Source organism: Solea senegalensis, linkage group LG10 (genome assembly GCF_019176455.1).
Source record: "Solea senegalensis isolate Sse05_10M linkage group LG10, IFAPA_SoseM_1, whole genome shotgun sequence".
Classification (NCBI taxonomy): Eukaryota; Metazoa; Chordata; class Actinopteri; order Pleuronectiformes; family Soleidae; genus Solea; species Solea senegalensis.
In genome coordinates, this window is record NC_058030.1 from 4,343,130 (window position 1) to 4,415,218 (window position 72,089).

The 72,089-nt window shown below is 40.5% G+C and overlaps 1 protein-coding gene and 1 non-coding gene across 2 annotated transcripts; one reads left to right on the top strand and one right to left on the bottom strand.

Annotated features, from left to right (window-relative positions):
* Positions 1-4,692: 4,692 nt before the first annotated feature.
* Positions 4,693-4,764, top strand: trnap-ugg. The gene has a single exon. It is a non-coding gene; the product is annotated as a tRNA-Pro (tRNA).
* A 924-nt stretch (positions 4,765-5,688) lies between these two features.
* lrp5 (low density lipoprotein receptor-related protein 5) lies at positions 5,689-57,490 on the bottom strand. The gene is made up of 29 exons (XM_044035866.1): positions 57,241-57,490; positions 42,816-43,016; positions 42,485-42,701; positions 39,992-40,060; positions 38,977-39,105; positions 35,559-35,755; positions 35,139-35,270; positions 32,574-32,662; positions 32,261-32,479; positions 31,823-31,911; positions 31,352-31,523; positions 18,963-19,179; positions 18,706-18,859; positions 18,106-18,241; positions 17,704-17,948; positions 16,671-16,855; positions 15,840-15,988; positions 15,463-15,640; positions 14,698-14,894; positions 13,893-14,101; positions 13,613-13,803; positions 12,840-13,049; positions 12,628-12,753; positions 12,209-12,445; positions 11,434-11,544; positions 11,096-11,335; positions 10,831-10,973; positions 10,645-10,742; positions 5,689-9,964 (listed from the first exon to the last, which is right to left on the bottom strand). Exons 1-29 carry the CDS (start codon positions 57,326-57,328, stop codon positions 9,640-9,642), a joined length of 4,953 nt encoding a protein of 1,650 aa, XP_043891801.1. The 5' UTR covers positions 57,329-57,490; the 3' UTR covers positions 5,689-9,639.
* Between the last annotated feature and the right edge of the window lie 14,599 nt (positions 57,491-72,089).

Genomic DNA, 72,089 nt, shown 5'->3' on the forward strand with positions numbered 1-72,089 from the left:
GATTTTCGTGGAAAAAGAAGAATATCATCAAAAAACATTGTCCTAACTATGGGAAATTATACATTCTGTACAAAATTGTTTTGTTATTAAAGTATTTGAGATAAAAAAGGGGTATAAAAGAAGTATTTGGTGAAGTGAACAATAGTGAAAAAGGACATCTTGGTGTGTTTTAACGCCGTTACATGTTATTATGTTATGTAGACATGTTGGTGTGTTTCTAAAGTTCCAAACAGAAAGTATAACAAAGCATAGTCATCATCATTTCACTTCTTCCTGATTTCAGCCCACTCCAATGATATTGATTATTGATCATTAACTTGGGGTGGGGGCATGCAATGGACAATTGTGACAACTTGATCCCTGCTGAAACCTGCAACATTATATACAAATACTTCTAGTTAGTTTAATATAGCAAAATGTACTTCCTCTTTTACCTTCCTTTGTGGGATTTGAAGTGTCGAATGGAATTTCACGTATTGGTGTCGGTGTCACTGGGTTGCCAGGTTTGTGCGCAAGGCCTGTCAAAAGCAGACACCCGATGTTTTCCGTGTTTTTCTTCTTCTTTTTTTAAAAAAATGGAACGTTAAGCCCTCAATATTTGAGAAAATGTAAATATTTTATAAGTTAAGTCAAGTCGAGTCTTTTACCAGTGTTAGTCAAGCGAGTCTCGAGTCAAATTTGCAACACTAACAAAATGTTATCAAATGTAAAATGACACATGCTGACGCGACTGAATTGATTTTCTGTGGAGCTGATCTGTGGAGCCACATTATCAGCACTGGCAAAAATGAACTTTCACTCTAAATAAATCACATTAAATATCCTTATTTATCCATTTTTGTGCATTTCGATGAAAGCATTTCATCAGATAAAAAAAAAAGGCACACAGTAGTTGTTGATCCACTGCTGCCTCCTTCAGAACCTCGTTCATTTACACAGCCAACACTCAAAACATCCTGAACTATCCCTCACTGCCAACACTGAAGATATCACATTCATGTCAAGCTGCAATCTAAAACTCTGTGCTGGCCCATAGGTGTGGTCACTTGGCAGGTGCAGCACATATTTCGAGCAGAGGAACAGCGGTGAGGGAGGAGAGGGAACATTAAAAGAATTTGGCGAGAAGAGAGGGAGATAAAGGAGGTGACCGGGGAGGCAGAGACCGGGGAAGAAAACAGAGCCACAAGTTCCAGGCAGCTGGTGTAATTACAGAGCGGCGCACAGAGCGAGAGAAGAAGAGGGGAGAGAAAAAACAAAAAGTTGTACAAGTAGTGGAGCTGATCTCCTCCTCTGCCCTGCCTCTGTTCAGCCCTCAGCACCTGTCTGCCAGCTGGACAATGTTTCCCACTTCACCTGGACAACTTTGCTTTGTCTCTGCATCTCAGTTCAAACTTGGCAGCGCACATTCTCACAGGCCTTAATGTCTGTGTTAGTCACTCCGTTTCAGCGGCAGTCACAGAGTCTGCTGGATCATTTAAAGGACTCTACATTTACATTTCAAATATTAACTCTAATATTGATAATAGCTTTTTAGTCTGATTCACTGCTGTACAGAGAGGAAACCAGTTCAATTTGACCAACTTTCAAAACTGACACTTTTACTGATTAGCCTATGTGTTTCTCTGTTGTTTTAAAGGAATAGTTCAGGTATGACACATACATTGTATATATACACATATATACATATATGTGTATGTAGTCTGTTAGATTTAGTCCTTTACATGCACAGTTTAATCAAGCTAAGGCCATAGTCTGACGAAGACAGGCAATAGGGCCACTAGCAGAGTCCTTGTATACATGCGGAGGAGAAATTTGATTTATTGGCTGTGTATGTATGACTCGTCCTCCATAGGTGGCGCTGTATCTCTCTATCAGTTAGTGCGTATTGAATCAATCAACATCGCAGAAAAACAAACAGGGAACTGCGAGATGGACCGTGCTGTGGTTCTAAAGCATAAATCTCTCTACTTCAGTCCAAAAGTGGGACTCTTCTCCATAGCTTTCGCTCTCGCCAACACCATCCTGTTATTTGTTTTTTCCTCGGCAACAGCACTGCAGTTAATACGTCGTCTACTTCTACTTCTGGGTCAAAGACTGTGAGGGAAATTTTGGTGCATGCACAGAATACCAAGTCCGACTCTAGTCCGACTAAGCGTATACATGCAGGAGTAATTGGACTATGAAACGCATCATCCAGGTATGTTAGTCCAACTGAGACTAGCTCGATTTTAGTCGGTATGTTTTCATGACAAATTATTTTCTTAGTCTGACTAAAATTGGACTTTAATGTGCATGTAAACGCACTGAGTGCTCACTTGGCCATGCATGCCCAGGACAAGGACCTTCAACATCAACAAAAACACGACTGTCAGTGGATACACAAGGAAAAACAGATTTTAGTCTGTATACAAAGTACACACATACAGTATTATGTCCTGTACAAGATGTATCAATGTCAAATTTCCATGATTTGCAGAAAATGTGTACTTACGTTTCCAGTTGGAAAAGGCCGTCTGTCTAACTTGCCGGTAACCTGCACAACAGAGAATATAAAACAGATTAACAGTAGCAGGGTTCTCCCGTATTTTATTTTGAAAATCCCACATATAGTTTATCATATTCTGTTGGAGACAGGTGTAAGAGTGTGGTGCCCAGAGGCCCTGTCAAGCTTTCATCTCAACAAACAGTTTAGCTCCAGGCAGGGACTGACATGTGGCTGACAACAGGATGTTGTGCATTGTTCAGCAGAACTTAACAATAAAATGTGTTGTATATCCAGGTAATGTCACACAACATCACACCACTTGCATGTACAGGTGATATCCAGATCCTGTAACATGGTTGACAATAGCAGGAAAAGGTTTGGTTATTGTATCAGACAAAAATGGTCTTTAGCTTTCTGAACAGAGGAGCCACAAAAAACCTGTGTGTCAGTGTCTGTGGACGCTTCACACAAACCAAACTGTGACCTTGGGGGCTGAGGATCATTGGAGAGCCACAATAATACAAGTGTAAGTGCTGCTGGACACCAGGAAGAAAGAGTCAAAGTGTCAGTTGGAAATTCCCTCTCGCTCACAGAATGCTGCCAGGCGCCTGGAGGTGAGGGAAGAGCAAGATGGAAGCAAGTGTTCAAATGCCTGGGAAAGTCTGGGAGGAGTCAAAAAAGCCAGATATCAGGCTTCACAGCGCTCAACAGGGAGGGAAGAAGCATCAGGCAAGGTTTATTATACCAGAGGGCTAGTTTTTCAGACATATGTTACTCTATGGGTCTGATGTGAAGCTGTTGAGGAAGCAGGTATACAGTGCACAGAAACTGAAACTGGGACTGCATTTCAGATTAGTATTGTGGTCCAATTGTTTCATTAGTTTTGACTTTTTAAAATGAGTTTGTTTTAATTAGTTTAAGGTTTGCTAGTTTTTATTTTATTGTAAATGCTTAGTTTTAGTTTGGTTGTTATTAGTTCCAGTGTTAGTTTGAGTTTTTGTAATATGGCGCATGCATATCGAGTATCCTTGCATATCCTTGCGTCCCACATTGCAGACAAAAACCAATTGAAAACATTTTATTATGAATGAAAATACAACCTTTCAAAATTGCCCACAGAGAAAAAACATAAATACACTTAATTTGAACCCAAAAGGATTATGTATAAAGTTAATTTACAAAGACGAAAAACAAAGCGCAGTTCCACTACAAGTTCAGTTAGTTTTAGATTGTTTTTGTACACACGCAATTCAGTTTCAGTTAGTTATGTTTATTTGTTTTTTTAAATCTAGTTTTAATTTTAATTCAGATAAGTTTAGTTTTCATTTTCTTGATAATAACCTTGGTGTGGTCACATTTTAATCTTCTGAACTGTGCAATCATCGTGTATGACTTCAAACATCGTGTCGGGTCAGAGTCGGAAAATCACAGGCATAAATAGTACAAGGTCTGAGCTATAATAGCTTATAAAATGCTGTGACGGATTGTGTTTTAATTCATATGCTTTTCCCTCCAGCACAAATAATATACTGATGACCATTTTATTCAGTACACATGTCCAAACTTAATGTATCTAAGCAGTCAATGCTTCTAGGCATGCAGCACTGGTCAAAATGAATTTCAACAAATCAAGCATCAAAAGGGGGAAGAAATGTGATTTAAGTGATTCATTGTAAGGTGGTTGTTGGTGACAGGCTGTTTTCAGAAATACAGAAACTATTTGACTAGTCATGCACATCCATCTGTAGGAGCACAAAGAGAATATCCAGTGAGCTGCAGTTCCCAGGGTGAAAGAGGTCAGAGAAGAATGACCACACTGGTTAACACATTATAAAATAGCCACAGTAACTCAAATAACCACTTATTACAACCAAGGTATGCAGGAGCTGAATGCATCCACATCAGACTTCATGAAATGAGCTACAGCAGCAGAAGACCACACCATGTACCACCCTGACACTTACATAATATGTGTGTATGTGTACCTAATAAAGTGGCTGAGTATGTTTTGATGAATTCCCAGCCTGAGGTTCCTCCCGCAATATCTCCATTGAAATCACTGTTCTACACTTGTGTTGAGATTTATCCTTCGAGCGACCCTGCATTTCTATTGAACCACCGATAGATGGCAACACAACACCACGAAGACGCTGTCACGGATGCCACGTCAACATTTAAAAACATTACAATTCTCTCTTTCTACAAGCGGCTCGTTGGTCTAGGGGTATGATTCTCGCTTTGGGTGCGAGAGGTCCCGGGTTCAAATCCCGGACGAGCCCATGCTTTTCCTGGTGTATGTACATATGATACACCTTAACTTCTTTCGTTCTTAATTCTGAGTTACTGTCACCTGAGCTCATAGGTGAGTCTGTATTCATTTGCATGTTTTATGACACCCTGTTTATTTGATCCACTACAAATGTTTAACCAATATTGGTCTTTGGTCCTCCAAGAAAATGCTTAATCAGATTAATGTCACTTTCATTTAAAGCAATTGGAGTCAGCTGTGTGTCTTTTACTATCATGTGCTTCTTTATGGAAGCGATATTTGAAATGGATACTGGATTTTCTTTCTTTGGCATTACTGAATCTTTCAGAAACTAATAAAAATATTTAATTATGGAGCAAAAATACTTTTTTTAAAAAAGGAGAGGATGTGGATTATTTAGAATGTTTATAAAACATACATTTATTTTGGAATCCTATGTTGCAAAGAAAAGGAAGTAACTGGTGACAGGGTGACAATTTACCGGACTTAAGTATATTTCTTTAGGTGTATACTTGCTTTAAAATAAAAAATAGTCTTTGTGTTGTTTAGATTGCAGGGCCTGTAGTTAAGTTTTAGTTTAAGCGGGTGTCGTTGATAATAGAGGATACATTTTCACTGCAATTATTGCTCTAAATCTTAGAACTTGGATAATTAAAGCTGTAGTGTGTAACATTTGAATATAAACAAACGTCCTTTACATTCAAACCATGTCAACTTTCTCTGACATGCTAGTAAAGCGAGACAGCAGTGAACTTTACGTTAAGGAATAAGGAATGAAAGGAGAACCTAAGGTTCAGGCTTCATCCTTGGTGAGTGGTTGGATTATAGACCTCAACTCGTTCTTCCAGAAAGCTCTGCAGGCCAACCTGAGGCGTGGGGGTAACTCGTAGGGAAGTCTCAGAAATTACCTTCCCTAATAGAGACACAACATTCCTTAAAATAGAACCTTTATTATATAAAAATGCTTTTGATACAAAAATTATCACAAGTGTAAATTACACAAAGCATTTTAGCTGAGACAACAAAAACAGAAGGTTTGTCGGAGTTTCACTGACACAGTGGTTTAAATCTTAGTAAAAAAAAAAAAGAAAAAAAAAGAAGAGGTGTGCAGCTCAGAGTTCCCACTGACACACACACAGACAGACACTACTTCACTTCTGTTATCTGGAAAAGAGAAAAGAAAATAATCCACCTGCAGCCAGTCACCAGGTGTCAGCTGTCAAATTTATCAGGCGACAGCGACAAAGTGCACCACACGTTCCAAAGATTTCCCACCTCCAGAAGTGCTGGGAGAGTTTCCCAGGAGACTCATGGCTACACTGGCCTCAGCTCAGTGATCAGAGGACATGATCAGCAAAAGAAATTGTGCTATTAAAATAGTATAAAATGTCCCTGTGTCTGAAGCAACAGTTTAAAGCAAGCCTGGTGTGTTCTGTTCTAAACCTCGGAACATTTGTTTTCAAGTGCATAAAATGTCTTCCCGCGTATGCTGCTAGGGCCTCTGTTGATATTTGCTGATATTTGCTAATAAGTGCTGGAGCAGCAGCAGCAGCAGCAGGCTAAACACAACTACATCCAAAAGAACACGACTCCATCACGATCGGACATGAAGAAAACTACTGAGGAGCTTCAATGTGCACAGGCCTCAGAGGTGGCAACCAACTGCTGCACCACAACACCAACAGGATGAAGAAAAAGACTAAAAGTAAAGCCTCATGACGCCCCCTAGTGGCTGGTCAGTACACTCCACCTTTGAACAGATTTGAAAAAAACAGCAGGCTGGCTGGTGATATTGATTTTCTTGAAAGAGTGAGATGAAGAGTAGGGATTAACACGTAGTCATCAGCGAACCAGCTGTTACTGTTAGTCATGAATTATAGTGCCTTCCAGTTGTAATCTGAGGTCAGAATTTCCTGGTTATAAATTGTAAATTACAATCAGAACAATCTCTGAAATTCTATTCATCAACTCTTTTGTGTCTACTTTAATTAGATGTACATATAGTACTGTCCAACTGGCACACGTAATGTATAAAATAAAACATTGTGTTCTCTGAGACGTGAAGTTCTGTGGAAAAAGCAGTGAACCAAACTCGAATGTGATGTCATTTCCTGTTTTGATTTCAACTGGAATGCACTACTATCCTAACATGCGATGTGCGTAATCAGAATCTTCCAGCGTAGAACTACATAAGTGCGTTTTAAGAAGACGTTTCTTCTCAAGAGTAAACGGTAAAAGATTCCTAATGTTCGTGCGGTACAAAGGAAGGCACACTGGTGGGTGATAAGTGTTTTTAAATGTCTGAAAAGGGGAGCGTTCAAACTAGAACAGCGTGTTTAGTGCTCATTTCCAAAGGAGCAAGTAAAGAACATCTGGGGACAGTGACGACCCAGGAAGTGGGTGCAGTTGTTCACATTTCTTTGTTACAAAGCGCAGCAAAGTTCAAAAGTGATTCTAATTTGAAATTTTAACTTCACTAGTCATGTCCACGATAGTGATGGTGCGCGACTCTCACCTAACCAGGCTCCTTACCAGGCGTCTAAACAGAGGAGAGGCGGGGGTCTGAAATTCTTTGCCTTTGCAATTCATCATGTGGAGATAATGAAAAGTCGCAGAGATGAGGACGATTGATCTGCAGCTCACTGGAACCTTATCTGGAACCACTCAGTTAAATGTCTCAGCTGGAACTCTTGTCAACTTTCCACTTTTTCTATTTCTAGCAAAAAAGAAAAGAAATAATAATAAAAAAAGACTCCTTCAAACCAAACATGGTGACTGACACAGAAACATACACAATCAGCTACACACAAATACAAATAAGCGAATTTGCTATAAGAATAATTTGTTATTAACAGTAAAATAGCTTAATGATCTAACGACAGTATGAGAGTGGTAATTTTGGGCTTTCTGTGTAATTACACATCATAGTAACTAACATAGTATGTACACAATAGCAGCAAACATACTTTTGGTAAACGGTATGATGAGAGTAAAGAAAAAGGAGAATGGAAGAGGTTCAGATTCACAATGCAAAGCATCCACGTGTCACAGCTCATTCACTCACTGACTTCATTACACATAATATGTACAATAGCTTTACATGTTGACATTTTGGTATGCTGTTGTTGTCATGCAGTCATTTCATTGGGACAAAGACGGGACTGATGGCAAAATGTGTCTTTTCCAGTATGAAATGATGAGGGACACAATTTAAAAGTAATGTTCAAAAGATTTCACACTTTGATCTTGGCCCTGCTCCATCCATCCACTCGTTCATCCACTCATTTATTCATTCATTCATTTTCTTCTGCTTGTAAGGGACTGGGTCTTGGAGGCAGCATGCTAAGCAGGGATTTCCAGGGGATCTTCCTTCTGGAACTACACTGAGGTCTCCTCCAAAAAAATGGACTTGATCATAAGACCTCACCCAGATCATTATGCCCTAACGACCTCAGCAAATCTAACTCCGAGCTCTTTCCATATTCCTGACTTCCTTACCCTAAATCAGAGAGACTTTCACTGAGACACTGCTGGTTCACTTTGAATGGGGCAGTGTCACGTGTTGCCAAACTGCATTGTGGATCCTCTTTTGCATTGATTTGCTTGCGCTGTGTGTGGCAGACGTTGATTTTTTCAAGTTGTAGCATAGGTGCAAGTCAATCAAATCATATTTATGCATTGAAGTAGTGCACCATCCAAACCGAGCTCTTGGACAAAGTTTTTCTCTCCATTGCTGGACAAAGTGCACCCACATCACTATAACTGAAGCAACAATAGCACTACTGCTACACAGTTGGTCATGATGGACACGGCTCAGGTAAATTCTAAATGCTGCATCCAGCACTCAGTCCACCATCAGTTGTTGAAGCAGTGTGATGAGGGAACTCATTTCAGCCACTTCAAACTGTGATGTCATTCTTTTGGTCACTATCCAAAGCATGTGACCATAAAGTCGAGGTTTGGATCATAATTGATGGGTAAATTGGAAGCTTTTCAGTGCAGCTCCTCCACCACAATGTCCCAGTACAATGCCCACATTACTGTTGAAGTGATCACTCATTCATTCAAAATTCTACACATTCATTCAGCCGTCATCTACGAATTGATCAAATTTCGTACAATAAGGCAAACTCTCTCAAAGTCTCTCTCATACAACATCACACACTCATTCATTCATCAATTGTGCACCCATCACACATTTCATCTGTCCTGTTTTTTTTTCTTCTTTTTTCTGTGGTGTGGTCGATCAGCCAGCATGAATAAAATAGCAAAATAATTCCTCTCTGATTAATTCTTTTTTTTGTTCATATTATTTTTAAACACTATATACAGTCCTGCTGCAGCTTGACCTACAAGGACGCTGCGATGAAGGAGCAGACAAATGGGAGGAAACTGTGGGTGGTGGGTGGATTGACAGGTTGTCCATTTCCTTGGTTTCAGTCTAAATAGTAACTTGTGGCACTGGTGACTCTCACAGTCTGCGAGTGCACCGGAGGTCAGGACTTAGACTCACATTTTGTGACCCGCCAAAAGAACTCTTCTTCGTTTTGTGTCCAACAGAAATGAAGTAAGAAAGAATGAAAGGATGGGACTCAATCCTGCTCCCTGCCACAAGTGACTCACTGTTCGTTAGAGCAGGACACATATGCTGATCAGATGATGGTCACCCTGAGAGCTTCAGGATGACTGGAATGATGACACGGCCAAAGTGGGAAATAGGAACCTTGAAGAAGGCACTTGAGCCAAAGCAGTTGATCTAAAGCAGCATGTGTGAGGTTGGCACAAGTTCTTTCCCTGGTATCGTGGCCATGACAAGGCCAGTTCTGTGGGAGGCAAGCGTGCTTTGTCCTTTCCTTTTTCACAGGGCTCTCGGGCTGTTGGAGGGTCACGAGGAGTCGGTGCAGGGTGAGGGAGGAGGGGGACACAGGTGGAAGTAGGAGCGCTCTGTGGAGGGGGATGGGGGACAGCTCTCCTCAGCTGACAGGTACTGGGAACGGGGAGTTGGGGGTGGAGGGTAGGGGTCAGAGTCAGAGTTCAGGTCCATGTAGTACTTGTTCTGTTTGCCGTGGCTGCTGTGGCTCACAGCCTTCCAGCGGCCGGCTGACGATGCCACACCGGCAGGGAGGTGGTGGGGCGTGTAGTCGCTGTCACAGACGTCGGTGCTGCAGGGTGTAGTGGGCGGTGCTGCACCGCGGACTGGGTGGTAGGGTCTGATGGAGGAGGGCACAGGGTTAGTTAAGTTCAGGTTAAGTTAGTTTCTATCTGCTGCTGAAAATAGTCCTTACTAAACAAACTATTACCTTCTATTTGACTCTTTGTTTGAATTGCTGATTCTGGAAACTATTTAATTAAACATTTGTGGTGTTTTTAAAGCGATAACTTTTAAATTCAAAATGTTGTCAAATGGGATCACGTAATGTTGATTAAGCCTATCAGTGCCGCACAGTTTCTCAGTACAGCACTGTTTTGATCTTATGCCATCTGGCAACATTTCCACACTGCACACAGTTTTTTAGACAAATGGAGGCAACATTGTGCTAGTAAAGTGAGGTTGGAGTATGACCGAATACACAAAGAAGCGCCCAAAAGTGACTTATTTTGTGCTGGTCTAAAAAATCTGGTCATACAGAAGTGTCACATGCAGGCCCCCTGCATTTTTGTAACAAATATTTTATCTGACATAATCGGGTCTTTAAGGTCCCACCGGAGTAGACTTAAAATCCACTTGAACAACATGATGTTGTAACTAGCGAGTGGGGGAGAATTAAAGGTAAATAACTAGAGGACAAGAAAAAAAGATATCAAAAAATGTAATTATACTTGAGCCAGTATATACAGCTGCTTGTTTACAGGTCAGGTGGACAGGGACCATGTCTGTGGTTGTGAGTACCTGTATGATCTGGTGGTGGATGGACTGTTGGAGGAGTAGAAGATCTCTGTGTTGTAGAGAGAGTGGTCAGTGGCTGGGGACGGAGGAGGGTTCAGGATCTGCAAACAAAAGAGCTGTGTGTTAGTTGACTGCTGAGATGTGTGTGTGTGTGTATCTGTGTGTGTCTGTGTGTGTGCATGTGTGTACCTGGGGGTAGAAGGCTCCCTTGGTAGATGACGAGCTGCTGGATGAAGCTCCCGTCACATGGTTCCTGTCATAGAGTGGAGCTCCGCTGCTGCTGCTGCCCATCAGGCTGACTGAGCTCATTATGGACTTCCCACAGGAAATCCCTGCACACAGCATTTCACACATTTCATCAATGGAGCACAATGAATGATGGAAAATTCAGTTACAGCATTAGAGCCACTAATACATGTTATCCTGCCATTGCTGCAGTGTTTCCTGATCTTACCTTGGAAGGTGCCGTGCTGCGAGCTACTGGGGGCAATGAAGTTTAGCGGTACATGGGGTGTACCGCTAATATACTCGTGAGGAAACGTCCCACTGGGGCCCTTGTAGCGCCGACACACCACACGTTGGCAAATGAAATAAGCTCCACCGATCAGAAAGACCAGCAGGATGATGGCAATGACTGGAACTATGGTGTTGGTCCCTGTGTTTGGGATGCCACTGGATGGAGGGGACACATATTCTGCAAAAGGAAAATACAAAAGATGCAATGTCAAATAAAAGATGACGTAATACACATGAGTTTACAATATAGTGTATATTGTATTTCAGTGTGTTTACCACAGGCAAGCTCATCCGATCCGTCTGGACAGTCAGAGTAGTTGTCACACTGTTGTTTCTTCGTGATACACTGGTTGTCGCCGCAGCGGAACTGGTTAGGAGGGCAGATGGCTGGAGCAGAGGGAAAACACACACAAACATCAAATACAACACACTAAAAATAACACACACTCTACTTTGCTGCTTTTACCAATATTTTTAATTCATAGTTTTCTGACACACAATATTTATTGTAGTAACTATCCCAAAAAAAATTACAAAAAATATTATTGCAGTTACCAAATCCTAATAGTGGATATTCACTACTATCAACCCACTGTGACTACTTCTTCATTGCACTGCATAATAAATAGTAGTAAACAATTATTCTCATAAAGAAGCTGAATACTTCCCACCACTGGCAGCATGAATACTTTTATTGACCGTACTGAGCTGTGGAGTGTTTTTTTTTGTGCTTTTCACAACTCTCTTAAGAATTAAAGCATTTCTTAAGTTACAAATTACAGTAGCAGTTAATAATCTAGTATTTAAATAGAATAATTAAAAAAAACTTTGTGCTTTTATCATCATTTTAAACTTTCATTGTTGTATTATTATTGTTTTTACTCATTTTGCCTAAATGTCAGTCTGTTCTTTTCTCAGGGTTTTCTACAGGACTTAACTTTTCCATTTCACAAAATATAACTAAGAACTGTTATTATATAAACTTATGTGTTGGCCATGTAAAACCAGTGATGTGGTACTAACAGCCACACTCTTTTAGGCGTCAACCTACTTTCACAGTCCTGCTCATCAGAGTTGTCGGCACAGTCTGGCTCGCCGTTGCAGCGCCTCTGAGCGTCGATGCAGCCTCCTTTGTCGCACTGGAACTGGAAGGCTGAGCAGACGGGGCAGTTCTCCTCGTCACTGCCATCTTCGCATTCAGGGAAGCGGTCACAACGCCACGCCATAGGAATACAGTCGATCTCACCAGTGGAGCAGGTGAACTGCTCTGTGGAGCAGGTGGGAGGCTCTGGGAGAGACAAAGACGGTTGTTTTCAGTGAGGTAGAGAAAAATACAAACAGGGGGCATTTAATGTACATGAGACCAGAGTCTTCAGTGTGTGACTGTTCGGGTAAAGTCAGACCAAAAATCTGTGCATTTTGTTTAGACAGCACCGCAACCCTCAATGTGACGTGTAGTAAGTTGTTCACCTCCACAGCGCAGCAGGTCCTGCAGTAACACCAGGTGCATCGGACAGGAGCAGCGAGGTGTACCGTCACCCTTTGCGATGCAGATATGAGAACAGCCGCCGTTGTCTCGGGAACAGGGATGGGAGGCTGGGGAGAAGAAAAGGACATTACTACAATGACTCCTGCTGCAGTGAGCTACTCAGGACATATAGGAGAGCAACAGTGGTCCGTACCAAACTCCTGTGGGTCCATCTCTTCTACAGCGTGAATGGAGGTCAGGTATGATATCCTTCCCTGTATGCGCGTCCGTCCGTCTCCTGTCAGCTTGTCCACCATCTCTATCATCTGCTGCTGCCGGTCAATCCAGTACAGATGATCTCCCAGAACTGTCAGGCCCATTGGCTGTAAAATGTTGGAATCCTGGAGGACAATGCGATTGGCTCCTGGAAAAGATGGAATGGTGTCGTGTTACACTTTTCATAAGAGTCTGGTGTTCCTTTCTTACCGCTAGCCTGGTCTTTCTCGATTATAGCTACATTGTGCTAAAACAGACACTCTTTCCTACACTGTGTTTGTTGCAACATAATGATTTCAGTCTCAGTGAACATTTCCTTTTATCATGTCCAGTACTGTATGTGCAGGATTGTATAACACAGCATGTTATTGTAATTTTAAACACTTTATTTTCTTATTCTTGTCACCTCTTTTCCCTGGGTGTTGTAGATGTAACAGGAGATGCCTAATCTAATCAGTGTCTCCTAAACGTCATCATGACAACTTCCTCTAAATAATTTCTAAATTACTGTTGGAGCAGAGCAAAGGAACTTCATATTATTATTAAAAAAAAACAAAACACTTCGACCAATTATCAGATTAGATGGTGACTTATTTAGTAACTAATTTGTTGGTAAACTGCTGCAGCTCTACTTCAAAGTGTTATAAAATCATTACAGGAATATCCGAAGCACTAGTTTAACAGTGGTTTAACCGTGTTTGTGTAACTCACCTGTCAGATCACTGCTCTCTATGCGTTTAAGGTCAGCGTCAACCCAGAACAGTTTTCCCAATTTATTGTCCAGAGCCAGTGCGACGGGTCTGATCAGACCGGTGGTGAACAGAGATTCTCTTTCTGTCCCGTCCAAACTGGCACCTTCGATTTTAGCCGAGCGCTCCTGCACTGTAGTGAAATACATGTACCTGCAGAGTGGGACACAGAGGCATTCATATTGTGCAGGACACAGCAAATATGAAATTTCTAGGAACCCAAATAATAAAAATTAGCTCACCCTTTCTCAGCACTGACCACAAGGGCCCGGGGCTTGTCAGTGTCATCCTTCAGGACCACACCCACGGTGTGTCCGTCCATCCTCTGGACATTTATAGTGTTTGTTGTCTCACAGGTCCAGTATATGTGGCGGCTGTAGGGGTCCAGGCTCAGGTCGTGAAGCTGAAGCTGGCTGTCCACTGCCTGAGAAGTGCTGCTCACTATCATGGACTGAGACAAACATAGCCGGCATTAGATTCTCAAGTCTAATAGTGATCTGAGTCAGTGGTAGCAGAGCATGGTATGAAATTTTGCGATCTGAGAGTCAGTAAAGTTTTATACAATCTATACAAACTCTGCTCTTCCACAAACTCATTGAGCCATGAGGTTCCTACAGTGTTAGCCTTTTTTGATTTCTAGTATGAGAGCAGCTAGTATCTGCTAGTATCATAAGCTGATGTGTTTAAACTGTTCAATGTTCTAAAGCCAAAACCACAACCAAAAAAAAAAAAGCTGTAGTGAAGATCAAGTGAGGTGGAATCACTGACATTAAGACAGATCTCAGTTACAAATAAAAAGTATTTATCAAAAATTTATCAGTTTTACAAAGTCATATAAGGAGAGGGCTTTTATTTTTTTTTTACAAAATTTGAACAGAAATATGAATATTTACACATTACATTGTTGGAGGTGAGTTTTGTCAACAGAGATGACCGATTGTCAAGGGAGATGGCAGTTCACATTACTAACCACAGGGAGGCGCTAGTGTGTGTGTGTTCTCAGGGGCAGAGGGCTACCTAAAAACAAAATTTAAGATGATGTTTTACCATGGCTCCATCGTCTCTGGCCCTGCGAATGTTCTGTCGTCCGTCCAGCCAGTAGACAAGCCGGTCTAACGGGTCGTAGCTGACGGCTCGGACGTTTCTCAGGACATGGATGGGCAGAATTATATCAGGACTCTGCTCTCCCAGAACCATCCTGCTGATACTGGCCTTTTGACTGAAGAGTAGGAAACTAGAGGGAGCTGCAGACAGAAAGGCAAAGAGAGAGAGAAAGAGAGAGGGAGAGAGATGGGAGGATAGAATGAAGAGGAGTGAGCACATAGGGTGAACACAGCGTTCTCTCTGGCAATAGAAAGGCTTGAAATTACTTGGTGCATATTGTGAAATACAAAGACAAACGTACAGGGACATAATGTTAAACCTCAGCACACACAAACACTACATTCTTAACTTTTTGGAAATATGACTCATTTTCCAAAGCAACAGAGGTACTCTGTGAGGAACTCTGGCCTCCAGAAAAAACACTTTAAATCTTTAAAGTAACCAAGAAAAAAATCAAGTCTTTTTGTTTCCAATACAAAACCAGGCTATTCTATAGATTGTGTAGAATATTTTAGAAGCTATTTAGTTGTTACAAGTGCAGTGACCACCTAACATTGTTTCACTATATAAGAATAGTGGTGAGTATGATAATGTTGTGTGGTACTGTTGCTGTGTAATAGAGCATTTTATGACACTGTGTAAGTCAATCCTGGCATTCAGACCAGATGTTTTCCACTCCCAACCATACTCGCAGTCCTCTCCACTTACAGCTACAGTTTCGTCCATCGGGGTTCAGGGTGTAATGGGAGGCACAGCGGCACTGGGCACCAGCAGGCGTGGCCAGGCAGAGGTGGGCACAGTTGCCGTTATTATGGGAGCATTCGTTAGTACCATCCTGGCGGGAGGAGTGGAACACCAGGATGTCCAGCATCAGCTCCAACTGGCCCTGAGGACGCAGTGATGCAACATTAATAGTGCACAATCTCCACCAATCTTTATCACTATAATGTCAGACAATGTAAAAAACATATTGTTTCCTCTACTTCACACTTCAGTGAGTAGGAATTAGTAGCATTAACATTCAAACACTTTGTTTAAAAAAGAGTTTGCTACAATTTGACCCATAAGTTGAACAGGTTCCATACCTTCAGCACAACAGTGCGGTTTTGTCCACTGCGTTTATCTGCCCGCTCAATGCTGCGCAGATTGAAGTCAGTCCAGTAGATAAAATCTCGGTACTGTGTCAGACCAAAGGGGTGAGGGAGGTCGTCCACTATGATCTCCCTCTGAAGGCCTGCAGAAGACAAGATAACATTAGAAACTAATCCGCAATCATCTACCCACAAAAACGTCTTAAACATGTTCACGCAGCCCTGACAGTGTGACTTCTTCTGACCCATATGTCACTATTTTTCCAGCTTTAAAAAAAAAAACATTGGCAATTACACTTTCGATTTACTTCATAGCAAGTTTGAGTCAAGATCTAATGGGGCTTTTCCATTCTAAAGTTCTAGCACTACTAGAGGATAGTACCTGGTGCTTTTTTTTTGGTACCTGCTCTGGTTCCAATAGAGCTCAGCCGATACTAAAATGACGTTTTTTACTAGATTGACGGCCACCATTGTCCAGCCATCTTTTAAAAAACGGCAAAAATTGTTACAGTGAGCACACATGGCTGTTGTCAGCAAAAATACGCCGTGGTCTGTCGACAAGGTGCAGGCATTCCTGCATGACATTCTCACTCAAAATGGGAAGGTCTGTTAGGAGGTTGTCAATGTCACAGCAGTTTAATGTAGCTGTGCTATGACAACCCCGCCCACATGGCGAGGTACTATGAAGTAATAAAAAACGACCTCATACCTATACATGTAGTGCTAGAACAGTATAATGGAAAAGCATCATTATTAATTCATGTCATTCTAACACAGCAGATGAAGGAGGTATGTGTGGAGGTCAATAATCTGATGTGTCCAAACCTTGCATGTTGGTGCTTTCGATCATGCATGTGTCCAAGTCCGTCCAGTAGAGTCGATGATCTACATAGTCAATGGTCAGCCCATTGGCCCGTCCCACCTTATCCACCAGGGTCGTGATGGTGCTGCCATCCATATATGCTCTGGCTATACGAGGTCGGCCACCCCACTCTGTCCAGTACATGTAGCTGCGGAGACAAAACCACTGTTTCAGCAGATGTGACATGTTCCCGGGCCAAAGAGATATGGCATTCTTGGTGAAATCTGTTTTCTCATATGATATATTTTTCAGTGTATCATCTCTGGGAATCTGCTTCCACTTTGTCAGTTCTGTTCAATAATGTGTGAGCATGAGTATGTGATCATAAAATGACATCAGACGCCTCCAGGCAACTGTGTTGACAGCTCTGGACTATAACATTATGAAGACATCAACAAGTGAGTGTGAGAATTTGGCACACAGGCACAGGTATTTAATGTTCACACAAACACAAACACACACACGCATACATAGAGAGTGAGAGAGACAGATCTGAGTGACTCCGGGGTGTTTTGGCTGTGAATGAGCAGCGAAGTTGTCGGCCTTGTTAAAAAACACGGTTTTAATAGCATCATCTCTCTCTCTCAGCTGGAGGTTATGAGGAAAAGGAGGCGGTTGTATCAACATTCCAACACACTGACATCACCACACTCTCATTGCCTCAGACAGAGTGAAGAGACACGCTACATGAAGTCACTGACACTAACTAAGGGGCTTGAAAGGCGTAAATCTCCAGCACATTACAGGTGTCTGACAATGAATCACTTCCACAGGCCTGTTCCCAAAACATAAACAGCTGAACAGTTTATATGTTGTATATCAGTGGTCAGCAAATAAGTTTGCCTCCATTTTTATTCTAAGCCATTGGATGACAGGCCACAACACATAACTAATCTAAAATACACAAGAAACTTTTCAGCAACAGTTATAAAATGTGAACACTCACTGACTGAACAAAATACAAAATGATTAACTATTTTATAAATGCAGTCGTACCCATTAGCTGGGTCCAGTGCCATTGAGCGAGGGTTGTCCAGTGAGCGCGGGTTCTCAAGATCCTTACAGACCAGAACCTGTCGATACTGGCCGTCCAGCCTGGCCACCTCGATGCGGTTAGTGCCCGTATCAGCCCAGTATATGTTTCTACCCATCCAGTCAACTGCCATGCCCTCTGGGTAATCCAGTCCAAACTCTATGACATGTTCTACTGAGCTGCCGTTCATATACGCTCTGCTGATTGTCTGAAGAAAGGGGAGCACAGTGAGAGGACAAATTAACATTCAAATGCCAGCAATGTATTTGACTATTTGACTTCTTCTTTCACATATGTTGTTGTTTATTTAATATGACACTACTTCAATTTAATCTTAACATGTTCAGCCTCTGCAGCCGACTCACCTTGGCCTGTATGTCCGTCCAGTATATTCTTCTCTCAGAGACATCAAAGTCGAGAGCCGAGGCCTCTTTGACTCCTGTTAGAGGAATGGCCACGTCGTTGCTGTTTGTACCCAAAGATATACTTCTGATGTTGTCCCTGAGAATAGTACAAAATAGTGATTATTAGCAACATAAATGTTTGCAAATGTTATCTTTATTTAAACACCAATTTTGTCCTGTTGACAGTTGAATAGCGGGACATATTAGCTGATGCTGAAAATGAAACGGACATGAAATCATGTATTAAATAAAAAATTTAAAAACAAAACAAAAGTATGATTTCAATCACATAGTTCAATTTGATTTCTAGAAAACCTTGTAAAATGACATAATTCAACTCATATTGGTACAAATACTAACTTCTGGTGACATCCATTAAACTGGTAATCTTCTTTAGAGTTTTATAAGAAACTTATAAGAATGTGGCATATCATAAGACTCAAGACTGAAACAAGTGAGAAATACTAAACCCCATGAAGATGTAGTAGCCTGATTAGGGACAATCAACAAATGTACTTTAAGTGTTTGGATTGACTATGAGTTTCATCGGTAAACAGGTACCTGTTGGTGAACAGCAGGAAAGCTTCAGGTACCACACAGGTCTGCAGGTCAGAGAGCAGCTCCATGCCCATGGGACAGGCACAGCTGACGGTCTGTCGACGCCAGAAACACAAGTGGCTGCACCCACCATTATCCACCGCACAGCCATTTGTACCTGGACACAATAAGAAGGGTCATTATTTATATTATCTGACTTGTTTGCTCAGATGTGCTTTATACTGTGGTTCATAAATCACCTGAAAACCTGCCCTCCTTACCGTGTGTCTCGGTCACTTTAGTGGCCTTCAGCCCCATTAAGTCTGGCAGCTGATCAATGATGATCTCTCGTACCGCTGTGCCTTTGTGGACCCTCTCAATGCTGCGTCTCTGCCAGTCAGTCCAGTAGATGTAATCACCCAGCAGAGTGAAGCCAAAGATGTGAGGCAGCTTGTCCTCCAGCAGAGTCTGTCTGTTACTGCCATCCACATTGATCACCTGAGACAGGAGCACACAGGCGAGAGCACATTACAATCTCATTCTTACAGCCTAAGGGTCTTTGTACATGTTAATAATATCTTTTGAACCTGTATCCAGTCAATGGGATCCTTCACGGTGAGAGAATTTAGTTGTGCATTTTTGTTTTTGTTGTTTTATTTTAAAGCTTTGCTTCTGACAGGAACACATCAAGCAGTAAGAATGGATGTTGTTGAAAAAAATAATAAAATAAGCAAATATGCGCAGCTAGGACTGTTTTCAATAAACAGCACCTCCCTTAAATCTTCTGTCTGACAAACATCCTTAAGTTTGTCTTAAGGCGATGAAGTGGTAGACTACTCTCTTCTTTTCTTCAGTGTTGGCTGTCACCAGGCAATTCTTTTTTCCCTTTTTTTTATAAAAAGTAAAATGAGCACCAGCTCATCATTGCTAGATGCTGACGTTACTGGTTTCTTTCTATGACACAATTACATTTCTGGTCTTTAAAATTGATTTACTTAGCTGTGCCGTACTTTATGTGAATGACTAGGGTGTGTCGAAATTCACATACAGCATGAAATTATTTACAATTTCATGCCGTTTATTCACGATGCTGTTGATGTGCAAAGGCTATTACATTCTTCATGGTAAAAACAACTGCCAGCTATGGAACATAGAATACTTACTACTTAGGTTTTCCAGAGACTACAAAATATACCCAGAGAGGTAAAACATGTTCTTTTGCATACCAAACAATGCGGTGACAAGTTAACTGATGTGTCCTTGAGCAAGACTGACAAATCTATGAGCAGCTGCTCCTATACTCTGACTTGTAACCCTCAGGGGAGGGGTCTGTTTCCATTCAGAAGGTAGTGGTGGGACAAATGTGACATAGTAGTTGTGGGAAAAAAGGCAGAAAAAGTGGCGGAACAGGAAGTGAAGAGCTGGAGGAAGCAGGATGGAGGAAGAACCTGCCCGTCTGATGAGGCAAAAGGTGAAAAACAGGGACATCCACAGGAAGTTGTGCGCCCAAAAATAATGATCATCTACAGAGCAGGACAGCAAAGGTGATTGGAAAGGGGAATTCCACCTGACACTGCGATGACCAGTTAAAAGTTCACAAGGACAATGAAAATGTTAACGTATAAATATGCTATGTTTAAATAGGGCTGCTTACTGTGTGTGAACCCATTTGAACACATATGAATTCTTTGGCTACAATGGCTTCAGACAAGGAAAGCGATAAGGCCAGGATTAATATTAGTCTGGCATGAGTCATATGCATGTTGATGCATACAACATGTTTCAAGTCTGTTTTCATTGGTGAGAAGCTAGAAAAGGCATGATAGCTTTCTGGTTTTTTGCTGTCACGATTTCTATTGTTTTTGGTCAAACATGTGCTCAACAGCTACAAGTAGTGGTGTTCAAGAATTCCACATGAACTGTCTTCTCAGATCCTCTACGAGCGATTGCTAATGTTACTCTTTTTTTCTTTCTTTTTTTAAAAGAAATTCTATCATCAGCTAATCGCAGTTTAGACTGTGGACTGAAATGAAAGGAAGAGAAATATTTATGGTATTAAAACTCATTGGTAAGATCAGGGACAGGAGAGACAGCATTACGATACAAAGATTATAAAATCATACTGTTGTTTTGTGTGTGTGTGTCAGTCACAAGGCATCTATTACTAGGCTGTTGAAAACTGATACAGGCATCCCTGCCAGCAAACCCCCGCTGTGTGTGTGTGTGTGTGTGTCTATATGCGGGTGGTTAGTTTTGTGTGCGATAGAGAGTGTGTGTGTGTGTGTGTGTGTGCGTGCATGCTTCTACAAGTAGAAAGCGAGAGCTGCAATTGACAAGGCTGCAATTAGAACTTATGTCCAGCCCTCCTCCTCACCGCCTGTGCTATTACTGGACTGGCGTCGACTGAAATAGACACACGCTTTTATTTTCTACACACTACAGTCATCTGCAGCCTGCAGGGTGTGTGTTTGTGTGTGTCTGTCACGCACTGCTGAAGTTCTTCAGCGTGCCATGCCAGAGATTTGACAAATGGGAGGAATTCTTTTTCACTTTACTAAACTACTGCACTGTATGTGCAAAGCCAACAGACCCATTAAGGTCAAATGCTTTGAATTAGCTCAAGGCAGTGTACAGCGAGCCTATAGCTGATTAGATATGTCTATCACTGTATCACTGATTTAGAATCAAGATCACAACCTGCCAAGGGACTACAGGTGTACATTTACCACTGGCTACAATCCGATGTGTCTACATGTTGTTTGCTGATATTAAAATCGGCTGATTTCAGCATCTGAAAAACAATGCTGTGTGTCATAAAAAAAGTATGTCAGTTTTCATGTTCACCTCTGTGTGACTCTCATGGAATTCCAAATGAGCCGTGGTGAGCTGTGTGTGACTCACTAAGATGTGTTGCCCTTTAAGAAAGTGACAGGCTGTCTGTCGATGGTGTTGATAACCAGGGCTTGTTTTGTGTTTGTGATTCATTTTACTGCTGTTTTGAGAAGTACGACTGTTCAGATAACATCACTAATTAAGGACGATTACCAGACTGTGACACTATGATAAAGTCTAACCACATTGTGTAGCCTGTAAGGCTGTGGGCGCCAGGGTGGTGAAGAATGTGGCCCTGTCTCACTACATGTCTTATTTAATGCTCCTTTTACCTGTTTCTTTCTTTAAAAACAATTTCCTGATTTTTCAGACAAATAACTTTTAACAACTTAATGAGTTCAAATGTGTGGCATTTACTTTAATTATTATGGAATCAAGAGATGCAATCATCGCCCACAGCTCCCCTTGATATAGGTGTTACCCTAAATACACTCTGTGTTATACAGAAACACGTGGACAAAATCAAATAATCTGATGAAATAATGTAAACCTGTAACTACAATAGATCTCCTCTTGTCTTGTGACACTGTCTTTCTTGCTTGCGTTTGCATTGTCAAACAACAAAAATTGAAATGGAAAAAAAATAGACGTGATGCTGAATAGGAGGCTAAAAAGTCCTGTGTGGTTTCTATGAAAACAAAAGCAAATGCAAAGTCAGATGAGGTTGGAAAGAGGGGCACTTGAGGGGCAAACTGACTTCTCTTTTATTTAATTTTGTCATTACTAAAACTGTCATTAACTACAGGACACGCGGTCTCCTGTTGCCATGAGCTAGAGGATAATACCTAAAACAAAACCTGTCTGAACTAGAGTTAATGTTGTGGCTTTGATGAGCAGCTATCCCTTTTAATGAATGCTCATTTAAATATCCACTGAAATGGTGGGGGTGACGGGGTGAGCAAACAGAAAAAATATACCATTCACTTTGATGGGCCTCTGATCCAAGGGAGGTTCCTGACCCCTTCCACAAAAAACCTATTCATTTATCACTGTGGCACAATTAGATATGGCCATCCCAGTGAAAAGATGGCAGGGACTCCCTTTCTCTGCCCTCTCCTCCTCTCTTGCTCACGCTTTCTTTCCACTGGCTTTTTCAGGAAGAATTATGCACTGGGAGTGTGATTTTCTTCCCCGTCCTTTTTCATTTTGGGTGTGAGAACATCTCATTTCTTGATGGACACAAGGGAAAAAAGGGACAAAAAGACAGAAAGAGAAGAAACAGAAAAGTGACAAAGGTCTCATCGGACACGCAGGGAGACATCAGACCATCATGGGACAGCTCACATACGGATATTCTCTGATAAACATAATGAATCACACTGCATGAATGGAATCCTGCAGAAGTGCACTGTGTTTCACCCAGAACCATGATACTTTGTACCAATGAAACATTGAAACCTTTGGCTACTTAGTGCGTGTCCAAGGGCAGAACTCCCATATGCTTCAACTCATTCACTATTGTTTTCATTTCATGGGAGGCTCACACTGATCAGTTGTATTTTATTTTATTGGCAATTCCATTTTATGTCTGATGATCAGTAGTATATACATATATATACATATACACATATATACATATATATGTATATATATATCAGCCATTGCCTGCACTGATTTCTATAGATTGGCATTGGCCATAGAAAACGACTTCTATCACAGGGTCTGTGCTGGTCTGCACCTTTTCAAATATGGTTATGAAACACACTATTCAGGCACATTTCTATTGCATGTTATATTGTGTTTTGGCATGTCTGTGCAAGATTGCAAAACAAATGTACTTGTACATGTACAAATAAAATGTCTTGAATAGGAATTGGAAATATGACAACTATGTCAAGTGACGATGTTAATTGACTAACTGGTAATCCTAGACTGTGCTGATCTGCAGGCAGAAAACACACATTCACGCAGACCCGGTGCTATCCGTTTCCTCTGTAAGCAAACAGAGAATGTAAAGACACCCTGGGAGTGTTTACTTGTGTGGGTGTTTCATAATGGGAGTGCTTCTCAGGAATGTGCAACCTGAGACTAACCAATGTGTGACAGACAATACACTCAACTCATCCAAGAAGAAACCTTGTTGTTATGAGAGTAATAGCAGCCTCCGCCACCAACATTTTTTCTCAAATAGTCACCATTTGAATGCTGAGAGCTGCTACCTGTATTATAAAGTTCCTGTCGCATGAATGTAATGTTTTATGCTCTTTGTACATTCAGGGTCATGTTCCTGTTGTGGTTGTTGGGTTGATGAGGAGATAGTGTACATCAAGTCAAGCTGACAATTTGGTTTTTAATTATTATTTACAATACAATGAGCCTCTTCGACAATGTCTGTAAATAGCCCAGAATGAATGGAAATGGTGAGGGAAGAGCTTTACATGCTGTTAAGTTCCAGTTAAAAAACATGGGGTGGATTTAAATTTGAAACAAGATGCAGTATCTCGTGTTGCAAATACAATATTCTAATATCATTAAAAACATTTCAGATCTTTTGAGGATTTCAAGATGCTTCGACTACGAAGTTGACTTTGTCCTCTTTGGTGAGCCTCATCTGCATGGAACACCACAGATACAAACAAATAGCTGTGGGCTAATAGCTGCTGCTCGCTGCCCACAACAGAGCTCACATCAGACCACAATATTACCAGTCTAATGGCATGCAAAAGATCAGCCACAAAATTCAAACACACAGATGTGGGCCAGAGGGTTGAGGTCCCAGAGGAAATGAGACACGCAGCTACTGTCACTCTGTGGTAACAGGGATGGAGGAGCTTATATCCAGCAGCGAGACAGGGGGTGAGGAGGATGGAGGGGGATGGAGGGAGAGGGAGGGAGAGGAGAGGAGACAATGTGGAAACGCTGAGCAACAACAGGTGTCTCAGTTATTTCTCTGACCTGTGCGTTGCCCTCACCGTCTGCTTGATCAGTTACTATGGAAACATTTCAGGGAGGGTCATGAGCAGAGTCATGTCACGACCAGGCTGATGATGTAAATTGTATATGGTGTTTGATGTAGGACAAAATGTATCTCCACTGAACTGGATCTGACACTGACAGATTAGTAACATATGACTAGAATGCTGTCAGGATACCTTTAGTGCTGTCAGTACTGTAACATGTTATACACATATTACTATACTACTCCTGTGCACATGTTAAGCATATATAGGCAAGCCATGGGGATACAAGGATACCATGTGCAGCATGGAGAATGGGGAAAAAAGTTAAAAGAGAAAGTGAAAAGATTGGTGGTGCGCTATTTCTTCACAAGCCTGACTGGATTAAATTATGTACACAGAGGATTGATTTGCTTTTATTTCGGTAACTGTGTTAATGAACCACAAATTCAGGGTGTAACTCGGTCTGATTCTGATACTGAACTTCAGCTATTTGTTTACAATGCACTGGGCAGAATTGCTAGAAAAATAGCTGATTGTTGAGTTTAAACCGTGGTTTGTTGAAATATTCTTTGTTCTACTCTCATCGGATAAGCACCAGCAGACACACTTGTTTTATACAGATGACCAGAGGCAATCTTTCCAACTCTGAGGCACTCTGCCGATATTGACATGTGTTTATTATCTGACTCTGTTTTAGGGGAATAAAGCCTTTTGAGCATAGGAAGTTGTTGCCAGTACTGGACTAGGAATCATTCCAGCAAAGCAACTCAGAATGCAGAATAGGTGTAATGGAACAACCAGTAAGAGCACAAACGACTGCTCTATGACGCAGCTATCAAAAATGCTGACAAATCAACCAACTGCACTTATGTACAACACTGACTTTGTCTTTGAGATCGCTTAAACACAGCCTGCGGGATAATTGACCATCGGCCATTTGATAAATCTGAATTGATCTTCAGGTTAATGGAGCATTTTATAAATATTAAAATACCTTTCAACTGACTGACTGTGCCATGCCGAAAGGCCAAAATACATAATATATCAAAAGTGACTACATGATTTTTTTTCCATGAAACCCTCCCAAGCTTTGTGATGCAGTCTGACCCATTCCTATTTCTCTTGAAAACTGTTGTACTCCAGGTGTGGGACTTGTAAAAAATGCTACACTGTGGCACCCTTTCAAGCAAGAGAGCAAATAATCAGATGCTGGCAAATTTTCGTAGAGTTGTCGTTCACGCTGACAAGAGATTTAGATAACAGTCTGCCATGGCTCATGCCTCTTAAGTGCTACAGCATGCTGTAAACTACAATCAAGCTTTGCTTTTTGTTTGTTTTGTGAATTAGGAGAGTCTGCACAAGTCCTATCTAAACATTTTCTGTAACAGAAAAGCTGCACACAGACTCTTTCTGTTCTTTAGGTTTATACTTATTTATTAATTATATGGGAGAAACCCAGGAAAGCTACAAAGCGGGGTGAATCGTTTAATGCAGAGCTTGTCCTCATAAAAATACAATGCTGCTGTAGATTAAAAGTGCACTTTATATTACGGGACTATTTCTGGAAAACTTCTTGGTACCGGTTCTAAGTCAAGATGTCATTCCAGATCAACCTTGAAATGAACATTATTATTTTATAATATAATATAAAATATATTACTTGAGCAGGGAATAGAAAACATATGTGTCTAATGGCTCCAGTTTAGTCACTGTTGTAAGGATGCAGCAGTAGGAAGTTGTGGGTAGGACACAGGTATTTTTCCTCAAAGCCAGTGCTGTGTAGTGTCATTAAAAACAGTGGTGTTAACAATCTTATAGAAATCTAGAACAAAGCAAAAAAAGAAGCACTTTCTTGGTGTTTATATCACATTGTCAGTGTTAACACCATAATGACAAGTATAAGGAACATTTCTACTAAGTCATAAGCATACATACATATGTATACATACAGTATATCCATCAAACATCTCCAGACAACTCAGTTTGCTTGGTATCTGTTCCATTAAAGCTCCTACATGTGTGTTTCCCTGTCCTTGGCTGCCTGCTCCATTATTTACACTGCCACTGAAGCAAAGAGTGGCTCCACCACTTTCACAAAGCTGTCTCCAATCATGTTTCACGGCCCTCACTGAGGGATAAAGCATCGGGGCAGCGCAGAGCCACTCAGAGGCTAGTGTCCACATAAAACTTCATTTAAATTGCTCTTTTAATTGATCTATTCAGTTGTGCTGAATCTGTCAGGCAGCTATTAAAGGCAGAGTAGACTTAAGTCACAGCGATTTTCTAGAAAACATTAAAAGAATCAGCATGTCAACAGCCGTAAGTCACCTTCATGACTTTCTAATGTCCTGATGCAGTTAGTGATATGTTCACACAGTACTTTGTGTATTGATACATCACAGTCTTGCTAGTATTTTATTAAAGGGATAGTTCAAGGTTTTTTTTTATTTTTTTTATTTTTAAGTGTGGTTGCTTGAGTTGGTGACACATCGTCAGCCCTGACTGTGCTGTGCACAACCCCTGCACCTGGAGCCTATAACAGCTTCATATGAGTAAATTACTGCATTAAGTATTGATCGTTAGTTTCAGCTACAATATAGCAGTGTTTTCTTTTAATGAACACATAACCTGAGGGTAAAATTATATTATAATTAAAACAATCCAGTGACGACAACTGCAAAAACAAGGTGCCTCTAAAATCTAATATATGTTGCAATGTAATTTCTTCAATTGGAATTTAACAAGGGTTAGGTTTGATTATACTTTAACAAAGTTAAGGTTTGATTATACAGTGTATACATTTATGCATTGTACAAACAAACCTTCAGACACTCAAACATATTTTTCTTTTGAATGTTTTACTCCAGATGCTGGAAATGTTTGATGTGGGCCTGCTGTTTTCATTCAGCCTTCTACAAAATTATTCTAAAAAACACAGTACTAGAAAAATGTGTAAATGTGCTTGATTATATTCCAACACCGACATGAACATATGTTAGCAAGCAGAGAAGCTATGAAAGCAGGATGCAGGGATTTCAGCAGGGGAAATTCCACCATATACACCTCACTGCTCTCGGAGGACCACCTCTAACACACACACACACAAGCAGTTACCATATGGCTCCTCAGTGTGACTGAATGGTACTATGCAGTCAATCTGCATAATCACAACAAAGCAGCCGTTTTGTGAGTGTGTGTGTGCGTGTGTGCATGTGCCGAGAGAGCAACACATCAGTCAAGTCAGTCAAAGCACTCGCACACATTCACACACGCACACATATACATACTTCTTTTCAAAAGGAGGGGGCTGTGGTAACTTCAGAGGGTTTTTTTTCACAAAAGAGGGGGTTGGGTGGAAGGTTGCAGAGGGGGAGTCAGATTTCTTTAAAAAAGACTTGAAAACAGCGAGAGAAAGAGAGGGAGAAATCTCAGAGAAATTCTTCAGTCCATCTCAGTCATTTATCATTCTCTCTCTTCTCTCTTTTAGACAGTAAAACGCTGCTCACTTTTCTGCTGTTTGGCAGAAGCCTACCTTACACTTGTGTACTCACTCATGCACTAAACCGTTCGGATTGTATAGATACAATCCGCAAGTATAGTCTGTATGCATGTGCAAACCACTAATGAATTGTGTGCTATACATACAATTGCCCACACTAAAACACTAAGTGCACAATTACAGTAGACAACATTGTTTGACATCTCATTATCGCACCAACTCCTGTGCTAATCAGTACACAAAAGACACATCTCATAATGCTATGTTTAATGACTTTTACAGAGCATAAATCAACAGTATTTTCTATTTAATTTCTATGAGTATCACACATCTGTACAAATAGCTACTATTTGTCAGTAATGGTTTAAACCGAGCATGTTATTTAAGACACATGCAGTGTTTAAGGTTTCACCTTTTTTTATAAATGTGTGTATTTGATGTTTCTGCGTATTCAATGGTAACTCAGCTGGGCTCTGTTTACGGACTTTGCTAATTCTGCCACAGGAGGCTTTTGACTAATAACAGTGGATTCTCCAATTGGCTGTACAACTACACCTGCTACTTTAGCACTGGCAACAACTGCCTACATTGCAACAAAACTAGAAAAAAAAAGAAAGACACTTAAAGAGAGTCAAACAATAAACGGTAAAGCATGAGAGTTTCAGAGATGTAAGATTGCCTTGAGTCATCTGTGGTGTATGAAACAAGTGTGTCTGTCCATGCAACTCTGATAAGAGGAGCTCAGTACAGAGAGTTGTAGCCACAAAACATTAGAATATTAACAACCTGCAGAAACGTGAAGCTCAGCATTAAACTATTATTCGAGCAATTCTGCCGAATGCAGCTTTAAAGGTTTGGGTTGTAAGATGGCAGATCTGACCCAATAACCACTTCAAACTCAATTCAAAAATGTACTTGACCTTATTTGAAAATTAAAATCCATTAAATATTAGACGCCATGTCTTTAGTTATCAATCATCAAAAATGTTCTGCATCTATTAAGCACTATGGACACATTTTTAAGTACACACGTTTATGGTGGATGTCCACTGCAATAAACTGACTAATAAATAGGACTGCAACAAACATATTTTCATTATCAATTAATCTGTTGATTATTTTCTTGATAAATTAAGTAATCAAAAATGTTAAGAAATGCTGATCAGTGCTCCCCAAACCTTGAAATGATGATGTTCTCAAACAGTTTTAATGTTTTCTTTGTGATAGGGAGGAAAATATTCACATTTAACATTACATAACATTTTTTAAACACAAACCGATTAATCAGCTATCAAAATAGTTGACAATTAATTTTGATTAATTATTGAATAACTGTTGCAGCGCTACAAATGAAAACTAAAATATACTGAACATATCATTGCTCGTATTTCTTAATGGTGTGAAGTTAAATTCTAATTTTGGTAATGGAAATGATAGAAAAACATACACATACAAGATCAAAGCTTTAATGAACTGCAGCTGCCCTGCAGTGTAAACACTGTTCTGTCTCTAAAGTATAATCAACCTTAGTCTTTATGTTTGACAAACCTAAATCAGTCTGCCTACACACACACACCGAGCGAGAGAAGCACAGGGACGCAAGCAGACGTACAATGGAAATGTCTTCACACCCAGCAGCAATTTCTTTTCAACAGGATAAAAACAAGGCTGAAATGTGAAAAAAAAGCCCTTTGAGGTGGGTCCTTTCACCCTGACAGAGAGAGAGAGAGAGACAGAGGGAGGGAGCGAGGGAGAGAAGGAGGAAAGGAGCAGCCACCCCTTTTCAATTGGTAAGCATTCAGCCAGAAAGCTCAGGCATTCACTATTTTGGTCTAGTCTTCTCTCTTCCCTCCCTCAGCTGCTGTGAAAATATGCTAACGCCAGAAAACTTGTCCACTTCTGCAGATGCAGCTACAATGACCAAATCACAAAGACTGCAGTAATAAACAAGTGAGCAAAACAAGTGTTGTTAACAATCGGGAAGTGGAGTAAACCAAAAAAATACAGGGACGAAAAGAGTAAGAGACGATCATAGAGTTATGGTGATGTCGAAAAAAACTGTGAGACCCTGAGAGAGTGAAGGAGAATAGAGAACACCTGCTTTAAAGCAGCTATAGAAGTCTTGGTGAGAGGGGGAAGGGCAACAGGAATAACAACCACCCCCCAAACCATGCCTCACTTTGTTGTCCTCAGCTTCTGAGACTGGGGTGTGGAGTCCTCCCGTGATCTAAACCAGACTTGTCAATGTGACTGCTACCGTTTTCTTTACTGAGGCACATTGTGTATGTAGAAAAATATCCACACAAAGGGTGAAAACATGCGCAGTGTTTTGTGAGCGTATTCTTATTAATATTCTTACGTTTTTTGAGAATACCAAGTAGAGAAAAGCAGTGCGCAAGAGTTTTTAATCCTGCGTGGAGGTTTCAAAGCGAAGGGAGTCTGCTGGCACACTGAATTGTACCATATGTCATCTAGTGTGAACTTGGCAATACAAAAAAGTGCAGAGTAAATGACCACCAATATGTTCCCAATAGAAGTGAATTTTTGGATGGTAGATGACTATAAAACTAGCAGCATGCTGAACCAGAAACTGCCTAATAACAAGTAGGTGTATCACCAAAGGGAAAGTATTCCCTTTAGCCAAGGGCCGAGTGGCTGCAGGTTCTCAATAAGTAAAACTCCAACCTGAGAAAACACGGACATCATCTGCTCTCATGTGAAATGAGACCCAACAGATTCTTGGCTAATAAAAACATCCAAAGTACTATGACGTGTGGGACCAGGTTTATAATGGACCAGTGGACTCACTGTCCTGAACACAGGTCAGTGTACTGACTGCACACAGCTCGACAATGAACAGTGTTACCCATTAATGATCTGGACTGTGACATCCCACCATAGTCTAATTTGCCACGCCAGAATTTTATATGAAACCAAGGCCATTTTCAAAGTTCCTGTAATAAGAGATCATAACTTTGAGTTTTGTTTTTTTGCGGCACTGCAGATGCATTGACTATGCTGCTGTGTGCTAAGGCAATCATCCATAAAGTGCGGTATGCGCAGACAAACAGCTGATTACCACTCACCCATGCATGCATTGTTGGGTTAATGTGTACTTGCACACACATGCATGCGTGCAGCTGCAAACAATATGGAAACAATATCCTGCTTCCAGTGACGTCAGAGCACAGGGTTCTGTACAACAGGTCAGACCAGACCAGTGCAGACTGTACCAAACTAGAGCAGACAGGTCAGATCACGTTTGATCAGCAGAGACTAAACCAGGCGACAACAATATAAGACGACGGTAGGAAATCTGTGGCAGAGCTGAGAAGAACCTGGTGAAAATAAACAGACAATTGATTTTGCCGAGTCATACCTCTATCTTGTCCGTTTTAGCATCCCCCCAATAAAGCTTTCCTGCTGCATAATCCAGTGCCAGTCCGTTGGGCCAGCCCAGAGAGCTGTTGATCAAAACCAGCCGGTCTGTTCCATCCAGGTTGGCTCGCTCGATCTTGGGATTCTCACCCCAGTCAGTCCAGTACATGAAACTGAGAGAGACAACAAAGGGAAATTCTATACTCTTGTTTGGAAGGGGAACAAATAGAATATAATTTATCTAAACCTTATTTACTGCTGTTTAATCAGTGAGCATGACGTGTTGTTGAAAAGACCTTAAATGTCCCTTCTAGAGTGTCAGCTTTAGTGCTGAGATCCAGGATTAGTCTCTAAAACTGATTCATCATTCATATGTTGTGTTTACAGGCTGACATGAACATCCAAATGCCCTCAAGTTTGGTTGATATATTTCGTCAAAGTATGGAGTGTCATATGTAACTCTTGTACCTACCCATTAACAGGGTCCAGGACAATGGCTCTGGGTTCATTCAAGTCCTCAGAAATCAAGATTTTCCGGGAGGTTCCATTCAGCCTCGTAACCTGAAACAGTACATGACACAATTTCGTTTTAAAACACAACTTTCACCAAAATTAAAAGGTCTACGTGGTTTTTATAACATAAAACCATGGATATATCTTTCAAATCAGTCCCTTGTTCAAACTAATGTATGTTGCATATCATACTGTCATGCTGGAAGAGGTGCCGGCTGTAATGAATAGACAGCCTAAATAATAATGACCACAAAATTATCACATTCACCCAGGTGTCATGTTTACATTACTACTGATCAGAGCTGCAGCCAATAAAAAAAAACATGTCCATTGCAGTTTTTTGATCTTCTTTCTCACCTACAATAAATACAGTAGAATACTCATAAATCAGATGTACCTCAATGCGGTCAGTGCCAGTATCAGTCCAGTACAGGTTCCTTGCCACCCAGTCCACAGCAATGCCATCAGGGTGATTGATCTCTGAGGTGGCCAGCACCATGGCATTACTGCCATCAATGTGGGATCGCCGAATGGCGCGCACCTCATCATCTGTCCAATAGACATAACCCTCAACCGGGTCATAGTCTATGGCAATGGCATGGCGAATGTCATCAACCTGCATAAATAAGGTCAAATGATTTTTAAAAAATTATGAATATATGAGCTTGCACGATTAAATTACTAACAGGTTTGTGAATGTGAGTGTTTACCTGTAGCACAATGTCAGTGAAATCTGGCAGGTCCAGTGAGATTCTCCTCAGGTCAGTCCGTCTTGCCAGCAGCAAGACTTGCTCTGCTCCTAAATAAACCGACAGAGACAGCATGCACAGAATGAGACACAATGAACAAAGAAGTAACGTATTGGTTGTTTACTCAAAAAACGCAGTTGGATTTTTACAAAAATAGCATTTCAGTGCAAACAAAAAAACGCTGTGAGGATAAAAAGTCAATATGGTAAAAACTTAATTAACAATTTAACCCACGGGAATTGGTGTTGGTCCATTGCTGCCTCCTCAAGTAAGTTTAAAAGGGGTTTACATGACTTTGGTGTTTGAAATCCTTTGTTCGGATTTACCTTAGATTACTTCAGATTTACACAAATTTATCAAGCGAGGCAGCAGACGACCAGACCCTATGTCCCCAAAAGCTAAAATTTTAATAAAAATGCAGATTTTCTCTATTGACACTGGTGCCCCGCACCAATTGAATGGTTTACAAAGCAACGCAAACTTCAGTTTCTAGTCCAAAAACACTGTCTCTCTATAAATTTAAAGTCCAAACATATTCTTAAAGTATTGTAGACAGCATACATTTTATTAGGTGAGCCTTTTGTTAAATAGCTAATATCAATTTTTCCTGGTATCCCTGCTGGCAGTCATGTTTTCAGTGAGAGAGGGACTCTGTCTCACGGCACAGAGTCAGTGTTGACTATATGTCAGTGCTTCATATGACTACATACCTGAGGGACCTCTCTATAGTGGACAGCATTTCATTGGATAAAATGTTAATACAGGTAAAAAATCTAACACAGAGACACAATAATTTGACAAATCCTCAGGAATACAGTAAAAAAGCCTGGACTACTACAAACCTATAGCAGCCCATCACACATACTGCATCCAAGACTCCTCTACAGCTCAGTCAGCACCATTAAAAACTTGACGAAAAGCAGACATTTTCCCCCATTGGGAAAATGTTTCTTTTCTCCAAAGCTTGTGTCTTTAAAGAATAGATATCAAGGCAACATCGCACAGATCCAAGTCTGAGTACTTGGTATTAGAGCCAAACCCCACAGTCCAATATTAACCTCTCTGTGGTGAAGAAGATTTCAAGGTTGAGCCAAACTCAACTATAATCACTTTTCGTCTCTCCCTCTTGGTCTAACCAGTCTGGAAACAAAGGGCTCTGTTGGCCCAAGGGATCCTTCACTGTGTTTGCCTGTTGGTTCTATTTAACAGAAGCCAAACTCACCTCATGGGAGACAATTAACTGTTTTTTCTTTGTCTTTCACACCTCTGACTCTTAAGAGCTCACATTTATGGCAGCTCAAGTCTCTCTCTCTCTCTCTCTCTCTCTCCCTCCCTCCCATTCTATTCCCCTATCAGCCTCATCTTTCTTCTCATCTCCGTCTCTCATATCAGATCAATTCATCCGAATCATAAGACAGAGCCATAACTGCACAGCAGAAATAATACTGGCATTTCAAATAGGTCCATCAACATGTATGGATTATAAAAACCTACAACGAATAGTAAACACAATATGTTGTAAAATGAACAACCAATCAAAATCTGGCATCTATTAGCCTCAGTAACAATGAGATTGGACATCGAGTGGTACACCATTGTTAACTAAATAGTTGTGGCAAGGAGGATAAATGAAGGGAAAGAATGAAAAGGATGGAGAGAAAGCATCTGTGATTCCACTCTTCTCATCGCTTGACTTCATTCCGGGACACTTAAAGACTCCTGACAGTCTCACACACTCACTCACTCACACACACACACACACACACACACACACACACACACACACACACACACACACACACACACACACACACACACACACACACACACACACACACACACACTGCCAGCACAATAACAAACGCCTTCAATTTAACCAGCCAAGCAAAACAAATTAGAAACACGGACACAAAGACACACACACACACACACTTACTTGCCTTACATTTGTGGCAAGGACATTGGCATAGTGTTTCTTGGCCTAAAATATCGTAGATAAATGTCTAACCCAACCTAAACCAAACTAACACCTAATCTGAAAACTAAATACACACCATAACCTCACAGGAAAGGTTTTACACACTTACACACAAATGCAAATACACACACACACACACACCCACTCACACAAACACACACACACTCACATAGCCGGCTGACACAATAGAGCACTGTTGTTTTTATTGTCAACAGTGGCAGAGTGATTGTTGGCATGCTTCATTCAAATTTAATACATTCACATTAACACAGCCTAACAATCAGACGCACTCTAACAGTGTTGTGTTATTGCTGAATAAGACTCTATTGTTTCGGCACCGTGGGAATCAACATGGCGACTGATCCGTTGGCGTCCCACTCTGGTAGTAGAGTGGGCAGTTTCAGAGCTGATAGACTGGTCTGCACTGCATCACAAAAGACACGCAGGGACAATAATAATGGAGGTCTGCAACAGGACTGACCAGATCTGATTTTAGTTTGTCGAGCAGGTGATTATCTGTTCATACATGCTGTACATGAGGTCCTTACCTGGTTTGCAGGTCTTTCCATCTGGGTTTAGCTGGACACCAGTGGGACAGGCACAGCTGTAGAAAGGGTTGACTGGAGAGAGTAGGCAGAGATGACTGCAGCCTCCGTTATTGTCACTGCATGGAGTCTGGACTATAACGACATAAAAAAAAAAAAGACCAGACGAAGGGAAAGAAAGAGAGGGGAAGAAAAAATATGATTAGCACCTCCAAACAGGAAGTCAACTTACCAAAGCAGAGGCCAAGGCAACCACACACGAAGATGTACACATATAGTGTATATAATTATGAATCATTACTAATCAATGACAATATTCAGGTCCCTTCCAGATTATATTTAGCTGGAAAATTGATATCACTCTCGGATAACTCTGATATCACATATGTATTAAACTGTACAGAAATGAAACAGTCCACTTACAGTAAGGTTGTCGATAGGTCTCCAGAACCTGGATGTCCATAGGAGAGTAAATCCCACTGAGTATCTCTCTGGTTTTGTCTCCACTGTTTTTGTTACAGGCATGGATGGAGCGGGTTTGCCAGTCAGTCCAGTATAATGTGTCCTCAGACAGTGTCAGTGCAAAAGGATGGGTGAGGGTGCCTTCCACCACCGTTTCACTGCAGGACAAAAAAAATTTTTTTAGAATGACATGAAATTTTGTGTTATAGTATCCTATGGCTATGGATATGAATTTTAAAAACGTTCTCTAACAATTTGAAGAACACAACAACTGTGTGATTGAATGCAATATATTGGGAACAAGAGATTGAATCCTGTGCCGTCTTTCCCTGCCAGGAATAAGCCATTTTATTGTGATAAGGTTTATGGTCATATTGTCCTGCCCAAGCAAGTAGCTTTCCACAATTTTAAAGTTTCCATCTTATCCCAAAAAAAAAAAACTTGCAAAAAAAATTGCACTTGAGTTTGCAAGAGTGGCAAAAGTGCAAAAGTGCATAACATCATGACATTACATTGTAACTTCATGCCAAAGCTGGCATAAAAATTGCACATTCCTGCCTAACTCCAACCTCAGTCTATGGGTATTGCCAGTAGCAGTGCCAGTGAGCATTGGTCACAAATACCAAAATAACTTTTTGGAAAATGTTTCTGTTCTAAACCCCGCAAAAAAAACGTTGCACTCCTGAAAAAAAAACCACAGCATAAAACTGTGTTGAATCTTACATGGTGCAAGAGTCATATTTTGGTCAGAAACAAAAAAGTACTGAAATTTGATACCAAGCCTGACACCCACCTCAGCACATGCAGGTTCACTTGGAGGTAGGCACAAAACACACAGTAAAAGAAATGGAAAATAACATAGCAACTACTGCTGACAGTGCTGAAACAAATCCCGAAGCCTTATACTTTAGTGCTGCTGACTCCTTCAGCTGAAACGTTCATTTAACAGAAGGAATAAGCAAGACAACGTGAGCAAAATACAGAAGATTTTGCCTAATAAACAATAAAAATATGAAACGGTGTAAACGTTATTTGTCCAACTTGAGAAAATGTTTTCGGGAAAAGGGTAGATAAAAAAAAACGATTCTGACAATGTGGCCTAACAGAGACAGAAAAAGAACGGTCAAAAAAAACATTAGGAATGCTCCACTAGGGACCATTAATACCTAGACCACATTCCATGGCAAACGCGATCAGTAGTTTTTATGTCAACAACACATGCAGATGTTTTATATAAGACTTTCTTTTTAAAATAACATATTGGAAGATTCTGTAGCCTCAGCGAAGCTATGCTCTTTCTGTCGTCTAAGCCAAACAACTACATAAAGCATGACGGTTAAAGAAGTGTGTGTGTGTGTGCGTGTGTGAGAGAGAGAGAGTAAGTCTTAGGTTTGATCAGGGGTGAGCAGCTTTTTTTTTTCTTTAAAAAATCAATTACAGGAAAATGTACTCACACAAACGCACATAGGCAGAGGATCAAAGAGGCCTGTATTTAGAATATCAACACAGTAGAAACTGGCTTTCATCAATCATCATATTTAGTCCTGTGTAAGTGTGTGTGTGTGTGCACGCGCTGTAAAAGCAGAGGTGCCTGCCAGCAGTGGTTAAAAGAAAAAAAGAAAGAACACATTTAAACAACTCCAGATTTCAAAGCTCTGTTCAGCTTTTGAGTGTGTGTGCAAAAATTTATTAGCAAGCAGGCAAATTATTCCATTTTTTAAGCTTTTGACTACATTCAAATGAAAGACGCCTTCTTAGATCCAATACATGTCTATCCTGTGACTTTATGAGTACGACACAAACTGAAATAACTTTACCTTGTATTTTGGTAAGATTGTTATCTTTTAATAAACATTCGGAATGAATGGCAAAAAGCAGGTTCCCACGTGTGGGTCACTCACTTGAAATATGAATGATTTTCCACATTTAGGTTTATTCCAATAACGGGAATTCACCATGATCAACTTATTGTGAGTGCTTTTTATCACAATGCACAGTCACATATATCATCCCATGCCAGGTCATCTCTTCTTACTAACTGAGCTGATTTTAGAAAACCTTTTCACCTTGGTGTAAAAACTATAGTGTAGGTAATTAGAATGCAATTGTGGAAACCTCTTGCTCTTTATGTTGTGTGGACTGCTTATAAAATGAGCTAAAATGTGAATAAAGAGGGGCAAAATGTGAAAGGTTTCATCCATTTCACACGCCATTGGGCCATTATTGATGCTCCATCACTACTTGTGGTGCTCCCCAAGGCTCGATCCTGGGTCCCTGTTGTTTTTGTTTTTCCTCACACATTCATTTATTTCTTGGGAGTTTACTGATAGAAGTATTTGGCTTTGGCAAACGCCTGCCTTCAGACTTGCACTGTAGACAGACCTCTAAGAAAATGTTGAAGAAAGGTTGGATGGATAAAGAGAGGGAGAATGAAGAGATTTGGAGAAAGAAAGCTGCCAATCTTGAGGGGAGAGGGAATGATTGAGCTGTAGGAGATACACTGCAAGAGTGTGTGAAGCTATGTGTGTTTTGACTGGGGCCTCCATACCACAGTTGTGTTTGTATTGGACAACTCTCCCTTGCTTTTGCTTTTCTCTCAGTTTTTTTTCATTCTGTCTGTATAGTTAGCTTTCTCTTCTTCTTCTCCCTTTCTCCACTGTTGGAAAGAATCTAAACAGAGTGAAAACGCAAAGGCTTTCTACCGTTTCATACTTTAAGAGTGATGGGTGCTAATTTATTTACCAGTTTATTGAATTTATATCTTGTAGCATGTAAGTAGTATGACACTATACATCATAATTACTGGGATTAGTGTGGCAAATCTCAGTATGCTGCTATATTCTGTACATAAAAATGGGCTTGGTCTCCCTGTCCAGTCATCTGATATAGTTATCGTCCAATTCAGAGTCAAATACAACATAAAGCCCAGCATGAATTGGGACATTGTCACTGTGTGAGCTATTACTATCCAATAGGTGTCTGGTTATAGGTGTTAGATGGACAACCCCCTCTTCTCTTCTGGTTTAAAAAAACAACAACATGGAGCTGACCAAAATACAAAACCCGAGGCTTCACAACACTAGTTCATAAAACAACAGATTACATTACGCTGGGTTGCTACTTGGCCACCACACTAGTGACCATAGAACAAAAACAGCACATGAGAGCATTTTTATGATGTTGGATGTCTCTCAAAAACGTGAAACGAATGATTCTTTGAAAACACACACGCACACACACACGATACACCAGAATCAGATCAACATCCAGAAGACCAGAAAACAAAGTGAGTAGAAGACAGAATGTCAGAGTGCCTTAGTATGGTACACATAATTCCAGCAATAACATAACATTCACTCCCACACACAAAGATCCATACCGTGCTGATCCGTCGAGGTTGGCTCTGTGAATGAAGCTGAGTTTAGCATCTGCCCAGTACAGCTTATCTTCCAACAGGTCTATTGTCAGACCATTGGGCCAGTAAATGTCCTGGTTTACGATCACTTTCCTGTTAGAGACAGAGACACAGATTGAAGGGACCATTTACATATCATTTTCATCTTTGAAGAACCACTGTTTTTATTAAATTTTTTCATTTACTGACATTCAGTGACAAACATTAGCATGTACATCTGTGTCAATAGGTGTTTACAGTAAGTTCACCTGAATGTCCTTTTTCAAGGGAAAAAAACAAACATAACATGGGAGTGTATACAAATATTTGTCTCTTTTTGGTCATTCGTCAGACATAAGACATTTACTGTCCATAGGCAGGTAACATACACAAATGTCTGTATGTAATCCTTTCCAGTAATTTTTAATAACCTGACAGTGCCCAAAACATGATAATGATTTGCATTTGTATTTCTACATTTTCTTCAGCACACAGCGGATTTACCTTCATAGTGAGATTTCTGGGAAGGTGTAATCAAATATCTTATCAGGCTTTACCAGACAAACTCCCGCCAAGTTTATGAGCTGGTAGCTTTCCATTGGTATGACCATTTTGCTGCCCACTCTTCCTCCGATATATTTATTGCTCCTTCCATTTCCCATTTTGTTTTAACATATAAAAGTGTGATTTCGAATTTCTGAGTCCTTTATATAAACATGAGACAGTGCCTCTATCTTTATATGAAGCATATTCCCTTTCAAACTAGTCTAATAACAGTTAGACTTGATTCGGCTACTCATTTTACCTGGTCATTAGCAAAATGTCTCATTTGCAAGTAGCGATAAAAGTCTCGTGTTTCTAGTAAATATTTCTCCTCAAGCATCCTGAAACTATGTAGTGTAACTTCCTTCATGATTATACATAAAGCAATTGCTACTGACACCTTATACACCTGAATGCAAAGGGAATATTAATGGCAGCCTGTATATAGATGCACTACCTGTTGCTGCCATCCATGCCAGCACGCTCTATCCTGGGCTCCTCCCCCCAGTCAGTCCAGTACATGTAGCTGAATAGAGAAAAAGGAAGGAAAAACAGTAACTCAGTTGTACAAATACAGGGAAATAAGGATGAGTTCAGTGCTTCTCAAACATATAGCATATCTAAACAGTTTATTAACATCTGGGTTATACCAGCAATATTTTACATTTCTACATTTCTGGTGTACATGTGGTTTCATGTTTATGAGGATTAAATATTTGCCCAAATCCAAGAAAACAATAATTTGTCTTATCTTCAATGAAAACTAAATTACTCTCTACACTCTTGGTCTGCCTTGGTTGAGTTCATAGTGGAGAGCAATAAATCAACCTGTCACACAACCAATAGTTATTGGTTTGAATGCTACTTATTAAATTCTGTGGCAGTGCGTGTACGTGAGAGATAGAGCTCCAGACTCACAGTGAGTGAGTGAGCGTACCTACAGTCTGAGAATGATAGACAGATCTGCATTCCTTTGGCCACCAATGCAGAAATGACAATTACAGAGCAGCAAAGCAGAAAGAGAAATGACAGAGAGCGAAGAGAGAAGAAATTAAAGAACATATTCTATCTGTTCAATTGCTCTGGTCATATCCATATCCACTAGTTTCAAAAATTAAAATGTTAAAAAAAAAAATACTACCAACTACCAGCACTACTTGTAGTATCAACTTGTCAAGAACAACTTGTCAAATCAAATCAACATGCTACAGCTTGTGGCCTTCATTCGCCTTATCCCCGAGGACAATTATTATTTGTACAGGTTTTCACCTTTCTCTATGCACCTGACAAATATGTGGGCTGTGCCAGAATTCTATATCGACTTCTAAAATGACTACATCTGATTTGACTTCACTAATTTGAACAGAAGTGAAGTTGGGCATCTGTTAACATGTCATTACACATTAGCTTCTTCTCCACTTGGCCCCTGTATGCACCAGCTACCTTGCAGCCCCTCGGCTTGCAGTGTGTTTTCAGGACAGATTTGTCTTTTCTCCAGGCTTCCCTGTCTGGTCTGAGCTTCAGTTACAGTATGACCGACAGATATGCCAACAACTCCAAACACAGACCCGCCTTGTGGTTATTGTAATCTATATAAATGTTAGCTTCGCATAGAAGCTGCTTCAGAAGCTGAAATGGTATTCAGTCTCTTCAAGCCTCAAACTGTTTACATTGTGATGGACCCATTATGCTCTAGGAAAAGACAAGGAATGATTAAATGCAGTAAATTTACTGACTGGACTGAAGGAGGTCAGCCAGTGTGTAGTTTAAGTACAATGTCCTTGATAAATTAAAGAAAATATTGCAGTGAACATTTGTATCCTAATTTGTTCCACTTAGACTCACATGCCTACAGTTCCATCCATACTAAAATGAGGATCCATTTTGGACTGGTGTTCCACACATGAGTAGCTGATCCACATTCTACTCTATTCCAATATACTGTCCTACCTGGAGCGTGAATAGCTGACACACACTGGCCACACGGTTACAAATGTTTGGGCTACACATGGAGATCCACATAAGGTCTTTATGGGGTGGATGACGACATTTACATCAAGTGGACCTCAGTTGACTCGTGGATGTGGAAACTATTAATTGGCCTTAAACCACATTAAAACGGGTGAAGCACAATCATAAGTCATTAGAGTGGAAAACAAACTGAGCGTTTTATGGACTGAATAACCCACAACTGTAAATCTATCATCCGAAGGCTTTGCTGATCCTACTAGCTGTGTGCGAGAGCAAAGGGAGGTCAGTGTTATGTTCAAACCACTCTGCAGAGGAGACCATCTTCTCTCTTTGCAGTTATGTGTTATTATCAATACACATTGCACTGTCAGTTAAGGTATACCAGGCCAGCTAAGGTATTTTTGACATTGATCAATTGATCAAGAGGTATAAAGGACGAGGTGGATGGGTGGTTAAGGTGATAGTCTGCTAATCCATTGTGCTCTGCATGTGTGGGTTTGAATCCCACCCTTGTTGTCATTGAGTCCGTTATATTGGGACAGCTAGGACAGGTCAAGAGCTGAGCTGCCTCTGAGCAAGGTACCCAACACCATTAGTGCAAATGTGAGTTGCCCCTGTGCCCAGTTAGTGTGTTCAATACTGATGTGTAATAAGGATGGGTTAAATGCAGAAAAAAAATTCAATGCCATTAAATAGCAAGTGTACATATAATAAAATCTAATTATGTAGTTTATGAAAATTAGAGTGGTATCTGGGCTTTCCACAAAGATAGGTAGTAGCCAGTCTATGGGGAAAAAGACAAGTAAGTTTCACATAAAAAATCCCAAACTTCATATATCTTTAAGACTACATAGCCTTTAAATGAGCAGCTCTAAACAGCACAGCGCTTTTTTTCGTCCTGTGTTGATCATTCTCTATTTGGATCTCGATACAAACTGAACAGCATATCCAAAAACTAAATGGAAGTATGTCTATTTACCGTTGTGCAGGGTTGAGAGCAACAGCTCTGGGCTGGTCCAAGTCCATCCAAAACAGGACTTTCCTGGAGGTTCCGTTGAGGTTGGCCACTTCAATCCGATTGGTCTCTGAGTCTGTCCAGTAAAGCTTTTTACCCAACCAGTCACAGGCCAGGCCATCAGGACTGTCCAGCCCTGATACTACCACAGTCTTGCCAGTTCCCAGTGCCTCTTTAAGGGCTGCAACCACAGAACATTCACAGTGTAAAGCGTTGACAAGAGGAAGAATGCATTTACCGCTGCTCCTCATTATTCAAGGAGAATGGACACAAGAAAGACAATGTGCAGCCTTACAGTTGGATGACTGGTTCCAGTGGGTCTGCTTGATGGCCTCCTCACTGACATCGGTCCAGAATATAAGGCCCTCCGAATACAGGAAGTCCACTGCTGCTGCATCCTCCAGGTCACCGACAACAATGGCCGACTCACCCCGCACACTCTCTGCATCCACCAAACGTATGTCCCGCCGGTTGGCAAAGAGAAGGAGAGGTGAGCCTGAAGAGCAGAAGAAATTCTAAGTAAGATTCAAAACATATGAAACTAACCCAAAGCTGAGGGAAATCCTACAGCTGTGGAGTCTGACAGGAAATTCACATATTACACACTGTTTATGCGGTATTGGTTGATAGTGAAAAAGTTCAACCGAAACCCCACCCATCCATACAGTACATTTAGTAAGCAAACTTTTCAGCCATACTTCATTCCACAATCAGAACACAAAACACAAAGTTAATGATTTATCTACCTCAGCAGTATTCAAATTGATTCCAATAGGTCCAGAGAGAAAAGAAATTCCTCAAGCAAAGGTCATGTGAAAGGTAGATCTTAAGGCGCATTTCCACCAGCTCTACTCGCCTTGCCACAGTGATATTTCCCACGCTGATAAGTGATAAAAGGCATCGCAAATAAATGAATAATCTATGAATCGATGATACGAAGGCAGATTGCTCTGCGTAGTTCATTCATACAGCTGTCTTGAATTAGCGACTTATCAGCCAATCAGAAAATATTATTCACTGTTGCTGGGCAGAAAGGACGCGCTCCGCTCTGGTCCACTCAGCTCAGCCAAGTTACCGTCTCACTTCCACCCACTTCCACACAGCTGCACAGCTGGAGTCGTGAGACTAGGTTTTTTTGGGGTTCTGCTCGCACGGAAATATATTTTAAATGTCGTAAACACAACAAACAAAGCAGTATTTCTACAGAGGGAATAAACAGGAGCATGCTGAGCACGCGAGGACTCTTTCTATGATGTAGTAAAGTGAAGTACAATGTGGTATCATCACAGGATCTTTAATTCTGAAAAGTAAACCGGATGTTTTCTTTTCCTACTTCCTCTCCCGGAGTGGAGTGTGAGGCTGTTCTCCGGAGACGCGTGGACAGAAACCAAGCCGCGCTGAATTGTAGATAAGTTATAACAACTTAACAATCCTAAAAAAACTTGGGTTAATTTCAAACAACTACAGAAGTCTGGTGTAAAGTCACTAGTCACTCTTGTGTGTGTATGTGTGTGTCGCGTATAAAAAGAAGTCACCGCAGTTTCACTCAGCCGTTCAGTGATGACTCTGCCCACGTTAAGTAACCTAATGGTACCATGTCGTGCCGTGCTGAGGCGAGTAGAGCCGGTGGAAATATGCCATTAGAGTGCTTTAGTTTACAAGAAGAAACAAATAAGTGTAAATTAGGTTTATCTTTTTCCTAAACAATTTACTCTTGTTTTGATTAAAGATTCTGTCCATGTGAAGTTACTTGACTATTCTTCCTCCCTCCATCTCTGCCTGTTTGTGTCTCACTCACTGACTCAACCTCAAATTTCACTAATTTGATAGGTTGAGTCATCATGTGGTGATTTACAACAATCGTGACTGGTCTGAATTAACTGGACTTAACTGGTGCGTCAAATGGTAGAAACGTTCTGTCCATTCAAAGAGAAATGCTGCTTCAGAACGTGACTTTTATCAGTTAAAGGTTCAGGTCCGTATAGAATGTCATCTGGGACCTGATCTGGACTGTTTTAGTGACCTTTAATGTAGGTGATTTCGACCTTCAGACGTCTCATCGTCTAATTTTACTGTCACCAATTACTCACACCGACTGTTGTGCTGCCTGATTTACAATCAGTTCAGTGCCACTGCACACACCTCAACAGTGCCACATGCCACAGTCAAGTTAGCAGCAAGTCACAGAAGTACCAAACAGCCTTTGGCAAAAACAAGAACCTGCTTGCACCAAATAAGATTGCCACTTGCTGACACAGAGCCCAACCATGTGATGTCAAACAGATACAACTTCTAACATTAATGCCATCTGGCAACATTCTGCAGAGGCCACTGAAAAGGAAAAAAAAGGCCAGAAGGATTTCCTGGAGGCACCACTATGCTATACATTAATGTTCCCGTCTGTGAATGAAATGGGACGATTTACTAAAATACACATTTAAAACCTTGAGATATTGTATGCCTGTGAAGTATGTGTATGTCAGGGTCTGAATTCCATGCGTAGCTGTGTGTCTATGTGTGAGGGCAGCTTGGTAACTCAAGAGATGTTGTCCTCCCACTGTTGGAGGCCGTGGCTGTCACAGCAGCAGCTGCCACAGTGCCTCTGGGGAAGCTTGTGGTTTGGGGCTGGCAGGGCGGCAGACCTGCTACGCTGTGGTTTGGCACAACCAAGCCTACTGTAGTCCCACAGCATTGAGACACACTGCCTCTGTCAGTATGGACGCTCCCCCAACAAAAAGACATATAACATTACAATTATTTTAATGACTGAAATTAAGAACAAAAAGAATTGTGTGACAGACATCAATGTGGATGGGAACTTAGTTCATGTTGTGCACTCACAACAACTTTTATGCCTCATACTCATCTTTAACAGACGTCTTTTGTTTGTGATAAATTTGTGAATGCAAAATAGGACCAAATAGGAGAGATTCAAACACATTCTAAGAAAGTGTCTGGACTTTTACAGCCTCACGTGTAGGGCAAAAATTCTAAAACAGCATATATATGATTTTCTGTACGGCAAGGGTTAAATATAATGGTAATTGTGCAAACACACTTTGAGATACAACACATAATCTCGGTTTAGTGTCTGCTGTTTTCCTTCCCTAAAACCAGAAGTAACTGGTTTGTTCAACTTTCACTCAGAAGCAAAACTCACTCTTTAAGTATTTCACATTGAATCATGATAATTATTGATAAACACTGATTTGAAAACCTTGTTGTGATAAAATTTTTGGCCACATCGCCCAATCATACTCACATGGAAGGAAAGAATGAGAACTATGCAGACAGACAAAGACTAAAAAAAATGTCTTAGGGTAAGTCAGTTTGAGGTGAAAGAGGCATGAGCCTGTAAAAAAGTAACAAAAAGGTAACAGAACCACTAAATCGGGAAGTATGCAGTATTTTTACCCTGATTTAACAGCTTTGGAGCGATTGTGACAGTTAAATGTCAAGTTGCGGGGAGACCCTCCATACAGTCTTTTAGCGGACAACCAGTGTTCCAAGATCAGGGCCACCAGCACGGAATCCTTTATACACATACACCCCAGGTACCGGCCATAAGATCAAGGCAGCAAGAGCGTTATTTTATTCGCTCTTCGTGGCAGAGCCGGCGAAAAAAAAGCAAAGAAAACTGTTGGATGAAGCGAGAAATAGGAAACAACTGTCTAACTGAGCGAGGGGCCACATGGCAGAAAAACAGGAGACCGTCTTTTTACCGATGGCGAGAACTGAAAAAGACAGAAGCGTGCAAAACGGATGCCGACCTGCTGTTTATGCTGTTGTACTTGTTAGGTATTTATGTGTATTTTCACATGGCTCTGCGGCTTGTGTTTGCCAGCTCCGTTGAAAACAAATGCACTTGGCCAGGAGAGGGGGAGGGAGGGGGGAGCGTCAGTGGTGAGTTTTTACGACAGTGAGGATAAAGCGGTAGACACAAGTTTCACTCCAAAACACTTCATAGGAAGAACATATCATAGCAATTACTTGTTTGTGTCTTACTCAAAGTGTGTTTGCACATTATACCATACATATGGCATATTTCCACCGGCTCTACTCACCTCGCCAGTGTTGGGAGTAACGGCGTTTAAGTATAACAGCGTTACTATTTTTTCAGTAACGAAGTAATCTAATGAATTACTTTTCCTATCGTTGCAACGCCGTTACCGTTACTGAGAATGTAAAGTGGCACGTTACTTGTGTTACAAGAGAGCAGGGGTGGAGATGATTGATGACGACACCGTTGCAAATGTGATGATGATAGGCTGGGTGGACGGGTGCCCTGCTCACGCTGTCTCACTGTACGCTCTAAGACAATGGCGACGAACCAGGGAAGCATAGCGTTTTTTAAGTGGAAATATTGACACTACTTCTCCCTTACCGAGGTAAAAGGAAAGAATGTATATGTAACGTGTGTTGTGACTTGTTATGTCGTCAATAAATTCAGATACACTCGATTTCCTTGGGAGCTTCTGCTAGCCACACTTTATTGTTTGTTTACATCCTAGCATGTCATGACAAACTTCCTATTTTCGGTGTATCAAAATAAAAGTCAGTAGCATTAAACATTACAACGTGCACACTAAAAGGAGTTGTTGGTTGTCCATGTCAACCTCGAGCAACTTAATGAAGCATTTGGGTGTATTGGTTTAGTACTTGAATGCAAAGTGTGTGAATGTTGTTTATTTTCAATATTTAATTTTGTTACTTTACTGAATATTTAAGAGTTGGATAGTGCCCTGTTTATTGTGCAGTGGTATACAGATACAGAGATTTGCACTACTTAAAGGCCATTTTTCTCTTTACCCAAGTTAACATTTGTGTGCCCTTCAATTCAAATAAATACCAAATGCTCTAAAATACTGTATACAGAGGGTTTTTATTCTTCATTCAGGTATTCCAGATAACATATTTGACATATAGGATGTTAAAGAATGTAATAGTGTTATAGAAGATAAAAAATAATGTCAGTTACTTTGCTGAGTAACTAATTACTTTTACAATGTGGTAACTGAGTTACCAACTCAATTACTTTTTGGGAGAAGTCATTTGTAACTATAACTAATTACCTTTTTAAAGTAAGATGCCCAATACTGGTTGTATTGTTACAGAAGAAAATTTAATTACAATATATATTGCTATTTAACTATTGTCACCCACAGATTCAGGGAACATGAGTGCAGACAACCAAACCTAACAGTTGTGGGGGAAGGATAACAGCCTAGGTCAACATAAAGCCAGGTCCAGATTATCACAAAGCTGGAGACAAGATGGCAACTCGTAACCCAACACTTAAACAATCCAATCTAGAACATTTCAAATCTTTCTTTGTTTAGGCATACTACATTGACCACACAATATGTAAGAAGTTGAAAGATACATGAAGTCACAAATTTCCCTTGCAAATTTCTCATACTTATTATCCTCTTTAGTACTATTTTTCCGAATTCAACAAAAAGTTTAGACACAATGCCTGAGTAAATGTGTCATCTTCACTGTGAGTAGAGAACTGGTTCCTCTAGATTACTGAGGTAAGATACTGAACACCACGTTGCCCCTGATGGCAGTCAGTGGTGTATGAATGGAAGGGATAGATAAAAGCATTAGATACATAATGTCAGTGCTGTGTGAATGGGTCAACTGTAATGCAAAGGACTAGAAAAGGGTTAAAGACTAATGACTGTAACTGTGTCCCTTGGACTCAGCTTTGGGAATGAAACGACTTTCAACTGTGAAAAAAAAGGTTAATTTTACTATGACTGTATGAGGCTGTGCTGTGCAATCCCTTGCACTGATGGGGAGGTTCCCTCTCACTGAAAATATGGCTAATGACGGGACGCAAGGAAAAACAGATTCTGGCTTCTGGTCTTAAATTGTACAGTGTACATTCTTAGGGGAGCTTGCATTCACATGGAGAGGAGACGCCAACCCCAGTAATGGTGTCCTGTTTACATCTAGTTACTTTGAAGTCTTTTACAGGTTACATATACCAGTGAGTGAGCAAGTACACACATGACAATAGTCCTGTCACTGTAGCAACTGAATGGAACCAGGGAGAGAAAGAGACAGACAGACAGACAGACGGGGGGTGTGCATGTGTTTGTTGCAAGGAAGGAAGAGATTTTCTTTACACCTCCCCAGCTGGGACAAGAAAAATGTGTGATGAGTACAGGGAGTAAAGTTATGCGGCCTATTTGTGTGTGTGGGGGGACTCCAGAGAAATCAAGGTAGACTGCCTCAGACTTCCTCTCTTTCCACCTCTGTTCCTTCTTTCCTATTCCTCCCTCAATCCTCCCTTTGCCTGTCTCCTCTCTCCATCCTCCACTTCTCCCACAATCCCCCTTTCACCTTCCTCCTCTCTCTTCTCCCAGCAGTTTTTCTTTCATTCCTGTCTTTCTCCTCTCTGTCCTCTCTTTTTCCTGTCTCTCCTCTCCCTCCATCAGACTTGGATGAAGTCCAAACAGCACAGAACCTACTCGAGTTTCACACCAGAGCAACACAAACAGGAAAAGATATCAATCTCTTCTTTACATTCCTCCTCAGCACTGTCACCAAATCTCTTCTCCTTCCCTCCAGCCCCTCAGATTTCTCTTCTAGCCCCTAACTCTACTCCTTCCCCTGCTGCTATGTTGCTTACCAACTCAAATTCCGACACTCAGTCACTAACCATCTGTATGGCTCGGTATTTCAACCTCAATCTTTTCCTTATGCAGAACAATTAGATACTTCCTATCGTCAATCTCAAATTAGCCAATTAAGATTTGATTTCTGAGGTTTGTTGTGAAAAAAATGAAAAAGGTGTATCTGGTTGTCATTTGTTTATGAATGAATGAAAAACCCTAAAGGTCATGTAGAGAAAAGCATTAGGTGTTGCTCTGTTCCAAGTCAGCCTGTGTTAGGTCTTGTCCCGTTTTGTTGAGTGAGCCTCCATCCAAACAAAAGAACAGACTTGGTGTATGAAACCTGGATGCAATGGCCCATATAGTGCAGTCTAATGGAGAGAAGTGTGCGTGTGGAAATCACCTATTGGTTGGCCTCTGAAGTGGAAATACAGGGTTCAAGGGAAGAAGGTATTTCTGGGTGGCCCACCCAAAGAGACAAATTTGTAAGGCTATGGCAGGCGTGCCATTCACCGTGTTGTAAGTTGAACCATCAAAATAATATTAAAGACATTATTTGAGGGTTGAAATCCCACATTGTGTGAAAATTAGTTCCCACACAGAGCAGGTCATAGACCTCAGTGTAACCCTCACTTAAAAACAGGATGACAAAAAAATAACTGATGGCTCTTTCTTGCTTACCATCTTTAGCAAGTATTTTAACCTTTTCAGCTTTAACTAACAACAGTGAACATAAGGAGGGACTGTGAATACACACTAGCTCGTAGCTGCTGTGTTTTTGTCCCTGTACCGGATTTGTCTCAGAAAAATCAATAGCAGCTTGATCTTTTCGAACACTCTCACCAAACGTGTTCTGCAAGGTAATGTTCTCTTAGCTTAAATCCCATCACTCACCACAATGCACATCACAGTTATTAAAACTCTAGAGCAGTGACAAACACTTCTTCCTCTTGCCCTGGACTCTGATGTTATGTGCCAGGACCCTGATAATTAGCCTTAAAAAGTGCAAAAAAGTTGTTTGGGTTGTGTTTTCACATTGTGTTCTTCCCTGTTGGGGTATGAAAGTGGTGGCAAAGTTGCCAGATCATGACCAGGGAAGTTTATGCTTGGCCTTACAAAGTGTATTAACTGAGCCATCTCATTCACAACTGAACAAACTTCATACTCCAGTATAAATTATCTTGGCACAGCTGTCAGGAACAACTTGAGGTTAAGTATCTGGCGCAGGAACACATCAGCACATAGAGTAGAGGAGGAGGGGATTGAACACACAACTTTCCAGTTGAAAAACGACCCCCTCTACCACTGAACCACAGCTGCCTTAGCTATCAGCATTTAGGCTATAAGCTCACAAGCTGAGAGGCCTTGTTCTGGCTCCTGATTGGATTGGGTGTTGAATTAGGTACAATAAACGTTTTTCTAGATTTACGGTCATAGTACTGAGAGTGAGAGACACGTGTCTCTGGGCTGTAGATCAGTAATAGCAGTCAGAATATAGAGCTATTCAACATGGTTGTATCAGGTACTGACACATTGTCAGAGTTGAGTGCACTGTGCATACCCACTGTGCTGAGAACAAGCCTGAGAAACAGAGGCTTGCTCTCACTAAAAACACTGCTGCCAGTGGGGACAAAAAATGATTTCAGGCACTTAAGTCAACGTTATCTTCATAATATATTCACCGTTACATCTACATAAACTAAAAACTGAACTCAGCTCATTATACTTCAGTATAAAGAGAAAAATCAGTTGTTGTTTTTTAACCATGTTCAGACCTGGTATTAACAGCCATCCTCAATGATCTGATCTCGGCCAGATTGCACTAAGTACAGGCCTAAATGGTCTGAATGTTCCAACCACATAAACCACTTTCTGAGGTAGTTTGAGGACACATTTGTTAGGATGTAAAACTGCTGATTTGGTTTACAAATCATTACAAACTTCAAAAACACATTTATCTTTAAAGTTGAGGACAAAGCAAGTTAAAATTGATACAGAAGTTGCCATTCAAAAATGAAGGTCAGAGCAAAACAAGGCTGGACACCACAGAAACATTTGTATTAATATAATATAATCAGGCCTCCAATCCACACAACTCTGGCGAGGCAATTTTAAACACAAGTAAGGAATGTTCATTTGTTGAAATTAAGATTTATATAGTGTCTAAGAAAACAAGAAAATCCCCAAACCACACGCACAACCGTACAGACAGGCCCATCAGTGTGTGAGAGTTATGTGTGAAGTGTCAAAGTTCAGCAAAATTGGCCAACAGGCAACTCCTGCTATTTGATACTAAAACAACATAAAATTATCATTATTTTGAACCCATTTACACCTGGATTAATGGTCACAGTACAATCAGACAAAAGTTGACCACATGTGATGACAGTACAGATGTAAATCCAACCTGATAAAAACTGTATCTGGATACAATGCCACTTTTCAGCTGATAAGACAGAATGCATGATAAAAACAAGTGAAAGTAGAAAGGCAACAGGTTTACTGTAGTAAAAGCCTTCATGTAAAAGTATGGGCTGAGGCTTCATTTAAACCCAATCTGCGGGAACAGTAAGGATGCATGCAGTGGCCAGGCCCACAAGTAAATCTGTGAGGTATGTAGAGGCAAGCCCATGTAGTGCTTGAAAAGTAATTAGTAACAATTTAAAATCTATTCAGGTTTCTTAAAATGATTAGTGGTTCTTTTCAGACCTGACATTAACATCCAAGCCACAACAGAACAGAACTATGAGGTGAAGACGTGCTGGCTTTGGAAAAAGCCTGAGCCCGGCAGCCATAGCTGCTTTAAACAGTGAGCCGTGATAAATACTTGTGTTGTCATTGCTTACTGCACATTGACCCCCTTTCCAGTGACAATCAAGTCTGAGTTCATCAGTTCACACATGGCCTTATTAAAGTGTCTCCACATGTGTTTCCACATGTGTCTCCCGTGTCCGCTTGTGATTTCACTTTCCTGTTCCATACATTGATCTATTTCAAATAGAAAAAAAAACATGATTTGTCTTTTTAACTGACAGTAATGTACTAAAACTTGCTAGAAGTAAAGAAAAAAAATATATTAAACATTAGAGGCAGGACCTTCCTAAGTGTGCTCCTGTCAAACCAGTAACAAAAATGTTTCATGATGCAATTATAATTAAAGTATAATATATAATAACAATAAATTATATATCTATGTGGTGTTTATGCAATTTTCATGGAGAAGGTACAGTGAGTGCAATATTAACAATATTACAAAGCTAGAGAAATTTACATTCAGGACAAAACCTACAAAATGCATAACACTTTTACCACCCATTTTACAAATGGAGCCTGGTTTCTCAGTTGCAATCAACAGACTTATGTTTCACAATATCAACGTTATTGGCAGCTAAATGACCAACAACACTTTTATTCTGTTTATTTACATGGCACAAGATAGTTAACCTTATGCTGCACTGACACTGTTCAGCAGGATCCAGCTTTTAAGATGTTCCCCGTGCACTCGGTCCTTCTGTCTAGTCCATGTCTTTTAAAGAAATCGAGAAACCATCTACACAAAACCATGTGAAGCAGATCATTGGTTTTCCACAAAATGGACAAACATCACTGTGTCACAGTCCATGCACAGTCACCATGATCTACGAAAACTTGCTGCATTTGTTACATTCACGTTCCCTCATAACTGTGGCTTTTGAAAATTTGTTTCAATTTTGTGAAATATAATTTATTTTGTCCTTAATGTAAATGTGTCTCTATCTTTGTAAAAAGTGTTTCACACTTTGTAATATTGTTTCACACTTTACTAGCCACCGTGAGAAAGCCAGGTTATGCATTTGTTTGTGAATAAATACATACTTCTACCAAAGCAAAGGGCGTTAGCCGAGAAGACAAAACTTCAGTGTGGCCCGAAAACATCTCAGACTGTGGTCACATAGATCTGATCTTAATGCATTCTTATTGCAGTGTGGTGTATTCACACCTATACTTAGAGATCTCCACTTTCATTGGTTCACATGTTAATGTATGTCTCCCACGTTCTGTCCCAAAAGACAAAAAAATCATTTAAACTCAACTAATAACTGAACATCCAGTCTAGCAAACCAGTCTCTCTAAATCATTTGGATCACTTTCATTGTCCAGATGGAAAGACCAATGGATATACTTGTGGGAATGTACGAAATAGAAAATATGAACTAAAGGCAAAATATAGTACATGTAAAAAAACCAAACAATATAAGATGTTAAAGAAGATGGTGGTGAAAGGTGGAAAATATTACAATAAAATACAAATTATAACAATTACTACAAGTGTGAAAAATTAAAGGACATACCCTACAGCTATATGTAGGAGGAATAAGGAATTTTAAAATATTGAATGCAACCTGATAAACACACAAAATTAGCAACAATAAATATGTAGTTTACGTGTGCAGTTTTGTAAAGTTATGAATGAAATGAATACAATATTGAGTAAACCAATTTGTGCAAAGTACTTAGGGTGCTCAGATAGAGCAGATGCGTTTTACGTCTAGATAGCAATGGCCATGTCAAAACAATTTGTTTCACATGCATCTGTTATAGCAACCTTAATCAAACAGCGCACATCACAGTCTGAACTGAGCTAGTTGCCGATTTAGACCGCACATTTAGACAAGAACATTTTCAAATTCAAGGACTTTTCATTTACTTTCCAGGCCCTCAAATTCAAGGATTGAATATGCTGCTGACACAGCTTAATATGGGAGGGCAACTTGTAAGAGCCATTTCGCCCATGGCGTCCACTTTTATTGATTTGCAGAACACTCTGCATCTGGACCAAGTGATTGTCCTTGGGATCTTGGGCAAGCTAGTGTTTAGTGAGCCAAAGATCTTGGAATTTGCATTTCCCAGGCATCATGTAATTTGCTCTCGCTTAACGCTACTCGCTCATTGTTCTGCATGGAATCTCGTGTCAACGGTGGAGAGAGACAGTGGACAGTGTCCACAAAACCGCTAGTAATTATGACTCGATGTTTGTTCTGCGTAGGCCTAGTCTACGTATGTCAAGCCATGCAGAGCGCATGAAATAGTAAGTGTTGTTGTAAAAAAGAAGGGCACATCAGTGACGTTCATGTCTATTTGGGGTGAGTTTCAAAAAACAAAAAACTTTTCATTCAAATTCAGAGACTTTCAAGGATTTCATGGACCTGTGGGAACCCTGAGTCAGAGGCGCTAATGCTCCAATCGTGTGCTATGAAGCAGAAAAACAGCCAGATGATGTTATTTAAAAGACCGCCAGTTAAAAACAAACGATGGAAGGAAACAATGTGAAAATCGTGAAGAAAATGTGACATGTGCTTCACCCATTTGTTTTAATGAGATTTAAATGAACATAATTGTGACAATTAGGTTGATTATTCAAATAATTGTGGTTTAAAGACAAAATAACTGCATGCAGGTGATTATGTAATAACTGTGATAGGCCTAACCACTGATATCTAATACATCCTGTGATTCCATACGTGAGCCAACAAACTGAGCAAATTAATACACCACCTCAGTCTGTGTTTCTTGAATGTTCCAGGTAAACACTTTTCAAAATCAAAAAGCTTTTCAAATCACTGACATAAGTTGGCCTGAGAGAGCTGGGAGCAGGCACGAAGTTAAAATTAAATTTTAAATGTAAGTCCAGCTGAAATCACCGCAGAGCTGCTGTCATTAACAATGACTTTATTGCCACAGAAAGCTTGGAAAAACGACACATACCAGCAATTATAAGACATAATTATTTCATAGCCCTCTCGTCTTGACAACAGAAATAAAAAGAGTTTACACTTATCTGCAGTCAAGAATGTAGCAGTGACGTAAACAAAAACCTGCTGTATCCTCTAAATCTCTCAGTGATCCCACAGCTTAAATGTTGCAGAAGCAGTAATTATATCAATTTGGACAGATGACATTATTTTCTTTCTTTGTGGTTTGCACATTTGATTGACTTGGTGTATTATGGATGTGTGAAAAAAATATATTGAGAGTAAAATACAACAAACACAAGGCTGTGAAGCTTGTCCATCAGTGCACTGACACGACTTTGCTGTTTTTGTCCAGTGTGTGTGAAGTGTGCAAACATGCCGTCACCTCGGTGCTAAAAGCAGGACATCATTCTCCATCTGTCAACAAGAGTCAGGCTTCAATAAATACTCACTGTCAGTGACTATATGCTGGGGTTATAATACATATTAATTTCTCAAGTAATCAAATGTTTTCTGCACTAAATGTCATCATCAAATGTCTTGTTTTGTCCATGAACCAAAGATATTCAGTTTATTGTCATGCCCTTTCCATCATTTCAAACCAGTATAGAAATTCTTCTCTGACCTCTGCTGTCAAGACATATTTGCCTGGATATCTGGATATTATCTGGATCATTCCTCTTTTTCTATAAACCGTAGAGATGGTTGTGCGTGAAAATCCTAATAGATCAGCAGTTTCTGAAATGCTCCTGTTCTGATACACATTTTGGACTTTGTCATCTACATAAAGTCTACGTGCTTAAAGGCACTGATTTGCTGCTCTGTGATTGGCTGATTATACATTTGTATTTAAACAAGTGACCACTGAGGGCATTCTGCCTGATAATTAATGGTTACAAATGTTGTAGTTCTAAGTCCAAGGTTTTGGTAGTGGTGCAGAAAACTCAAGGATTTCACGTACTACCTGTGACACTGTGCATAGTTTTTGAGATGGACCACCGTCATAAGATTAGTTTTGTATGGATTCAGAATGTTTTTTTTTTTTGTCAAACAATGTTTGTTGCACAATACTGAATGCAAGTTGATGATTTCCAACTGATCCTCACAGTAACATGTGAAGGGTTGTATCTTGCAGCACTGTCCGTGTGAGTGTGTATGTGGTGAAGTGAACATAAAGCATGAGGCTTTAGTTTTCAGATGCAGACAGTGCCTTGCGTGAGAGGGAGCTAAGCTCCGCCTATGAGTCTGAGCACTTTCAGGCAAGAAAGACCACAAATCAAACCAGTGGAGAAAGTTAAGACTCATAAACACAACGATTCCGTGGGCAAAAAGTCTCTAACGTGTCCAGCTGCCTTTTTCTTTTCCCAAATAAACAGCATGGTTACTTTTTCACACTGACTGGAACTTAGAGTTTGCCTGACACCCGACACCAAGCAGGAATGGGCTGGAGTTGTAGCTGGAGCTGAAGCTGCCAGGCCTGAGAGGAGAGCAGCACTAGGCTGACTGCAAACTTCACTGCCATGATCCCACAAATGATTACACTCAGGGGCTAAACTGGCTGCACAAAGCATGGAGACACACAGGAGGTTAGAGGATCTACTCTTGTTAGAGATTTCCATTAACTCATCTGATCCACTTCACCAACAACCTGATAACTAACCATAACTTTAACCAGTTAATGTATAACCTTAACGTTAAGCTAGACACAAAAACAATCTCCATGTGTATCCAAACTTTAGCCAGAGCCTCAGAAATGAAGAACCACAACCTGGTCCTAATGGGACAGACCAAGTTGAGACCAAGTTGTGAAAAAATGTGTGTTTATACCAGAACTTTAGGGACTGATTTTAAAGTGTAATTTATGTTGTGTGTGTGTGTGTTTTATTGCTAAGATATGTGTTGTTGTAAAGTGTCTTTGAACATCTGATCAAATAAAAATACGATACAAATAAAATGTAGTATTGTTATTAGCAGTAGTGGTAGTCGATACGTTCCTTAAAAGTGGACAATAGCGAACGCACACACCACTGTAAAGTTTTAAGACCAAGTCATTACAACTGTGCTGCTGCTATTATTGTTGTTATTATTATCGCCGTTGCTGTTCTTCTTTCCCATTAAAACCATAAACTCTCGGAGTCAAACAAGGAATCACTGCTAGCGCTGCACTTGGTCTCGGTGTGTGGGGGGACGTTAGAGGGGGGAGCACACGCGCGCGCACATACACATACATACACACACACACATACAGCCGGAGAGCACAACAACACGTTAACTACAACGTTCTTATCATTATTTGCTTCTTTCGCTCATTGTTCCACAAAAAATCCATGTTGTGAACAAAAAGAAGAAAAAAAAGTGAACGTACCGTGAGCCGCCGACACCAGTGAACTCGTCAGCAGTAACAGCGCCAGCAGCAGATCACCCATTTCACGTCCTCTGCGCTTTAAATCCATAACTTCCACTCCATTGTCGCCTTTTTACTCTTTAATGAAGTAGCGTGGACGTCCACGGCTCCGTGGGTTCATGAACAGCCTACTGTGTGTGGACTCGTGTCCGTCACTCTGTCTCTCTCTCTCTACCTCAACGAGACTTTTCTCCTCACTAAAGCCGCTCGCGCTACTTTATACTTTGGACTGTCGAGCTCGCGCACGGAGTGAAAGGGCAGGCGGACGTGGTGTGACGTCATCCTACAAGAGCCAAAAAAAAAAAAAAATTCTCTTTTTCTTTTTCAGTTTGTCTGTTAATTAATTTCGTTTAACATTGTGTCCGCGCAATAATAATGATGATAATAATAACAAGAAGAATTAAAGTTAATTTAAGGAGGCTATCATGACATTTGGCCATGGACTACAGATTAAAATTGATGTACAATTAGCATATGTTAATTATGCATAAATGAATTAATCCTCCATTCCAGGGGGAAATTATGTTGACAAAACAGCAAAAGCAGCAAACATTAATAGGTAAAATAAGGTGAAGGTAACATAGAAATACTGTATACTGTAAATGTTATCTCACAATCTGACTGACAAATGAACAAATTTGGCCAAAAAACATAATGTCCTTGGTCATAAAAGCAAGAAAACATGATAAAAAACAAAACAAAAAAAAGCATCCCATGATAGCAAGTCTTTAAATGTGGGTTTTATGAAGTGCTATAAAGAATCCACTGACTCTGAATCTATGAGCACAAACATCAACGCTTCACTTGAGAGTAAATGTTGGAACTGTGTGTGTGTGTGTGTAACTGTCAAAACTGGTTTTCAAGCAGGCTACTATTGACTATTAAAGTAAACCTCCAGCCTGCACAAGTAAACATGAAAACAAAGCAAATCACCACTTCACACACTGCACTTACTGATTCATCTCATGCTGTTTGCTTTCAGTGTGTGTGTGTGTGTGTATACATGTCTGTAGTTGGCTGCAAGTACACATTTTAATTCAAACCCATCTTTTTTGGGAGGGTTTTTTGAGGATTTGAGGACCATTTGACCTGGAGTGGACATTTTGGCTGGTCCTCACAACTTTATAGGGTTAAGACTTGGTTTAGAATTGGGTTGAGGAGTTAGATAATGCATTATGTCTGATTAAGAATGCTGTAATCAACTATTTTATTTTCATTTTGCATTATAGAGATCGTAAACAGATTATGACTTAATAATAATAATAACAGTTATGACACAATATGAAGAAACATGTCATGTTTTGAACTTTCATCGGTCTGATATGAACGGTAATATAACACTACGTGACAGTTGCTGTGAGATGCCAGTTATAACTCTACAAACAAACAGAACAACCCTACCAAAATGTACAAGTGGTTCACATTAACACATGGTGCATAATCTCTAACAGCGTGTGTTCCGACATCTGAAATCTCTAAAACATTGTTTCCAAAAAAGGTCACTTTGACTTAGTTGTTACTTATGGTCAGACAGTGTCATAACGCACACCAATCTCTTTGAAGATCTCATAAACAAATATTTACAATAACGTAAGCAAAAGCTGATTCTTAGATGACCGACTGAATAAACGATCCTCACTGATGCTGCTGAGGCAACATATCATGAGTGTATGTGCAGCCCTCGAGTGATTACACTGTTCATTATTGTCCTTGCTCAAAACAATCCTGAGTGAATAAACACAGAATGTATTTGCATGGAATGGATTCACACACTGTAAATAAATAGCTGTGTGGGAACACGCAGATGGTTTATTTGGGTTAATTGTGTATGGCGACATGTATCGTATTCAACAAATATTTAATAAATATGCAACTGGTCGCTTGGTTTGGACTTAGTATGCATGTATGTATGCTATCAATCAATGTTTATTTATATAGCTCGTTACAATATCTGCAAGGTACTCAAAGTGTGTTACATAGAAAAAGTAAAACAATAAAAATACTCAATTTGATCTGATGAGCGTAAAACCCTGTCATTTTCACGTATAGTTAAATCTCCGCTAAAGATGGTTGTGCGAGGCTATGGCTATAACAGCAAAGAGTAAAATATTAAAAATCAATCGGCAGACAATGAAGTTGACATAAAACAGGGGTGATGTGTTTGTGCCTTGGGGTGTTAGTTAAAGTGTTAAAACTACTACACTATACTACGTTGTATATACTCACATGTTTCTAATATTTAATATTTCTTGGTGTTTATAAGTCATGCTTACTGATTATAATATTTACATTTTACTATCAAGTCTGCTGACGCAACACTGCACATTTCTCCGTGTTTGGACAAACAGGGGATTCTTTTATCTTATTCTATCACACCATATCACATCTTATATTATTGTAGCTTATCTTACCACCAAAATGAACATTGATGTTCTTCATTTCATGTGTTTAAATAAAATACAGTCTGAATCTATCCGATGCAAACCTTAAATATTGAAATCACGAAGACATTTTATACGAGTATTATCAGGAAAAAACACCTAACTTATCAATTCTTCTATTGGTTTGATACTGAATTGAAACAGTTTTGGCTTATAAAAAAGCATTGCTTTGTGTCTTTGCCCAAGGATAGTTTGACGCACAAACTGAGGGAGCTGCGGATCCAACCATGACCTTTTAATTAGCTGACGACCCTTTCTACTTCCTGAGCCGCTGATGCCTCAGTCTTACATGAATATGAGAAAGACTTCTTTGTTTCATGGTTTGTCCGCTGACACTAGTGTCTCGCATTTTGGTCGGTGCCCTTCTGTTTTGACACGACAAAACCAGATTTGTAGACTATAATACTTCCACCGGTTTGTTGAAGTAGAGCGGTAGATTGGCCTGCATTGTCCTCAGCCGTGTCCAGCGCCTTTGATGTGAGCTGGAACTCTGTGAGCCAGAACGTATCATTCAACATCAGTGCTGGAACTCACCAATGCTCATGTGGCTGAATGGGCAGACATCCTTGCAGACAGCATCCAAAATGGTGGAAAATCTCAAAGGTGGAGGTTGTGCATATTAAAAGCTGCTGTTGATAGCAGTCTGCATTCCCCTCACTCCTCCATACGTCACGTCATGAATGTGTCTGGTGAGGTGGGGCATTTATTCACCAACAAACAGCTAAAACTCACAAGCAGAGAGAGGACTGTCATTTTAAGTTCTGGTTCCTGATTGGATAAAGTGTTGTGGTATGGTACATCCGCATTTTAATCAAGCTTAGGCCTTAGTCTGACTAAAACATGCAATCGGACAAATCGGACAAAATCGCCTTGACTCCGCCTCCATAGCTGGCACTGTATCGCTCTGTAAGCTCTCTGTATTGAATCAGTTTCCTGTTGACCTTAACATCACAGGAAAAAAAACACAGAACAGCGAGTTGGACAGTGAGACGGATTGCGCTGTGGTTCTGTATGTTTTGTACCTCTTCAAGCATGGCTCTTGTGGTTGCAAGTCCGACTTCAGTCCGACTAAGCGTATACATGCAGGAGTAATCAGAATATGAATCGCATTATCCAGGTATGTTAGTCCGACTAAGACTAGCTTGATTTTAGTTAGTTAGTTAGACTATCTGACATAACTATAAAAATGTTATTATTATCGTCTTAGTCCAACTAAAATTGGACTGCTAACATGCATGTAAATGCACTGACTGAGCAAACACTCTACATTAGTGTAGCTGTGGAACTCAAATTTACTGCTGGATTGATCAAAAATCGCAGAGAAAAGGAAGAACCTAAAAGCGCCCGCTGAAAGGATTTTTATTGCCCGTGATGTTCCAAGCACCACAGGGCACTTGGTAAGCTTTTTGTGCTTGGAACATCACCGGAAATACACAGTTATTTAAATGGGAGCTCCTGTCCACATACATTTGGTCATTACATTCAAAACTGTCTAAACTTTGACCCCTTTTGTGAAGTAAACCTTTCTAAATTAATCTGTATAGCTTAAAAAAGTGGGACTGAGGTCTAAATAGGAACTTGTCATCTGCTCAAATTGACCCAAAAAACATCTTGATTGGCCCGACTGCACATCTGGGCTGCAATTCTACTTTACTGCCGTACATAACAATAGATCATCCATCACATCTTCCAGGCACACAAAAGTACAAGAGTGGAACATCCGAAATGACGTAGATAAATTATCTTAGTCAATTTTGGACTCCAGAGGCACAACCTGACCAAAAGTTTTGAAGACTTAATGTGGATAGTATACACTCCTGATTACCCAATAAAGGAAACAAAGATAAAACCCAGATCAGTCCTCACAAACCTAAAGCCCGGGCCAAACCTGGCATTTCTCTTCTCCAACTGGCCTCCACTCTAAAGGCTGAGTAAACTCAAAGCATATGTTCTCCTCCCCTGACACTCAGTACGTGTGGGAGAGGCAGGCGGCGATTCCACAGCATAGAATGTGCAGTTCAGACCAGGTATTTCCACTGTGGAAGCAAAAGTAAAAGTGGTGGACTTTGCTGCGATTGCATTTCTATGGATGTAAGAATTTATGTGTTGAAGTTAAGTGCAGTTTATGGTGAATTTATCAATAATCTTTTAGTGAAAGTTAACCCCTGGAAATCAGCCATCAAGTTCAAAGAGTGTATGCTCACCCTGAAGGCCCTCAATAATGGGATGTGAAACTTATTTTGTTTGGTCATCATAGAAGACGTAGGATAGATTACATTTTTTTAGTAAGTGGTTGAGTGATTGTACTTTTCGGCTTAGTTTCTACATATTTTCCATATTACTTATTTATTTCCAAGTGTTCTATATTGTATTGACTGCACACATATGCTATTTTCATCTCTTGTTACACATGCCTATTTTAATATTCTGCTTTTTTTGAATTCACAATTTAGATTTACAACTTTGCTTTTGTTTCGCCATCAGGAAATTTTAGTTTTCTCAACAAAAGGCATTGACTTTTTGTGTTACTTCACTTTGTGATGTGGAAAATGTATCATGTACCATTTTGTTTATTATGAATATGATTAACCTGATAATACTTTTACCTGACTCATGTTGATGTTTATGTTTCATCTAGTCAGAGATTGCTTGAAGTGGGTCGCGATGGGACACGCTTTGGAAACCCCTTCTCCTCCTGCACCAAAGGCCAAAGAGAAAATGTGTGTTTTTAGCTCACAGGGAATTGAATGCTGTTGGTATATGTAGCCTCATTTGGTACATTTGTGTCACTCAGGCAAATTCAAACAATAGGTTTCAAACTACAAGTAAGTGATGAAGGCAGCAGTGACTCAACAACTACTGAGTGCTGTGATATAATTCATTTCTCTATCAAAAAAGACAGTCTTAATGATGAGATAAAGTATCAAGCATGGCTGAACTTTTTCCAAGTGACTAAAATCAGTTTTTTCTTGTGTTCCCACTAAAAGCAAATTTAGAGTGAGTCTGATGGGTTTAGATGAAGGGGGGTGCACACTGGACAGGCAGTTATATGTTGTCAGCATTTAACACTTTTAAAAATATCACTTTCAAAGACTTTCTCCCCGTCTCTTCTGTTCACTCTGTTTCTATGCTCTAAGCTTGGAATGCTGTAATGAAACATATTTTCTTTTTCCAGTCACCTGCAATCCACAGCTGCCGGCCTCACTTTGATCTACTCTCTGCTCTCTACAAATATCAAAACGATCTCTCCGTTGTTCGCTCTATAAAGACAGAGGCTTAGGAGTAATATAGCTGAGTAACAAATTCCTTTCTCTTTCTCTGTGGGTAACAAGGACCAGGTGAGACTCCCGGCTGAATGAGGCTGCAGTGAGGAAAACACTGTTCATAACTTTCCATTTAAGGCACGAGCATCTCACCCGGCTCAAGGGCACACTATCTTAACACCGGGAGCACAGCAGCACCGCAACACACACAACTGTCTCCTCTTGTGTGAGAATGGTACGTCATGTTCCTGTTCTGCCCAAGTTGTTTAAACAGGAAATGCATACGGTACACACCCACCACCTGAGCACCCATGGGCATGTTGGTCTTAAATGAGGTGTGGTCAGGTGCTTTGTTAGCACAGTGCTATCTTGGGGCAGCGGAAGGAGATTGACCAACAAAAACCTGATCCGAAGTGAGTGGTGCAGTATTTCACGGGCTTTATCAACACAGTCGCATGGGCCTACATGGTGTTGGCAGGTACACAATGAGAAGCACACATTGTTTACACACTAAGTTTGCATACGCAGATGGTTTGCTCTTGAGTTAAAATATTTCCTCTGCAGTCAAGCATTGTCTCTTAGCACCTGGCTAATCCACTGTTCAGTCAACCCACCAGAGTGCAGATCTACGCCTCGCTTTTAAAGCTGTAACTTCTCAATAGGAACAAATGTCTGTTACATTTAAACCATTGTGACACAGAGCTGTGCATTTCCCATCACAACTGACTGAAGACGGGAGGCGAAAGCATAACAGCAGCGCTAGTAAATTGAGACGGCAGCGAACTTCGGGTCAAGGAATTAACCCTGGTTCTAGAGAAGTAGTGAGATAGTGAAACAGATGCTGAAGAAGAAGAGTTGGAATATGGACTTGGAGTCGTCCTCTCTGAAAGCGCTGCAGGGTCACGTAGGGATAAGTCTGGTGTGGCATCAACACTAGCAGTGTTTATGTGACAGACGTTACACACAGGCAGGAGCTTTAAAGCCAGGGTAATCATCAAAGCTCCACGTGTAGTCATTGTAGACGCTAGAGGTGGGTCAAAATATTGATTTAGTGACATATATATCGTTGTAATACGATACACCAGGCACTCTAAACAGCCACAGAGGGGAAACTTGGGCAAAGTTTGCCTGGCCTGAAGAAGAGGGAGTTGACAGCGGGATAATGGCAGAGAAAGCTACGTTAAGAGATCACGTTCAATACATACACTTTATGGACTTAGTTCTCTATTGTTGTTTTCCACTACATGGTCCCAGCTCGACTCAACTCACCTTGGCACAGCACATGTTTTTTTGCTTTTCCACTAGTGATTTTTTTTGGTACCTGCTCTGGCGAGGTTCCAAGCGAGCTGAACTACGTCGACGTCGTCAGACTGCTGTCCACCGATTGGTCAGAGTGCCGTCACCGGAAGAGTGCATGAGCAAGACGTCCGACCCAAGAATCTGTGGATCAATTAAAAAGACTTAAAAATCTATATTGTAGGTACTATATTGTAATGGAAAACCAACCGCGTAGTCGAGGCGAGGTGTGCCAGGGCCATGTAGTGGAAAAGCGGCATGTGTTGAATAAATGTTTTCTTCAGTTATGATTGCAATAGTTTGATGATCACAGAATCGTTGTATCTTGATGTTATTGGTATCGTGGACCAGGTATCGCAAGGTTTCCCCCGTGATTTCCACCCCTATTAGTTACTGTGACACTTAGTGGTCAGAAGTTATGTTATGTCTGTCATGGCTGACATTGCTAATGTTGCTAAAGCCACCAACGACATGGGCTTGCGCTACCACATTTCGCAGCTTTATCTGCTCTCAACGCAAGCAAAGCATCAGATCCACGATGCAGTTCTCCATATTTGTCCCAGTAAAAGTGAATGAGCAGCTTTTCAGTTGAAGCTTCTCCACCATCTATGTGTGCGTGCAATGTTATGGCAGTGATATACAGAAGAATTGGCGATAAAAGGAACAAACAGGGCCTATCTGGTGCTTTCTCGAATGCTGGCAAGGTTACATGTTGTTTTCAAACCTAAATTTAGAAACAATAATTAATCAACTTGAACCATCTGTGTTTGGCGACTTTGGAGCAAATCAACTAATGAGAACTTGGATGAAGCATGTGGTTTTCTAGTTAAAGGATATTCTCTCTAACCACTCAGTCAATTTGTCATTTCACTGCTGGTTTAAAATAAGCACGGTTTTCTGTGCAGAGGTCAGAGAGGTCATAGCCACATGTAGCTGGATTTCGAAAACTGGAATTCAATATACAGTACATTCATTCATTCATTCATTGTTGACTGCTTTATCATCCAATCCCAGGCTTTGAGTATGTTGATTAGTCGACAGAGAATCATCATTTCCAGGCAGCAATGGGAATACATAAAAACTTACTTTATTTTTAAATTCACTGTGTGAACTACATGCAAAGAGGAAGAAAGAAAAAGAAGAAAAAGAAGTGAAGAGGCCCACACATTCTTGGAGGAGTGTTTGATCTTTTGCATTGCAAAAGATGCATTACACAATTTGCCACTTTCACTGTCACGATATCTGCCAAAATCATTTGTCACAAAGATTTGGAAAGTGGACCTCTGTAAATAATGTAAGTGCCATCCTTTTGGTTCAGAAAACAGACGTGTGATGTATCTGTGAATGTGCAATAGTAACATATAATTGTGGAGAGACACACACTTGTTTAAACATCCTCTCCTGGAGGCAATATCTATATCTTTATCTATATATACACTCACATATATATATGGCTTTTCAGATGCGATGAGAAGTAAATCATTAACAAATCAAAGTCGCGCAGATTCTGTGTCAGCAGGTCAAAAGTCCAACGGCATAATAATATGACCGGTCATGACCACGACATGCAGCACAGGCGTGAGCTCAGAGGTATCACCAAACCACAGTCAGGGAAAGCATCAGGTAGACAGTGAAGTGCAATGATCACTATACTGACGGTCATCTATTTCACAAGTCAATCGAGGAGACAATGCAACCTGAAACAGGCCTTTGAAGCCAGAAAGTTGTGTTCTCACAGTTTCCACACTTAATGACTCCCATGTTTCTCTCTTAAAACTTTTGTTTTCCCCTGAACCTGAAAAGCTCTCCTGCTGTGTAAATGTTTGAGTGGTAAAACTGTCAGTGTGGGTGTGCTGGTCATGTTTGGGTGCACGCAGGGTAGAACACAGGGAGCGTAATTCATGTGTACATTACTTATCAGCGCTCGCGTCCAAGTGGCTCCTTTTCAGACACGCAGACTTGTTTCCAAACCATTAAGGTTTAGACTCTTGATTTGAAAACCAGCGAAGGAGGTGGTGTTTTCCTCAGCCCGCACACGGAGCAACACTGGGTTTATAACGAGAAAGATATGGGCAGGATAGAACTGAAAGGGAGAGTTCAGATTATTTATTTGAACGGTCAGAACGTGACCTTTGTGATGCATGTTAATGGAACGGGCATCACAAAATTTAGAATTGACAAAGATTAGCTAAAAGAACAAACACATTTGTGTGTTTTTACATTGGCGGTGGATATTTCAGAGTTAGTTCACAGTGATAAGCAGTAGGTAATAATACCTAGAAATCAGTACCAATCTGGTTCTTCCGACAAACGTGGGTGCATCCGAATTTAGGCTGATTTAAACAGATTCTCTGGCCAAATGATCCTGTAGTGTGAGGGATTAACAGACGCGGTTTTAACGCCATCAGATGTATTAGAGTTTGCGACTTCAAATCGTAAGTATGTTGATATTTATGACAGAAAAGCGACTGGGGGCGTGTTGACCGGGAAATAGATGTTGCATACTTTTATTTAGAACCGTAACTTGTATGAGCCAAGTTGATTCCGTCTTCTCAATCCCTGGAATCTCCTCCCTGAAATTGTTTGATTAAATGGCAAGTGTGTGGTAGGGATGGACAATATCTTATCATCCACGATATATCATGGTGAACAAAATTCAAGGTAAGAAGCATTGCGATAAATGCCTGGTGTTGAGGATGTATTTACGTATGCGATGCACTCACAGCCGAGTAGGTAGCTCATGTATTTTAGCCCATATCGCCCACGCCTAGTGTGTTCCTGCGTCTAATCTGTGCGTTCTCAGGATTAAAACATTAAAAATCCTCTCAAGTGGGGCAAGGTCAACACGATGGCGGTGTTTCGTTGCTTCCTCAGTTCATTGTCGTGGTCATATTTGCTCCTTTCCCACTGTATCCACCGTTTCCGCTTTTTTCTTCTTCTTCGGAAACAGTGAAATGTGGAAGTGAGAGCGATGTTTCTTGTCATGCAACTTTTAAACGTCCTCTTTTATCCGGATATGTGCAAATCTATGCAATTTATCTTGTGTGTAATACGCCAACTCAATACAAAAATCCCTCGAGCAGGACAATCCAAAAAAGGGAACAACATTTTTTTATTCTTTTTTTTTTTCACTTTTACTGTAGGTCACGACTTGAAAAGGTTCATGTTATCAGAAAACATTTTTCTTTACTCAAACTGGATAATGCCACAGCTCTGTTTTCAGCAACATTTCAAGACTTCTAAACATTGACGAACTTCAGTTGAGGTAAAGCAGCTCTTAGACATTCTTTATCTCAACATGACCACAGTGACAGTGAATAATACTGAGTAATACGATTCAGTTGCACCCAAAAAAACCTGAAACATGGAGAATTATGTTGGCATTTTCTATCAAATGATTTTCAATTTTAAAGTAAAAAGCAACATTGTAAAATACGACGAGGTTTTCATCACTGCATTCATCCACCCACAAGTCTGTGCAGCTATTGCATTGACTTCCATTCATTTGGAGCATTATCCACAACCTTAAACCATGAACAGTTAATGCCTAACCCAAACCTTAACCCAACCACGATTTAAACCTTAGCGCTAAAATTAACTAGTTCCTCAAAAATGAGGTTCTGCCGCATAAGGACCAGGTTTTAGTCTCCACGAGGATGATTTGTCCTGACAAGGTCAGTGTTTACACTGGAAAATGTCCTTAAGAGGTAACAAATACAAGTATAAACACACATACACACACACACAACTGCTTGTGTGTTCACCTCCAGCCAATTAACTCCTTTAGATGTTCATACTGGGCTGATTCCCATGCAGCAAACAGGACACGCAGAGCGGGCACGCTGCCTCCAGGAAGTAATCAGCACTCTGCAGATGGCTCTTTGTTTCTGTCTCGACCTCCTTGACTTTCGTGAGACGTGACTCATATAAACTGCCCAATAAAAAACACCCCTTAAACTCGGGGGGGAAAAAACACTTTCCAAACAAATAAAGGCCAATCTCAAACAAATTTAACAGCATCAGTGAAAGGAGACATTTTTAGAATACCACCGGCCCGGGCTCTGCTCTCACAGGTGACAAACACTTGAGTTGTGGTTCCTCTGCCCTCCAAATCTTGATTTTCCTGTTCAGTGTTGACACTTTTAAAGAAGGATGCCATGCTCGGTGTTAAGTTAGCGGATAGACAGATGTGAAATGTGAAGTTTATACATTATGTACAGAAAAAAATGCTTAAATGTGAGGTTTTATGCAGACTTGTTGCCATTTTTTAATGGTGCCGTTGTTATAATCAAACTAAATTCCTCATTGACACGTAGGAAATCACTATCACCTACATCTGTAGCCGTGTAAATAAGTAATGTAACTCCTTTTTACAAGAAACATGATGCCACAAGCATTTGTGGTTTGCAGAAATATACAACGGCAACAACATACGGCACTGCACTGTGAGCGCACCCTGCATGAATAACAGCTTGCAACATGGAGGCGTCCTCTGACTGAAAACATGGCTGCCAGTGAGGACAAAGGTCTCCACAGGCCACACTGTTGGTGTAGTGGTTAGCACTCTTGCCTTTGCAGCAAGAAGTCCCGGGTTCATGACCCAGTCTGAAAAAGGACCTTCTAAAATGAATCCCAGCATGAATCTCTGGTTTCCTCCCACAGTTCAATAGATTTGGGGATTAGGTAAAATGGACTGTTAGAGTGGATGGTTGTCCGTCTCTACGTGTGTCCCTGTGGTGGACTGGCGATCTGTCCAGGGTATCACTCTATGTCAGCTGAGATTGGCCCTCACGATGCCGACAGTCTGTCTCCATCTCTGTTTATATTCTAAAATCATGTTAAATCACGTGACATTCTGTGAGATCCCAAATCACTGGAATCTCGTCCCTGAGATCGTTTGATCAAAAAGTGTGTGGTCCTGCGTCTAGTCTGGATCGTCAAGTTGCAGAAATGTGTCTCGGGTGTCACAGACTTTTTTTTTTTAGATTCGCTTTTTGTCAAGTAGCTTAAATTCTTCAAGTGTTTTCAGCGAGAGAGAGAAAGAGCAAGCGTCAACATCTCAAGCTGGTTTTCTGTGCACCTAGTCAGCACTGACAATGCGTTGTCAGTAACACAGTGATACTTCAGAGAACCTGAGTCTCAAATCTCCTCCTCCAAATTTAGACAAATCTCCTTTTTTAAATTTGTGAAAAAACTTTGCTCAGTTTCCATGAGCCCCTGTTCCCTCTCCGGCTCCCTCCAACTCAGTGTATCAGGGGAAGACAAATATAGTGATGTGTTGAAATGTGAATACATTCCAGTGTTGGAAAAACAAACAAAAGATTTTGTACACTGTACTCTAAATGATTCACTCAAGAGTACACAGGTTGTGTGTCTGTGTGGCTGCAAACTGCACAGGATGACTGAGAAACCTGTTTACTGTGTGCGGTGTTTAGTCTGCGAATGGCTCACCATGTTTGGACTCCCATGCAACCCTGACTGACATGTTGCTGTGCATGTTTTCTTTGTTGTGGGCGTGTTGGCAGATTTATGCCAGATGACTAAGATGAAAAGTGTGCTGATACACTGGAAAACCCAGCGTGGAGGTGAAGTGTAGAAAGCCATGCGTTGCTGCGACATGCTGTGGCGCACATGGAAACTGAACCGGTCAGGGATTTGTGTGTAATTTTCAGCGGTTGAAAGTGTTTGGACTCCAGTGAAACCCTCGCCCTGAGGTGAACATATTTCAGCTGCATCTGAATTGCTCCCGGGTGTGGTTTTCTTGTAATGTTCCATTCATTCATTTAGACTCCACTGAGTAAGAGGTGGGAATCGTGGTGCCTTACAACAGGATACATGATACCAATAATATCACGATACAACCATTCTGTGATAATCAATATATTGCAAGACAACCATATAATGATACATCGTGATATCTGTCTAACTGAACGTCGGTTAAAAGTGCAGGATTTCTCTATTTATTCACAACACCGACAACAAAGTGGATAAAGTCTATGTATTGAACATGGATGGGGCATCTTTTAACGTAGCTTTTATATATCACCAAATCGATATTTTGACCCACATGATTAGCACCCCTGTTCTCTTTATTGTTGTAATCAGAATAATGAATCTTTGCGCTGTAAATCAGGTTATGTTTCAGTGAAAAGAGATTAAGGAACGCATTACGCAACAAGTTCTATAAATCATAATCACATGAAGTGTCTGTTTCAGCTGGCTAATAATGATGAGAATAAGATTACTTCCAGCAGTGGCAACTAAATAAAGTCATTTATTTATTTATTTATTTATTTATTTATTTAATTAAGTCACAATATGACACATTTGAACATACTGACAGAGGCAGCAGTGGATCAATAGCTCCGATGTGTCGTGATGTTCAATTACTGATTTCCTCAATGGACTTTGGTGCAGGGAGTGAAATCGCAGCCATGTTACTAATGAGAGTGTCTGTAACTGGTACCTGGTGGGTGAACATGGACAACCCATGGCCAAGAGGAAAGGAGTTGGGCTTGGAACTGGAGGGTCGCTGGTCCAAATCCTGGGCTGGGGTGCAGAAAAGTGCTGCCAGCTGCTCCTGTGTCCAGTTTGTGTGTTCACTACTGGTGTGTAACAAAGATGGGTTAAATGCAGAGGTCAAATTCAAAATCACGGGCTGGTGTGTGTGCAAATAAATCACACATTTCAGGTTCAGTGATGTACTAACTAAACAAAATCACACTTCAAAGAAGAATTTTGTGTCCAACTACAATCGGAAACATTACTGACATAAATTGGAGGGGGGTGAGGGGACACTATTTCATAATCAAACTCTTCTCCTCTCTTGCCAAATCGTGCCGTGGAAGTGTTTAACAGGGAGTTTAATCAGTGTGAACTGGATTAAACAACACATTCTGAGAAAATCAGACCATTAAAAAACATTTCACCTGTTTCTGATGAAGTGCAGATGTTCCTGCAGTTGTTTGTGCGTCCCTCAGAAGAATCCCAGAGCCTGAGGTGAAACTGTGAAGATCGATGAGCTGTGGACAATCGACTCTCTGAAGGGCTCGTCCACACACCTGCTGCAGCTTTGATCGACCGCAACTCTCCGCATGCTCGACGACGCCACAATTTCACTAACCGACTTGTACAAAAGACCAGACAATATTGATTCACAAACACCAACAAGAGCATTGTGGCTGTTTTGTATTATTTATTCTTTTGTAAGTAAATATATTTTATTTGTTTGGATTTTTTTTAAAAAGTGCATCAGTTGGATTAGGAACAAAGCCGGTGTCACCGTCTAAAATCCACCCTCAACATCATCCGCCCCGATCCATTCACAGAGTTTTGGGAAATAGTCCAACTTACAATAAAGAAAAACATTTGCTGATGAAGTGAACATTGTTACACCACATTTGTAGACATTGTCGTCAAAGAAGCGACTTTGAAATCTTTGTAAACGCCAATCTTACAGAAGCCTGGGATTTTTTATTACAATCATTACTCAGTTTTCCTGGTAATTTCAACATAACCCAATTGTTGTAAGGCTCACACTGATCACTACAGATGGGAATTGGTATTGGTCACTATCGGGGTCAAAATCACTGGATTTTGGAGAGCAGTATTTGTTACACAGTTGGACAATTATGTCTCTAATCAGCACAAATGTGTCATTAACAGCTTCTTAGTTCATAAATAGTCTAAAATAACTGTATCGGACCAATATCGGTATCGGTAGATACTCGATTTTGTGATATCAGTATAGACAAAAAAGTGGTATCGTCCCATCCTGATGAATAGTCATTCACTGTGGTAAACCCGTCAT

Excerpts from the sequence above, each read along its gene's own strand:
- lrp5 (XM_044035866.1), bottom strand. The coding sequence starts at position 57,328 with ATGGATTTAAAGCGCAGAGGACGTGAAATGGGTGATCTGCTGCTGGCG. Across the intron at positions 43,017-57,240 it reads ACTGGTGTCGGCGGCTCACG|GCTCACCTCTCCTTCTCTTT; the intron begins GTACGTTCACTT and ends TCTGCTCTTCAG. Across the intron at positions 13,804-13,892 it reads GTGGTCAGTGCTGAGAAAGG|GTACATGTATTTCACTACAG; the intron begins GTGAGCTAATTT and ends CCCACTCTGCAG.